The sequence below is a fragment of the Perognathus longimembris genome, chromosome 1, assembly GCF_023159225.1.
Source record: "Perognathus longimembris pacificus isolate PPM17 chromosome 1, ASM2315922v1, whole genome shotgun sequence".
Taxonomy (NCBI): domain Eukaryota; kingdom Metazoa; phylum Chordata; class Mammalia; order Rodentia; family Heteromyidae; genus Perognathus; species Perognathus longimembris.
Window position 1 is genome coordinate 36,152,290 of NC_063161.1, and position 72,089 is coordinate 36,224,378.

Consider the following 72,089-nt stretch of genomic DNA (forward strand, 5'->3'; position numbering starts at 1 on the left):
AGTGTTTTATCTTGGCTTCTACTGTTCTCTTCACTGGCCCTTCTATGAATGGACAAGGTTTCTTTCTTCCTACATTGAACATGGGAGATGTCCCAGACCTAGTTAGAATTCAACAATTACATTTTGAACACTATAGTGTTTTGCCTTGTGCATTCATTCATTAACTAAATATTACTGAGATTGCTAGACGCTGATGCAGTGGTACAAGCACCTTTTCAAGCTACAACTCTCTCCCACTCAACAATTTGCCTTAGACTTTCTAAACTAACCCCATCTGAGCTGGGCTCTTCTGTCACTGTTTTTCAGCTCCACAGCCTTCAGCATTTTACCCATTTTCTTGAACATTAGGACCTCCGAGGTGTTCTGTACAGTTACGGAGAGATGTTTTGTCTTCTCTGAATCCCTGAAGAATTTAAATCTTAAGAAGAAAGACAGAGAAAGAAATTTTCAAAGTTTATTTGATAGCAGCTTCCTGGAGAAGCTATTATACTCAGAGATCTCAAGAGCTTCCTGATGATTCCTGCCTTGAACGGCTTCTAGTTCTAAGAGCTACCTCCACATAGTTCTACAAGGGAGCTGGAGTTTCAGTGTGCACATTTAAAACAAAAATTAACATCTCCACGAGTTCTGCCAAGAAACCTCTTTAATTGAAGATGAAATTTTCAACCCAGGTATTCTTTAATACAAAAGTTCTTGTAAGGAAAAATGCATTATTTAGGGATTATTTTCTTCTTTCAAGATTCAAAGGTATTTTACTCACATTGTTACAAAAAAAATCAATAGGAAAGTCATTTGGGCGCTGGGCATGTGGCTTAACAGTAGAGTGCTTGCCTAGCATGCATGAAGCCCTGGGTTCGATTCCTCAGCACCACATAAACATAAAAAGCCTGAGGTGGTGCTGTGGCCCAAGTGGTAGAGTGGTAGCCTTGAGCAAAAAGAAGCCAAGGACAGTGCTCAGGCTCTGAGTTCAAGCATCAGGACCAACAACAACAACAAAAAAGCCTCATCAGGTTAGAATTTTTTTAAGTCATTTTAACTGTCAAAGTCGATAAAAAGATGAACTGTTTCTCAACTGATTTCTTAATATGATTTTGCAAGGGAAAGTCACAATGAAGTATGCACCCAACACATACCACTGAGGATACAAACTCTCAACTCAATTAACTCAGAGACTTGGAAAGTTTTGGAAAGATCCTAAGCTTCTCTTGAAATTCTAGGCTGGTTGAATTTTTATGAAGCAGGAATGAAATACTGAAGAGAGACATTTTCATGAGCCAAAACAAGATGAAGTGCATTGCTCAAAATATTGCATAAGACCCGTGTAGGATGTATCTGCTGTCCCTCAAAAAACTGCAGAAGCTTCCTACTATCTACTCGCACTTGCACCATGCTCTCTGCATCTTCATCTCGAGGTCTATCCACAGCCGACTTGGAAGGATTTTCAAGATTTTTAAAATGACTTTTAACAGAGACGGTATCCGTTTCTACACTCAGGTTCATTCTGCCATTCCAATTTGCTTCCACCAGCACGTGATTGCTCATGTGCGCCATCTTTTCCACGATGCTCTTGAGGGTCTTCAAGGCCGGCAGACACACACTCATAGCAGTGGCCCGAATGACAGGCTCTGGGCACTCTGCCCACCATCTTGTGGGAAGCACGCGGACCGGGATGTCGTGGACTGCCTTGCGGATGCTGCCGGAGACCGACACCACCTCCACCGACAGTGTGAGGCAGGGGCAATGCTTGTTGGTCAGCTGGAGCTTCAGCGAGGTGGCTTTTACTGCGCTCCTCGCTGCTCTGGACAAGAGGTCGGCCTTCAGCTCCAAATAGATCTCCCGGAGCTCCTCGGAGACGCCCTGCATGTGAAACTGGCAGAAGACGCCGCGCCGCACCTCGCACCACATCTGGGCCTCGCTGGTGGTCAGGGGGCCCGGCGGGCTGAAGCACAGCTTGTCTTCGGACACGCGGAGCACGCACACCTTCGCCAGCCTCCCCACTGTGACACTGACCTGGATGAACAGCTCGATAAGGTCCTTGCTGGTGGTCTTGGCACGAAACCGCATGGTGACACAATGGCGGTTGTGGCAGCGCTGAGGAGAGACGACGTCAAGTGCACAGCACGCCTTTCCGGTCTCCTCAGCGTGCACTTCCGATCCCCTCAGCCGGCCTTCCTGGGCCCCTCAGTAGGGTACACACTTCCGGTTCCCAAGCCCGCCTTTCTCATCTCCTTAGCGTGTCTTTCCGGTCCCACAGTTCTTACTCTGGCCTGGTCTCCAGCCCCTGGCATGGCCTGCACGTGGTACCACCCGCCTTCAGGTCTGCTTTTGCCTCATGCCATTCTATCAGTCCTCAACTTCCCTCCATGGCCTGCCTTACAAAAAGGCTTACAGCTTCTACTTTAGTTATGAAAAGGATAGTACTTCACAGACTTCTAAATACTCTATACAGTATGAAGATAAAAGTATCGCTCCCTTTTCCTTTTTAACTTATGGAGGAAGGGTGATATACATTGGCATTGGCTTCTTCAGTTAGGACTTATATTTGGACATAGTTACTTGTGTCTTACAAAAATTGTAATAGGTTAGGCATATGTGTAACAGACTGATTTTCCACATAAAGTATATAAAGGATTGCCCCGTACTGGTGACTCTCTAAAATTAACCAGCAAAAGGCCAGGCTGGAAGTGTGGCTCAAGTGGTAGAGCAACAAGCAAGTAAGCAAGCAAAACACTAAATAGACTTCAAATGAAACTAAAAAGTTTGGTTTAGACCTAAAAAAGAAACAAAACAGCAATAATAATATGCCATGTAAGGTAATATACTATATAAGATTAAGATATATAGATATGAAATATCTATTTGCAACAAGTTACAAATTTGGTTCTATAAATCTTTATCCATGGTAATCTCTGAAAACATGAGAGAAAAACAGTATAAGAATGGAATCATTTAAGTCTAAGCTCTTCTAGAAAAAGTAGATTAACTTTTCAGACCTTCCTCAGGAAAAAATGACATTTGCACTTATAAAATGAATTGTTTCTCTTTTTAAAAACATTCAGATACAATTGTAGCTTGAACCTTGTTGCCCAGTGCTCAAATGACAGTTATGTATGAGCTAAAATCAGGCAAATTTTAATGTGGCTAGCATGTGCCAAGCAAGCCTAGGTAGACAATGTTGACTGGCCAATGCTTCAGGCAGAACTTGATGGAACATATTATGAGGCAGTAGTGTTCAGTAAGTGTTGTTCCAAATTTGGGCAAATTGAGTAAAACATGCACAAGTCATGAGAGAAGCACAGGTTTTCTGAAGTGAAGTATGAGCAAAGTGGTAGTATACTCCACTGATGGGGAAGGTGCATGAGCAAGAGAGCTGTAAAGCCCCAAGGAATGGTGTGTCTTGGACAATTTAAGACTGGTTTGAGTTGAACCGAACAAATTTTTATTTCAATAAACCTAAGCTGTTCTCATGCTCATATTCATTTTGTTCAATTTTTGTTCAAGATAACCAAAAATCTCGGACCACACATGAGACCACCACCCACAGATTGTAGGGAATACGACAACTCCCTTAGTCATATGCTCCTATTTGCTACTTCCAGCAAAATCTAGACCACCAAAAAAAAAATTGCATTGTGCTGATTCCTTCGGATTCTGACAATTTCTTTGCTATGAGCTGTCATCCTTAGTGTTTGGCATTGTTTAGTGTTTGATAAATTCCATTCAATTTTTAAAATTTATTTCTTTATTGTCAAAGTGATGTACAGAGGGGTTACAGTTTCATATGTAAGGCAGTGAGTACATTTCTCATCAAACTTGTTACCTCCTCCCTCATCAATTCCATTCAATTTTTAAACATCGATTATTTGTCAAGTACTTTTACTAAGCATAAGAAATGTCAAAATTATTTCCTCGATGTGCTGCTGACTGCCCTGGAACACACCTGCCCTAAAGCACCCTCAGCATTTCGCCTCGCTCCTTGAAAACACCTTGGGAATTACAGACACACTGCCTCCCACACGCAAAGTTCAGCTGGGGCATAAAGGCCACACTGGTGTAGGGTCTCTCAGTGGCACATTTCAAAGAAGCTCCAGAGGTCAAGTTCCTGCTAACATTTTCAACACAGCCACTATTAGAACCCAAGTCCAGCAGAACATGAACAGCTACAATGCCAGTTTAGGCTCTTTGTTAAAAGGAAGTGGTTTAGTGGTAGGGTGCTTGTCAAGCATGCATGAAGCCCTGGGTTCGATTCCTCAGCACTACATAAACAGAAAAAAGCTGGAAGTGGCACTGTGGCTCAAGTGCCACTTGAGTGCCAGAATTGAGCAAAAGAAGCACAGGGACAGTGCCCGGGCCCTGAATTCAAGTCCCAGGACAAGAAAGAGAAGGAAGGAAGGTAGGAAGGAAGAAAAGAATGGAGGGGGGCAGGGAGGGAGGGAGGGAGGGAGGGAAGGAGGGAAAGAAGCTTATGTAGCCATGCCTTAGTATGCCTTTCCCTTGAGGGAAAATATATTCAATTTCAAAAGCAAATCATTATTCAGTTACACATTCTTAAAGTATTTTTTACAGTCAGAAAGATATGTACTGGGGCTGGGGATATAGCCTAGTGGCAAGAGTGCCTGCCTCGGATACACGAGGTCCTAGGTTCGATTCCCCAGCACCACATATACAGAAAACGGCCAGAAGCGGCGCTGTGGCTCAAGTGGCAGAGTGCTAGCCTTGAGCGGGAAGAAGCCAGGGACAGTGCTCAGGCCCTGAGTCCAAGGCCCAAGACTGGCCAAAAAATAAAAAATAAAAAAGAAAGATATGTACTGGGTATGGAAGGAGGTGTTTCTTTGCAGTTTTAGGCTGCTTTTAATTTAATTATACTATAAAAATGTTTTAAGTAAAATATCAAGTTTTTCTTGTGCCATACTCAATTTTAAAGATAAGACAAATCTGACTTCTTTTTTTAAAAATATCGGCAATTAGAACAAACAAAATTTAACACAGGAATACAGCCTATTATTATAGGCAAGCAGTCATAACAAATACACAGACTTCTTTATCAACTGAGCTAGAAGATGGAAATTCTATACTTTTTAAAATGACCATTCATATCAGAATTTTTGCTACCAACAAAGTGACACTTCCAGTTTCACGAGTTATCTAACCATGATAGCATTTCTTTTGATAGTTTAGGTAAATGCCGAAAAGGTGAAATCATGATATCATGCAGTAATATGTCTCCGAAGTAGGAATTTTATGTGGGAAGCTGGTCACTTACCTTCAAAAAACTGCTGCAGGGCCTCATTTTCACCCACCACCTCCATGGTGCTGTGTCCCAGTAATATATGCACTCCTAAAGCAGGGATTATCAAACTTCAGGAAGTAGGTACTGTCCTCTGAACACGAAGCCTATGAATGCTCTTGAAAAATCTTCATCATCTTGGTATTGGAGTGCAATGTATTTTCAGCCATTAACGTGCCTCCAGATAGATGGTTAAGTTCTCAAATGTGATTTTAAAACCAAACGGATAGGCAATCCTATAAAAAAAAAAATTCACGAAGAGGGAAGTGGTAGCAGATCCATCTGTCTTAATGTAGGGAACTGGTTCTACTTTGCCTTTTGTCTTTGTTTTAAGGACCTTTGTCCTTAGTGACACACATAATTACACAAATGGGTAATAAATGTATAGTCTTATCTGTTATTTGTCCTTTACACTAATCTATTTCTATCTCTATCTTTATCAAGTAGATCCATTTAGCCACCACCAAAAAAAGATATTTTCTTCTTTAACCTAAAAAAGGGACAACTATAATCCCTTTTCTAGAGAAAAGAGCAGACAATTGAAAAAGTCTGTGATAATGAAAAGTAATGACTTGTCCAATATTTTCAGACTCAAAGAGAAAGCTTACCTTCCTTAATACATACCTGTTCTATCTCTTCTAGAGTTTATTTACTTTAGAAGTGTAACCAAGCACAAAAAGTCTCTCTTATAAGCAACAAAGACCGCATTATCAATTTAATCATTCTTACAACTCACTAGTTGTTTTCACTTTAAAATATGAAGCTAGACTCAAATAAATGGGTTTTCACCACTTAGCTATAATTTATTGAATAAGTCTAAGAATACTATTAGAAAATTAAATGATCCTTCTATTTACTTCTTTCCCTTTTTCCCAACCTCATATTTTGAAAAAAAAAATGAACCTACCAAAAAATCAGAATAGTATTATGAAATACCCATGAATACATCTAATAATTATTTTCTTAATACTCTTGCTTTATTTCCCTCTTAAAATAACAACTGTTTTTGCTGAGACACTTGAAAATAAATTGCTGATTGTATGTCACCCCAAACAATTCAGTATATATCCCATAGCCATACTCATTGTTATGCCAATGAAATCCAGTATTAATACTATTATCTTACATATAATTTCTACGATTCCTAAAAACATCTTTTGTGTGTGTGTGTGTTCTAATCGAGGGCTGAATGGATGTCCATAAGCTGCTTTTTAAAATGTGGAATGTACCCTTGTCGCTTTAGTTACTGGGATGTTCATAATTTAGACTTTTTAAAAAGTCTACACCCGGGCTGGGAATATAGCCTAGTGGCAAGAGTACTTGCTTCATATACATGAAGTCCTGGGCTCGATCTCAGAACCACATATATAGAAAAAGCCAGAAGTGGCGATGTGGCTCAAGTAGTAGAGTGCTAGCCTTGAGCAAAAAGAAGCCTGGGACAGTGCTCAGGCCTTGAGTTCAAGCCCCAGGACTGGCAAAAATAAATAAATAGTCTAGACCCATTTTCATATAGAATGGCCTTTTTCCCGAATTTGTCTATGATTTTAATATTAAAATTTAACACATTAAAACTGGTACATAAAACCATGCAATACACTTCCATGTATTTAAATTGTTTTACACAATACATTGGTCTTTGAAAATGACCAAACTCAGTTTATCTGGGTGTGGCAAGGCCTCAAAGCCTCTTTAGTTGGCCACATTGGCCCCAGATCCATTAGGACATGCCACTGAGTTATTTAATGGAAGGAATTTTCTATTTGTTTCAATTCAACTTCTATGAAGCTGTCTCCTAGTGACAGAAAATAAAACATAGATGAGAAAATAATGGTTCTTGCCTTCCATAAGCAAAAATAAGCTCAAATCCAAGTATAAGGAAAAACACAAGTAACTATCTGAAGGCAGACAGATAAAGTCTTGGGAAAATATCCCAAGAGAACACAGAAAAGTAAAATTAATTGATCTGGGAGGATCTGGCCAAGTGCCATAAAGAGCTAGGATCAGAAGTCTTAAACAATGAGTATGTCTTTAAAAGTATAAGCAATCGTTTGGAGGGGAGTGAACACAGATATGGAGATTGTGCTTAGTCCTGTGAAACAGAAGATGGCAAAATATCTGGAAGAGAATGTGTAGACACTAAATGTAATTTTGAGTTCATGAATATTCATTCTAAGTATATCTGCTGATAGTTTCTGTTTGGGTGGGTACAGGCATGGTACAATAACAAGCATGTATTCTAATTTGTTGCTGGTACTAGTTAGACCAGTTAAGAAGCTATTGGAGGAATCTAGGTAGGCAGTAGCAAAGTCTGAAATAATACAATGTATAATCAAGAACTGCCTACTGACTGTAAATGGGGTGCAAGAACAAAGACAAGTTGAGTTTTTGAAGGATTTTCTCCTTTAGATATAATAGTAATAAGCCTGAAACCATTAGCTTCTAGCTAAGTGGTTCCATCAAGTGAGCTAAGAAGCTACAGTTAGAATTGGAGTTTCAACTCATGCTCTTGGAGCCAAGGTACAATGAGTCAATGAACAGAAGTTAACCATGCAAGCAAGTTAATAACTGACAGATGAGCCTGGAAGAGGGTGTCAAGGAGACAACTGAGATGACGGGGCACAACACAAACCAAAGAGAATAGGCTCTATTATAAGTGTCATAACCAATCTCATTCAAGTGTTGCCATGTAAGAATTCAGGCTCAGTGTTGTCAAAAAATGGCCAATTTTAAAAGAGAAGTTTGAAATGTAGACTAAGTTTAGATCTCTTCCTTTATAAAAGTTGAAGACTGATCTGTTTTATAACAAAATGAAAATCAGGAAACTAAAGCAAAACATTGTGCAGAACCAACAGCATGTATGTGAAAACTGAGCTGGGCCTACAGATCTTCAGGATGCTGCTCTAGGCAAGAAACAAACATGTAACTACCTGTAGTTCTAAGTAGAGTCCCTGTGGAGTCCCAAGAAAGCAAGGGGACTTTCACAGGAAGTTGATAGGGTGGGAAAATATACCTGAATTAGTGTCCAGAGTAACCATCTGATGATACAAAATGTGATCAATGAGATTTAAATGGAAATTCTTTCTGTCCATGAATAACACATGCTACCGATAATTACTTGACTGTGCTGTTCACATCATTAACATATTTCTTATTCTCTTTATATCTCATTGTGCACACCTTCAGTAAGGATGTAGTCTCTTGACTGGTAATGTAATCTAGCTGTGGTTTGGGTTTGTTTTGGGATTGGCATTTCCTAGAGAATTCTGATAAGTAGATAAAAACTGAGCAGCTGTGGTTAAATCTGTGGCAGTGGATAAAGTTGGAGCGATGGTGACAGGAACCTCGCCTTTCAATGGAGACTGTCCCTGAGATGTATAGCTGTAGTGTCAAGCCCTCATAAACAGTCAGTCCTTCCTCTGGAAGCAGACTGTGCCCCATCTTCTCAGTTATGGCAAGTTTATTTCCCTCATTTGTTTTTTAATGTTCATGACTTTTGTAAAGCTGATTTTACAGCTATTTCTCTATTACCATTATGAAAATATGATTAACATTTTTTTTTTGTTTTTTTGTTTTTTTTGGCCAGTCCTGGGCCTTGGACTCAGGGCCTGAGCACTGTCCCTGGCTTCTTCCCGCTCAAGGCTAGCACTCTGCCACTTGAGCCACAGCGCCGCTTCTGGCCGTTTTCTGTATATGTGGTGCTGGGGAATCGAACCTAGGGCCTCGTGTATCCGAGGCAGGCACTCTTGCCACTAGGCTATATCCCCAGCCCAACATTTTGTTTTGATTTCCTAAATGTGGCGGGAAGCAATGGAAAGGTTCAAAGCAAGTAACATTATGTGACTTGTTTTATAAGGCTCACATCTGTAGGCACACAGGAGTGATACAAAGACATGAGAGAATAAATTGTTTCAGGAATCCCAGGGGCAAGTCATAATGGCTGGCACAGCAGTGGTAATGGTGGAAATGGGTTACTTCAGATGCTTTGAGAGTTGATGGAATTTGCTAAAGCCTAAGATTGGGGTGGTGATGAAATAGAGAATCCAAAAATAATTCTTAAATTCTGTTTAAGCAAATGTTTGAGACTTCAACATTGTGATGCCCAATAAAATTCAAGAGGAAAGGCTGACTAGGCAAACAGAAAATTCTGGACTCAGGTAAGGAATGATGTCAATGTTGGAGGTGAGAGTGAACAGTTTTTAGTTTCTGTTGTTTTTTTTTTTTTTTGTTGTTGTTGGTTTTCTTTTGCCAGTCTTGGAGCTTGAACTCAGGGGCTGAGCACTCTCCCTGGCTTCTTTTCACTCAGGGCTAGCACTCTACCACTTGAGCCACAGTACCACTTTGGCTTTTTCTATGTATGTGGTACTGAGGAATCGAACCCAGGGCTTCATGTATACAAGGCAAGCACTCTACCACTTGGCCATATTCCCAGCCCCAGTTTTTAGTTTTTAAAGCTATTGACCTAGATGGGGTTATCTAAAGGAGATTTAGATCTCCAGGAAAAGCTTTGGAGGTTCCATTATTTGAAGTCTAAGAGCCATTAAATGGGAGTACAGACTGGCACAGAAAACTCCATCTTCCCAGTGATGTCATACAAAGACCTGCCTACCTATCCTAATGGCCACTCTTCCTACCACCTGCCTTGGAAGTCTCCTTGTCATTTTTAAAATATGAATATGCCTAGGGACCGACTACATAGAAGGCACATATAGGCACTGTGGTCAGAGGCTGGCCCTGGGCAAAAAAAATAGGATACTTCACCTAAAAAATAACTAAAGCAGAAAAAGATTAAGGCAACACTTAAGTGGCAGATCATCTACCTAGCAGGCATGAGGTCTTGGGTTCAAGTCCCAGTGATATAAGGTTAACCTTTAAGATTTGTTTTGTAAGAAATTCGACTTTTATATCTATTAAATCCATTATGTTTGTTCTCTTCATGAACCTAATTTGCAGCATTATGCAATTACTATCCTTAATAATGCTTTTGTGTGTGTGCATGTGCATATGTGGGCCAGTCCTGTGCTTAAACTCAGGGCCTAGGCACTGTTCCTAGCTTTGATGCACCAAGCTAGCACTCTACCACTTGAGCCACAGCTCCACTTCTGGCTTTTTGGGTTGTTTTATTTATTTGTTTGATTGTTAGTTTGTGGTTAATTGGCGATAAGAGTCTCAGACTTTTCTTGCCTGCCCTAGCTTCAAACTGCTATCCTCAGATCTCAGCCTCCTGAATAGCTAGGATTACAGTCATGAGCCACCAGCACCCAGCTACTAGTCTAAGAACGTAATCACACCAGTTTTCTTCTGATACTTTCTTTACATCTTTTTTCTACTTTCAATTTCAACTTTTCTGTAACCTTATGTTTTGTGGGTACCCACATTTTAACCCAATCCAAATATCTTTCTATAAGAAAAATTAAGTGATTTTATCTCTTTTTTATTTCTGTATCCTAATTTCTCTACTTGCTCATTTATTTTCACTTTTATTATCTCTATCTCAGTTTTGACTTCAAATGTGTCAACTTTTTGTAGAAATTTTTCTAAAGCCCTGACAGTATTTTTATTATGTCCTCATATTAGAACTACCTGGACATAAAATTCTATGTTCAAAGTTCTTTTCATGTCCCATTTCAGATCCTGAGCTGGGTATGATAATGATGGTTTCTACTGTACCATCCACAACAGGCCTTTATGATGTGGGCTCCCATCAAATCTGGTGAGAGACTTCTACAGATATGACTAATCAAACATGAACAGGTCTGGAAAAAAATGTCAACTTTAGAAGATTGGTTCTCTCACACATTGCTGTTGTGAATATAAACTGGTTCAAATTTCTGGAGAGTCATCTACCCAATACTTTGACCTATATTTTGCTTCTAGCCATGCATAAGAAGGAGATAACCCAGTAACATTTAGAGAAGTACACACATATAAGAAAACATCACAGCATTGTGACCTGAAAACAACCTAGTCTTTCTGACTTAATAATCTATAATCAACATACAGTGATTAAGATGTATAGATTTACTGACAGGAAAAAAATACTTCAAACAAAAAGCAAGGCTGTCTTTTTATTTCAGAAATATGCATATGTAGTTAGGAAACATCAAAAGTTTGTCTGTTGAAATAGAAAATTGTACTACTTTTTTTTCTGTACTTGGGATTGAACTCAGGGACTCAGATTTGCAAAGTGATCTACTACTTGAGTAATACTTCTAGTACCTGTCTGCCTTATTTCCAAGGTAGGGTTTCAATTCATGCATTCCTCCTACTTGTGTTCCTGTGCTGCTTGAAATGACAAGTGGGCATCACTATACACAGTAACTGTGCTTTCCCTGTAGCTGGGATAATAGATCCATGCTACCACACCCAGCCACTGGTTGAGATGGAGGCTCACAAACTTTTATGCCCAGGCTGGTCTGGCTCTATAAGTCCTCTATTTTGGCCTCCCAAGTAGTTAGGATTACAGGCTTGAGCCATCTCACCAAGCTGTTAATTGTACTGCATTCTATAAAGAAAAATAATTTTATAGCACAAGGTTAAACACATACATACTCATACTGCCTTTTAAAAATATTGTGGCTTAAAAAAACTCGAGAAAAATATCACGTTATTTGTAGTTTCCTGAGGTACTTTGTATATTCCATCTATGTAGTTATTGTGCCACAAGCAGCTGACATTTCCTCCATTTGTTGACCAGCAATAAGGCATTACATACACACACCTCTAAAGATGGACATATGGATTTTCCCCCCACAATATGAAGCTGTTAAGTGGAAAACATCTGAGAGCTAAGAGCTATTATCCCAAAATATTTAAAGTAGCTTTGCCTAGACAGATGTTTTTCTCTTTTCTTCCTTTCACTACTCTAAACTTATTGTGACTCTACTGTGAACTTCTTTTTACCTTTATAGTTTGACAATTTCTCCACACAGGTCAGTTTTATAGGAAGTAGGTGTGTGGTCAGAGAGAGCCTCCCAATCTTGACCTTTCGAGTAGCTGAGATGGAAGAGCATGAATAGCTATTGGTTTAGATGGATCTCCTGAATATTTTGCCTCTGCTGGCCTCAAATCACTATCCAATCCCAGTATCCCCATCCCAATCTCTGCCTCCCAAGTTTGGGATTACAGGTGTGAGCCACCAGTGCCTGGCTGAAACTTATCATTTATTTATTTACTTAAGTTATTTATTTTTGGCCAGTAGTAGGGATGAATTCAGGGCTTCTCACTCATGGCCAGCATTTTACCATTTGAGTCACACATCAAGTATGAAATTCTGCTGGTTAATTGGTGATGGAGTCTCTCAGACATTTTTGCCCAGGCTAGATTCAAATAGTGGTCTTCTAGGTCTCAGCCTCCTGAGTAGCTAAGATTACAGGTGTGGGCACCTGCTCAGCTCCTCGTTTATCTTAAGTACCTTCAATTCCTTGAGAGTGCTGACGATCTATATATAAAGTACAAGCTTACATCAAGATGCACAAGACTGCATCTCTGAGATAAAATGTGACTGGCATTAAACAAACCACTATAATAAAGTGAGTCTTTGAATTACAGAGAGCAGAACTGTAAAGAGGGTAACTTTTTACCATCTTATATAAACAAATATATAAACAATATATAAACAAATATATAAACAAAACAGATAGAAATGAGTCCTGCTTATTCAAATCCTCTTTCTTGACTTTCACAGGTTGTTGTGCAGTGTGAAAACTATTACTTAATATATTCTGTGGACTCTAAATGCCATAACAGAAACACATATTCAATCTACCATTTATTTATTTCGTTGGATTTTTGGAACTATAAATTACAATCACTGGTACACCTGTGATTCTTTATAGTGTGTTCAACTAAAGAATAGGCAAACACAGCATGGATTTCAGAGGAATCATGGTATTTCTTAGTGTAATTTGCAAGAGGGAAAAGTTTTGGGCCCACTCCTTGGAAATAAATATTAAGTAAGCATAAAAATATTCGGCCATTTTTCAGTTATTCAGGGAGATTCATGCATGGTCCCACGCAGAGCATCAGAGTTCTTCTTTGAAATATCCCAACTTTGCCAGTGACATCTCTTTCCTCAGCTGCATAACTTCCCAAAACATCTGGTCAACTACACAAATGGAAAACAGAGACACATAAATCATATCTTACATCTTAATTATTGCTGTTTCACTGAAATGCCAAAGTGGGCATTTCCTAGTAATGTTCTAATCCCTACATTTTCTTTCACTACATCACACGAACTTTTCCCATGTGCTTTTGGACTTCCCAGTTTAACCAACAAATAAACAATATTCACTGGTTTTTGTCATCCCTATATTTTAGACATCGAAGACTATAACTTTAGCATAGGAAAAGGAAAGCATTTCAGTGTCATGAGTAAATGTTAGTTCTGTCTCCTCAGTATTATATAATACAACTATGAATCTTCTTGCTCTAGTATGCTCTACCTCGGCAATTTTACTTGTCATTGCCATTAACAGTCCACTGGGGGGAAAAAAGGGGAAAACAAGAGAATCCTGAAACTCAGTAACATTCTTTGTAATCAGAGACAAAAGTTTTTGTGTGGCTCAAATTATAAATAAAAATGATTGCTTAGCATGATCTCTATATTTCAACTACCTATACTTCTATAAGTTTCCATTGTAAATGGGAGAAAACTAGAAAAGGTCTCAGACCAGATTACAATGCTTTATTCTCCACCAGGAGGACTTCTGTGCCCCCGGATACATTTGTAACAGTCACATCTAGTGAGTAAAGGTCAGAAATGCTATTAAATACACTACAACTCACAAGACCCCCCACAATGAAGTAACAGTTATTCAGCTTTAAGTTAAATGTCCCTTATTAAAAGTTGAGGGTTACTAACAAGTGGTTCGGATTTTGGATTTTTTTTAATCTGAGAAGGGCTTAAAGCTAAGTATGAAATTCATTAATATTTCATATAAACCTATGCACATAGCTCAAAGTGTATCTGAATTCTGACTCTGATCACATGAGAGACAGGTGTGTTATTTTCTACTTGTAGGATCATGTCAGTATTGAAGATATTTTATATTTTGAATTTTTGAATAGGGATGCTCAAATTGTAGTATAAAGGTTAAGAAACCCTGCCTAATATTTAGTTACCTTTAACCCTTTATAGCAGAAGGCACAGAAAATTAAAAATTCAAGATGTAAAATATTTACAAATAGCACCATAAAATATATGACACGTACCACTTGTGCAAAGTGCAGAGTGATAGAAACTAAAAAAGATATAATTTTCCTCCTAGTCCAAGAAAAGAAGGCTGCAGTGTCCTGAAAAAATATTATTAGCACTTATGATACGTCCTGTTTTCATAGATTAAGTTATATACCAGACTTCCTGCAGATCGTTTTTTATTTATTTACTTGTTTATGTCGGTCTCAGGGCTTCAACTTGGGACCTAGATGCTGTCTCTGAGCTTTTGTGCTCAAAGCTAACACTCTACCACTTTGAGCTGCAGCTCTATTCTGGGTTTCTAGTAGTTAACTGGAGATAAAAGTCTAATGGCCTTCCCTGCCTGGGCTGGCTTTGAACCTCAATCCTCAGATCTCAGCCTCCTGAGTAGCTAGGATTACAGGCATGAGCTACCAGCGCCTGACTCTTTATTTATTTTTTTTTCAAATTTTTATTATCAAACTGATGTACAGAGAGGTTACAGTTTCATACATTAGGCATTGGATACATTACTTGTACTGTTTGTTACCTTGTCCCTCATACCCCCCTCCCCCCTCCCCCTTTCCCTTCCCCACCCTGAGGTGTTCAGTTCACTTACACCAAACAGTTTTGCAAGTATTGCTTTTGCAGTTGTCTTTTTTTTTTTAACCCTGTGTCTCTCAATTTTTGGTATTCCCTTTCAACTCTTTTTTTATTTTAACAAAGAAAAAAGTATGCTCAATAATTTAGATGAACACGAATCATTGTTTTCCAATTTAAACTTTATCCACCAACATATTTTCAAATGATTTCAATTTATTAAGGTCATTAAAAATATTAATCTAAAGACTACTTTTGTTATATAGCCCTTTGAAACTCTACATTAACTACTGATAGGTTTCATACATATTGTAGGCATTAAAATTCAATTCTATGGGAGTTGAAATAAATGATTTAGCTAACACATTTGAGCTTAAGAAATGCTACACTAAGTTTTTATCAGCATGACAAATTTACCATAGAATTGAGATCCACTAATCTGTGCTATTAAAAAGTAAACTTCTACTAGTTTTTAAGCACAAGAATATTTTCAGCATTTATAAAATATGAACAGGAAAATGTCCCACAACTTCAAATACAAAACTGGCAAAGACTTGTTCCTAACCCAATATCTAAATTTCATTTTAGAAACAACCACGTGCACTCAAGAAATGCTTCTTTGGAGCTGTTGGGTCGTGTCAGTTTTTATATTTGGTATTGAAGATATCATAAGCACTCATGGAAGGCTGTTAAAAAATATTAACACACGTGCATGAGGTGGTTTGCTTAAATATATCATCTAGACATTTCTAATGATTTAGAATGTAGTCATCTTTATTCCATTAAGAATTATTTCATGGTTGCTTTATTAATTCACACATGAAAGTAGAAAATAGAGGAAATATTTATTGTTGATTCCTTTGTTTTTCTCATCAATACATCTGACCACTTCTACAGCCTGTTTATTTTCATCTTATAAAGAGTAAATTCAATAGGCTTTATATTCTCCTCACAAGTACCAGACTTTTATGACATATTCCTTATAAATAAAACTAATCTTGTTTAAAATTCCAAGGCGTAAAATGAGGCAAATAAAAGGATTAAATAAACTATCTTTAGAAGAGAAATTGGTTCCTAAATTATCCACACATCTTATTAGAACTAAAAAAGGGATTCAAGATAAATGTGGAATAGTAAAATTTAAGCATTATTACTTGTCCTATACTTTTTGCTAAACTTACATGCACATATTTATAATGAATTAAGAGCACTCACCATCCTGCTGTTTCACTAGTCCCTGCTGAATATATCGAATGTACGTAAAAAAATTACATACAGACGTGATCTAAGACAAAAGGGAAAAATTTCACAATTAGTCTAGCATCTTTTTTTTCTTATTTATTGTCAAAGTGATGTACAGAGAGGTTACAGGTTCAAATGTTAGGCCTTGGGTACATTTCTTGTACAGTTTGTTACCTCCTCCCTCATTCCCCCCTTCCTCCTCCCTCTTTCCCTCTCCCCCCATGAGTTGTTCAGTTGGTTTACACCAAATGGTTTTGCAAGTATTGCTTTTGGAATCATTTGTCTTTTTATCCTTTGTCTCTTTATTTTGATATTCCCTTTCACTTCCCTAGTTCTAATACCAGTATATATAGGATCCAGTGTACTCAGATGAGATACAGTGATAGTGCGGGTACAACCACAGGAAGGGGATACAAGAGGATCATCAACAATAGAAGCTACGGTTTCACATGGCATGCTGAAAGTGATTACAACGGTGATATAACAGTCCTTTCCATAATATGGAGTTCATTTCACTTAGCATCATCTTATGCTTTCATAAGGGCACAGCTATTAGGCTCTTATGATCCTCTGCTGTGACTAGCCTAAACCTGTGCTAATTATTCCCTATATCTAAAATATATGCAGAACTAAAAAAATTAAGTTCCTCCAAAACAAAACCGCAAAGAACCAACAGCTCCCTCAACAAGTGGGCTAAAGACTTAAAAAGAGACTTCCCTGATGAGGAAATGAGAATGGCCAAGAGACATATGAAAAAGTGCTCTACATCACTGGCCATAAAAGACATGCAAATCAAAACAACACTGAGACTCCACCTCACCTCAGTAAGAATGTCCTTTATCAAGAAAACTAACAATAACAAATGTTGGAGGGGATGTGGTCAAAAGAGAACCCAACTTCATTGTTGGTGGGAATGTAAACTAGTTCAGCCACTTTGGAAAGTGGTATGGAGATTCCTCAGAAGGCTAAACATAGAGCTCCCCCTATGATCCAGCAGCCCCACTTTTGGGCATCTACCCAAAAGACCACAAACAAGAACACACTAAAGCCACCAGCACAACAATGTTCATCGCAGCACAATTTGTCATAGCTAAAATATGGAACCAACCCAGATGCCCCTCAGTAGACGAATGGATCAGGAAAATGTATACACAATGGAATTTTATACCTCTATCAGAAAGAATGACATTGCTCATTCAAAAGGAAATGGAAGGACTTGGAAAAATTATACTAAGTGAAGTGAGCCAGACCCAAAGAAACATGGACTCTATAGCATCTTTTATCAAAACAAATTTTATTAAAATGCATGTTATATCACTTACCCTATATCTGCAAAAAGGAGAAATATAATAATAGTTGCTTGAGTCCCCTAGTTTAATTCTGTGTTTACAGGATTTACTCTGCCCAGTGAGAGCACATTTTCTGTAAAATAATAATAAATTTCACTTATTTTTTAAGTCAAGAACATTTTGCTCTTACCCTCAGTAAGATGATAAATATCTGAGAACCTACCATTCTATATAAAGGCATTGTTCTAGACTTTGGGCTACAGTACTGAAAAGGACCAAGTCTCTACCACGTGAGACTTACATTCTAATAAAATTACACTAACCACCATTCTAGAAATAGTTCCTTCCACATGTCATATTTACAAATGAGTAACCAGCTGCAGGAAAGCACTTAGTATTCCACCAGCTCTTCAACTTCTCAGCCAGAGAGAACTTAATCATGATTGTTCAAGTCTCAAGACCTTGACAGCGTGCAAAGTAAGAGCTTCCACATGGGGTGCTTTATGCATTTAATGTTGGACACAGGGAAAAGTACAAATGATTATGCCACCTAATAAACTTTCTAACGAATATACTACATACTGACATACTGCCCTTTCTAATTGTATATTATAAAATCTAAAATCTGGAGAAAAAAAAACAGGTTGGTGTTAGGTTAACTTCTCTGGGTAAGGATTTTTTGTTTTGTTTTCTGCTGGTTCAGGAGTTTGAACTCAGGGCCTCGTGCTCACTTGATTAACAAGGTAATGGTTTATGGAAGGTAAAGTAGATATGCACTTGCTTATAAGCATTCTATGAATGATGACTGACATTTGGCTTCATTCTACCACTTGAGCCATGCCTCCATCCTGGCTTTTGGTAGGTTATTTTGGAGATGGAGTCTCATGGTTTTCTGTCCCAACTGGCTTTGAACCAAAATCCTCTGGATATCATCCTGCCAATTATAGGTGTGAGTTACCAGTACCCAGCTTATATCTATTCATCTTTAAAGCTTGGCACATGCTTAGTGCCTGGCACACAGAAGACATCCATTCAGTGATTACTGAATAAGTGATGAGCCACCTATCACTCAACTGCTTTGGAGAAGAAGCAGGCTAGTCTATCAGGCTGGCCTTGCAGTAGCCTAGCTGTCTCCCTTGTAATTCAAATGAATACAACAAATTCAAATGAATACAACAACCACTCTTTGTCAATGCAAAATTAGCATCACTGAAAATAAAAGACATGATATTAATGACATCATAAGCTGCATAATCATGAAAATATATGAGCTAAATTAAATTTCAGCTGTACCTATAGAAATATGGCACACTTTTTTAGCACGTTACTCTACCTTAGTATCTCTTCACAGCCTTAAAGTTTTTAAATTTGCTTGGCATTTTTAGACCTATCATCTTCTTCCATGAGCCAGAACCTTTCCCACTGATTATCAAAATTACTTCAAATTATTGCTCCAGTTATCTCTAACTCCTTTCCTAAACCCCAATCCCAATCTAGTTTTTCTTAATATTTGTCCTATCTCTCCTTTTCTCTCCATAAACTTACCATCCTTAATTTCCTTGCTTCTAGGCTTGCAGTCACATTAATATTCTGTTTCAAAAACCTAAGTCAAATCTCTCTCCTTCCAAAAAGAGCCCTAATCACAACTGGAGTTTAGTCTTTAGTTTTCTTTCTCAAAACTTCTATAGTACCATGCCTGCTGTTCATTTAGTCACTACCTTTGCAACCTAGTCCAAAAGAGCTTTGGCTCGGTTCATATTCTACATTTCATTTTTTAAAATGATAGTAACTTCCTTCAGGTTTTATTTCCACAAAATATGCACTACAACCCCTTGGTTTCTGACATGTCAAAATGATAAATGTAAATCCTTGAAATAAGTAAACTGTTCTCTAAATCTAGCCTATGTAATTGTTTTACAAAAATATTACAAACCCATTTTCAGTGATATCCTTCTTTGTAATTATTTGATGATATCTGCACACATATAGTATGTATGATACAAAATGCAAGCACAAAATTTAATTCTATAATAAAAATTGTTATATGCTATATTTAAAATAAGACCAGGACATAATCATTCAATGTATATACACTATTACCACCACATCTGATTCTTCATCAGGGGAGAGGGTTAAGGGACCAAGATAAAAATATTTGGGTCTTTACAGAATTTAAGAATGCAAATCCTGGTAACTGAGGTCAGGGGGCGGAGCTGCTGCTAAGAGAGGGTGTGGGGGCTTCTTCGCCATGGCTGCAGGGCCTATTTCCGAACAGAACCAGGATGCCACTGTGTACATGGGGGGCCTGGATGAGAAGGTCAGCGAGCCACTCCTATGGGAACTCTTAATCCAGGAAGGGACTGTGGTCAACACCCACATGCCTAAGGATACGAGGCAAGCACTCTTGCCACTAGGCCATATTCCCAGCCCCTGCCTAAGGATAGAGTCACTGGCCAGCATCAAGGTTATGGCTTTGTTGAATTCTTGAGTGAGGAAGATGCTGACTATGCCATTAAGATCATGAACATGATCAAACTCCACGGAAAGCCCATCAGGGTGAACAAGGCATCAGCTCATAATAAAAACCTGGATGTCAGGGCCAACATTTTCATTGGGAACCTGGACCCAGAGATTGATGAGAAGCTGCTTTATGATACTTTCAGTGCCTGACACAGGCAACTCCAAAGGTTATGCTTTCATTAATTTTGCTTCATTTGATGCTTCAGATGCAGCAATTGAGGCCATGAATGGACAGTATCTCTGTAACTGCCCTATCACGGTGTCTTATGCGTTCAAGAAGGACTCTACGGGTGAGCGCCATGGCTCAGCAGCCAAACGACTTCTGGCAGCTCAGAATCCACTTTTGCAGGCCGAACGTCCTCATCAGCTGTTTGCAGATGCACCCCCTCCGCCTTCTGCCCCCAATCCCGTGGTGTCTTCATTGGGATCTGGGCTTCCTCCACCAGGAATGCCACCTCCTGGCTCCTTCCCACCTGGAATAACCCCAGCCATGCCCCTACCACCTATGCCTCCTGGGGCTGGAGGACATGTCCCCCCTGCAGCAGGAACTCTAGGGGCTGGACATCCTGGTCATGGACATTCACATCCACACCCATTCCCACCAGGTGAGATGCCCCATCCAGGGATGTCTCAGATGCAGCTGGCCCATCATGGCCCTCATGGCTTAGGACACCCCCATGCTGAGCCTCCAGGCTCTGGGGGGCAGCCTCGACCCCACCCACCACCTGGAATGCCTCATCCTGGACCTCCCCCAATGGGCATGCCCCCCCCCCAGGGCCTCCGTTCAGATCTCCCATGGGTCACCCAGGTCCTATGCCTCCACATGGTATGTGTGGGGCCCCCTCCACTGATGCCTCCTCATGGTTACACTGGCCCTCCTCGACCCCCACCCTATGGCTACCAGCGGGGGCCCCTCCCTCCAACCAGACCCACTCCTCAACCGCCAGTTCCCCCTCGTGGCCCCCTTTGGGTCCTCTCCCTCAGTAAATTCTCCTTCTTCTTTTTATATCTGCCCTATGTCCTTTCCCTTTCGTGGACCAGTCAGAGTTGCTATAGCTCCTTGGGGCTCCCCCCTCCCCCCTTTTAATGTAAAATTTTTAAGGAGTTTTTTTATGTTGGTCCTAAGTGTTTTGCAGATGCTTAGAGGAAATAAAACTATAGTCCTTGTTTTTTGTGTTTTTTTGTGTGTTTTTTTTTTGCTAGTCCCAGGGCTTGAACTCAGGAACTCAGGGCCTGAGCACTGTCCCTGGCTTCTTTTTTTTTTTTTTTCTCAAGGCTAGCACTCTACCACTTGAGCCACAGTGTCACTTCTGGGTCTTTCTATATATGTGGTGCTGAAGAATCAAAGCCAGGGCTTCATGTATATAAGACAAGCACTCTGCCACTAGGCCATACTCATAGCCCTGCAAATCTTTTTTTATCTAAAATTCAGAGGTCACTGTGCTACAACTCACAGGGCAAAGTAACACAGAATATAACCCTGGATGGAAGTGTAGCTTGTAAGATGCATACATGACTAGCTACCCGCCACAAACAGTCACATCATACCAACACTCCATAATCTACCTGAGAACATTCAGCTTGTGATGAAGAAACAGAACTATACAACTTCTACAACAGGCTTTAACATTGATTTATTAACCTTAAGCAGTCTTTCTTCTTCTGGTATCACAATAACTGATGGGAGTCAATTACTATCTTCCATGAGCTCTCTTGGGCTTCCCAATCTTTCATAATGATCTGCTTCTTAACCTCTAAGTAAGTAGCTTCCTCAAAACTTTTACAAGTCATTTCTTTTTTGTGTGCTAGTACTAGCGTTTAAAGTCATGGCCTTATATTCTCACTCAGCTTTTCCTGTTACAGCTGGGCTCTCCTATGATGCTAACTCTGAAGGGCTATTTCCCTCATTGCCTTTGGGCTATACAGACTCTAAACAGGAGAAACATAATCACATTTAGAAGAATAAAACATAAATAAATGAAAAACTGTGGCACATAAAATTTTAAAACACACTAGCTTCCATAAGTCACAGATATGAAACACCTACTTTGGTCCTCCACATTCAACTGCAGAAGCTTTCACAAACCGAACTGGTTGTAATCCCACTGGCTCAATGCTTAGAGTATTGTTTTCCACAGCCTCCAGGACAGCTGAAGCCAACTTAAAAATAAAATAAAAAGAAACCATGAGATGGTACACCTGCAAAAAAAAATCATAAACTAATTTGATGAATTGTTCTTGTGTTTCACTGACTAGGCTTTACAATGCACAAAAAAGAAATCACAGTCTTGATTTAATTTCATGCACACACTGACATAAAAGGCAATTCAGCTGAAGTAAAATTAACTTTTTCCATTACCTAAAAAAGGACTGAAGTTATTATTTCCAATCTGCTTATTTTTTACTCACAACTAACATCCACTGTAAATGCCATTTCAAAATATTCTAATACTTTATTCTGCTAAATGTCTAAAACTGGTCATTTCTAACAGTGATAAATATTAATAATAACTATGTTTTCTTAACATGTTTATATGCACAAAAATTTACAAAAAAGGCTGAATCTTTAAAATCAAATAAGAATGGCAAACTTCTTCAATCTGGCAAGATTACTAACACTGCATTACTAACCCCATTACTAACCAGAAACCAGCCACAGAGTACATTAAACAGCAGAGGTTCATTTCAAAGTATTAACTCATTTTCAGTTCTTCTTATAAGAAATATTAAAATAACCTACATATAAGACTTTTAGGATTTAATTTCTTAAACATTAATGGACAGGATATATGGAAACAAACATTTCACACGTGAGAACAAATGGAAATTAAGATTTTACATTAATACAGTAACATATTATTTAAGTTTTCATATCTCATCTCTCTTCTATTTACTTCTTCCTCTTAACAATCCTCTGACATAGACATTGGTTTCCCTTTCTGTTATTTTATTTTGTGATGCTGAGGATCAAATTTGGGGCCTTGCAACAAGCTAGGCAAGAGCTCTACAATAACAAACAGCCAAAATCCCATAAACCTTTTCTTTAATAATACAGAGATAAACTCAAAAAGGTATGTAAGAAACTTCCCTCAAGTTGTAAGTCAGAAATAAGCCCTCCTCCCCATGCATATTCATACATCACTCCAACACAGTACACATTTCAGTGTGACTGACCCTCTGCTCAAATGGAAAGAGATGTTCAGTAACTGAATGGCAACAATTAGGATCCCAATGGAAAAAAAATGACAAAACATGACACTTCTTAATTAATTTACAGGGTATTAAAATATGTAACATGATTCAAAAAACTATAAAACAACTATCATATTCCTATTAAAATAAAAAAATTACCTCACTTTTTGAGAATGTTAAACATGGAAAGATATCTTCCTGATAGATTTTGTCCAAGAAAGGACATGTTCTGTCCATTGTAGGCTCATCCTTCCAAGATCTGAACTCATTATATAGAGATAGATCAGCCTAACAACCAAAAGAAAACAAAACAATTAAAAAAAAAAACAGCTATGCTACTGAAAGCAATCTACAGATTCTATGCAATCTCCATCAAAATCCTGTTATTATTTTCACAGAAGTAGAAAAATCAGTCCAAAAGTTCATACAAAAGCATAGAAGACCCCAAACAGCCAAAGCAATCCTGATAGCTAGAATAGCCAGAGCACTACTGGATATGCCATAATGCCTGGCTTCGAATTATACAACAAATCAGAATAACAAAAATATCATGGTACTGACACAAAAACAAACAGGTAGACTAGTTTAACAGAATTGATTATCCAAAACCAAGTCCACATAGTCAAAGCTATCTGCTTTTGACAAAGGAACCAAAAACATACACCAGGGGAAAACAAGACTGTTTATTCAGCAAATGGTGTTGGGAACTGGATATTCACATGTAGAAACTAGATCCTATCTCTCATTCTGTATAAAAACTAATTCAAAATAGATTAAATTAGTATAAGACAGAAACTTTGAAACTACTGAAGGAAAAAACATGGAAAACACTTAATGATATACGCATAAGAAACTATTTTCTTAATAAGACTGATTGGGGGCTGGGGATATAGCCTAGTGGCAAGAGTGCCTGCCTCGGATACACGAGGCCCTAGGTTCGATTCCCCAGCACCACATATACAGAAAACGGCCAGAAGCGGCGCTGTGGCTCAAGTGGCAGAGTGCTAGCCTTGAGCGGGAAGAAGCCAGGGACAGTGCTCAGGCCCTGAGTCCAAGCCCCAGGACTGGCCAAAAAAAATAAATAAATAAAATAAAATAAGACTGATTGGTCAATTAAATAAGAGCAAGAATGTACAAATGGGATTGTATCAAATTTAAAAGGTTCTGCACAATAAAGGGAACAATTACCAAAATCAAGAAACACCTACAGAATGGCAGAGAATCTTTACCAGGTAGTCAGAAGATAAAAGATTAATATCCAGAATATATAAAGAGCTCTAAAAATTAAACATTAAAAGAATAATCCAGTTAATGAACAAATGAGAACACAGTTTTGAGAACACAGTTCTCAAAAAAGTACAAATGGCCAATAAATACATGAAGAACTGTTTAACATCTTTAGCCATAAAAGATATGCAAATCAAAATAACTGAAATTCCATTTAATCCTGTCAGAATGGCTATCGTCAAGAAAACAACACTGGTGAGAATGTGGTGGTGGTTAGAGGACTCATGTCCTACTGATGGGAATATAAATTAATGCAGTCACTGTGGAAATTAGTATGAAAGTTTCTCAGAACCTAAAAATAAAGCTACTATATTATTCACTACTGGAACTATATCCCAAAGAATGTAAGTCAGCATACAATAGAAATATCTGTACACCTTTTTTACAGCAGTTGCAATATCCAAATTATGGAATTAGCCCATATGCCCATTAACAAATGAATGAATAAAGAAAATGTATACAAATACAATGGAGTATCATTCACTCATAGGAAAAATAAAATGTCATCTGTAGGAAAATGAATGGAACTGAGATCATAATGTTATGCAAAATAAACCAGACTGATAAAGTACCATATGTTCTGTCTAATACGCAGAATCTAGGGGGAAAATGATATCATGTACAACAGGGACTGATTGAAGGGAAAACAGTGGAACAGATGGGGATGAAAGGAGAAGGTGATAGAGGTTGACCATGATCCAAGTACTTTATATGCATTTATAAAAATTAAACAAATTCTAAAAATTATTTTTAAAAGGTAGAGGGTGAACAGTACAAGAAATGTATCCAATGCCCAATGTATGAAACTGTAACCTCTCTGTACATCAGTTTGATAATAAAAATTTGAGAAAAAAAAAAGGTAGAGGGTGGGTACAGAAAAGAGCAAAAGAGGGCTAAACTGATCAAAGTATCTTATATTCCTATACAGAATTAACAAAATGAAACACCTTTGTACTACACGAATTTTTTTAAAGTATGTTATAAAATGAATTCCAGGTATTTAAAAGGTAGAAGAAAGGGAAAAAGGGACGGAGAGAGAGAATGTAGTAATGTTATTGAATGTATGTCCTACAAAATTAAAACACTAAGGGGAGCGGTTGAGTAAGGAGGGACGGAGAAGAATGATGAAAGGGGTGATACTGCTCAAGATGCATTACATTCATAAATTCATTTGTTCAATGGTTAACTCCTTTTATAACTACTTAATAATTAAAAAAAATTTTTAAAGGTATGTTGCTAATATAATGACTGAATGTCCTGTAACATTTTCTACAGAAACACAGACATACTTCTTTCATGTTTTCTTTGTCTAATCATCTTTACAAAATATAAAAATACAAGACAACACAAGTCCATATGTGGGCCTATTCATATGTTCAGGGATTTGAAAACCAAAAACAAACTTTTAAAATGCATCATGGAAAATCATTTTAATGTAACCATAGGGGTAAGAGTACAAACTTACATCTATTGAAAAAACATGTAAGTTGTAATAAGCAATTGAAATTCTATTTAAATTCAAAGAAATCAGAATTAAAGTTATAACTAGATTCTCCAAATATTTCAGACACCAATGTGAACTTTAAATGTTGATACATTCAGATTTCAATAAACATTGAACTTCTTTCAAATTAACATCTATTAATAACTAAAAAAATGGAATTTGATTAAAATACTTAATTCTTGTCATTCAATTTAGTAATTTCCTGACTCCATGAAAAAATCAAACTGAATAAACCCAAACAATTGCTTCTTCAAGATTAATGACAGACAGGAATTCAACAATACCAGACATAGCTTTAAAGAAAAAAATGGAAGACAATGCGTCATAAATTACCAATCCATTCCCTGTGGATGTGCTATTTTTCGTCAGTAAGGACAAATTTTTTTGTGTGCCAGTCCTAGGGCTTGATTTCCCTAGGGCCTGAGCACTGTCCCTAAGCTTTTGTGCTCAACGCTAGTGCTCTACCACTTAGAGCCAAAGAGCCATTTTTGACTTTGTCTAAGGGTCTAAGGGTCTAAGGACAGCCATCCTGGGCTGGCTGTGAACATGATCCTCAGATCACAACCTTCGGAGTGGCTAGGATTACAAGCATGAGACACTGACAACTAGCATAAACTATTAAATATTTTGTAATTGCACAATTTTTATTCTAAACTCTCAAAATATTTACACATTTTCTGTTATGGTTATAACCTTAGTTCTAAAGTGTAAGGCTACCACAATTTCTATTTTTGTTACTTAATTCCATGGATGAACTCTGGAGATTCTTTATCAATATAAAATTCTGCTTCTCTAGAATTAAAGTAAAAGCAATACATTTGATTTTAAGAAAATCACCTATTTTTCACATATCTTATGTTCATAATATCACATTCTAAGACATTAAAGCCACCCACTCTCCCTTCTGTAACATGTAACATTTGTTTCAAGAAACTTACCAAGTTTCCTGCAGGTACATTCCAAGGTTAGCCAGGTAGAGAATGGAAGTGAAGAATCCCTGAAAGCAGTCAGCTCTACATAAAGCCTCCCCCATCTTAATACTGTATATTTTGTACTAAAGATTTTGCTGGCATACTAGCATAACTGACACCTCAGTGATGAAAACTAACAAGTATCAACAGAGTCAGAGGGGACAGTCCTTGGCGAGTTACCTCTTTGCAGTCTTTTACAATTGGCTGTATCACACTGAGGTCCTGGGGACTGCCACTCATAGCACTGCTTGTACTTTTATTTCTTGAATGTCCCTTTTTAAAAGGTGTCTTTACACCTGGCAGAGGCTCTTGTGTAGGTGATGTTGGAGAACTGGACAATACCAGTGTCTTTAATGCAGCCACTTCAGCTTGAAGTACATCAATCTTGAAAAGAAATCAATATAGTATGCACACTGAATGTTCTAAAACAAATGCAGCTGAATGTTAGCAATTTGGTAAAAACATAAAATAGAAAAGCTTAATAAAGTAAACAGTTAATAAGTAAATAAGGTAAATAAAGTGAAAAGTAAATAAGGCTTAATAAAGTTATATCCAAGTTTTCTGATATTTCCATATGGTTTGATTCAGCAACAAGTATGTCACAATAAAGTTTTTAATTGTCAAGCTTAATCTTATGTGAATTTTTCAAATCATCAAACTATAACTTATAAGTCACTATAATTCACTCCTAAAATAGTAAAATCTACTAACAATTAAATGTTTCTTTCCGTGAACTAAGAAAATACATAATAATATTAAAATGTAACTATATAATTCTTTTGATGTGATTTACAAGGCTTTAAATCCTCTGGTTCTAATGTAAATGCACACCAATTTTACTATTAATATTTATATAGAAGCCATTTTCTTTATATTTTTCTAGCTTCCAAATCTAAATATAGGTACATTTACAAGAGTCAGAACAAAATCCAACAGATATGAAAATATCTTGAAATTGCCAATCATAAATTTCTTCCTAGTTTATACCATTAGTAGAAACAGTAAAAACTTACTTTCCCTTGTGCCTCTTTCAGCTGTTTTTCTGCTGTTGCCTGCTTAACATTTGCTTCTCTCACCATCTTATGAGCTTCCTGTAAAAGTTAATATCCCAAATTTTGGAAACAAAGTTCTTTCACTACGTATATACAACTCAATCAAAGACATATTATCAAAATTTAGTCCAAACCTAAGAATTTGAGGTCAACTACAGAAATAAGTTAGCATCAGAGGCTAGGTAGACAGGAATTAGCACTTATTACCAGTGAGGCAACCAAGTTCAGTTCAATCCTTTCAATCAATGCTTATTTAAGGATTGTGAACCAGATCAAAGAAAACAGACAATAGCCCACAGGTAAAAGCCAACTTCTTTTGCAGTTAGCTATGTCACAAATTGATCATTATTTACTCATATACATTAGTTATAAGAAAAATATACAGAACAAACAAAAACATCAACATATTAATAGTATTGTGGTTTATAGGAATGACAAGTGAGAACCTTAGAAATTCCAATAAAGCTTTCACAAAATAGGTAAAAATTTTGTATAGAGCAATCTGAAAAGGCAAATCAGAGTTCTTTAAGAACATCCTGTTTTAATACCACAATTATGAGGCTCTACATATTGAGCTTATATTCAAAATACAGTCTAATAAGTGAATAAACATCAGGTTAACAATTCTAGATAAGCCAATTCTTTATAATAACAAGTGCCTCCAAAATGTTGGGACAAAGGGTGAACAAATGCAACAGTGATACTCACTAGACACTATGTTGAAAATGAACTATACAACTTGTGGGGGAAGGAGGTCAGATGGGAAAACACTGGGAGAAAATGAGCGAAGAGGTGACACTGTTCAAAAACAAATGTACTCATTACCATCACTTGTGTAACTATAACCCCCACTTTTGCATTAAGGATAAGGAAAAAAAAATAACAAGCACCTCTGTCTCTACCTGTTTCTCCCTCTGTTAGGAACATATCCTATTGCTTCCATGTGCTACATGACCATGACCATGATACTCCCATTGAGAATCAATGCTCTAAGTGGGTAGAAATTTTGGAAAGAGGTGTGTCTTTTAACATTTCTCAAATCACCCTATCTTTGTTACAGAATCATAAATGTTACCCTCAGCTAGTCTATAACGAATAGTAAAATTAAAAACATTTACTTCTTTTATTTCCACATATACTTTTAAACTATCTGATACTGGTAACTTGGATGTTTTATATTTTTCTCTCTATATATTCATTTTGTTATAGACTTTACATCCTTTGAATTAAAAAAATTTTTTTGCTTAGAGGATTTAGGGAAAATACATGAAGCCAACCAATAGCCTTTGCAAAATTCCTTCAACACACCCTCTACCAATATATAAAAATTTAGATGTTGCTGCTGGCCAAGATGCAATCAGACTAACCTCAAACAGACTAGCTGTAAGCTCTTCTAGCTCCTGTCCAAGCTGATCTCGTACTTTTGAAAGCCTCTCACATTCTTCATCTTTTAACTTCAACTCCTACAAGAAATTGATCACTTTATTTTAGTAATTACTTGCTAAATGGATGACAATTAAGCAAGTCTAAAATTATTAATATCCCCCATTAATATATTAAAATTGCTCATTTCTTTCATAAAACATCAAAGATCAACTATGAATATATATTACATTGAGAGTAAGCAATAAAACATGCAAAGAAATATATAACAATCAATGCACAAAAGCTGGAAGGGGAAAATAAAAATATACTTTTTGTGTGCTAATCCTGGGGTTTGAACCCAAGATCTGTGCATGTTCCTGAACATTTTTAAGGCTAACACTACTACTTGAGCCACAGCTCCACTTCCAGCTTTGGAGATAAGAGTCTCAAAAACTTTCCAGTCGGGGCTCGCTTGGAACCACAGCTCTCAGCCTCTTGAACAGCTAAGATTACATGAGTAAGGCTCTGGTACGTGTCCAAAAATATACTTCTGTAAGATTCTTACCCTATATGTAGGTAGTATAATATCACTGAAAAGTAGATTGTAACAATTTAAATATGTGTTACATAAATCTTAAAGCAATTACTAAATTAACTAAATAAAATAAGCAAAAGGGTATAAGATAAAATTATTTTTTAAATTCTGAATACAAAAGAAGAATAACAGGAAGAAAAAGGAGGAAAAGAATCAGATAGGACAACAAATAGAAAACAAGTAAGTAAGACAGTTGTTTGATACAAAGAAATTTTATCAATATTACATTGAATGTAAATGGTCTAATCAAACGACACAGATTATTATAAAGGATAAACAGCAAAACCAAACTATACATTTCCTACAAGAATATCACTGCAAACTAGGAAGATATAAGTTAAAGGTAAAAAAAATAAAAAGTAAGTCAACTAAGAATAATCAGAACAAAGAGAATGGCTGTTGAGATAGTTTTGATTCACAAGTTGCTGTAATTCAAAAAATACTTTCATATTTAAGAGTTCTATCAAGTCTTGAAGGCTAGGTAAACAATAAAACTATCCTGTACTCTTCCTAATAAAATTTACTAAATATGTGTACTCATACCTCATTATCATTTCAAGTAACTCAATAGTACCTCTATTATAGCAAATCAAAACTTGACATGGCAAACACCATAGTTCCAAAATTGTACCATCCAATTTGGTAGCCTCTATGCTTAGTTTACAGCAAGAATTTCCCAACTAGGTTAAGGAACTAGCAAGCTACTCTGATAAGTAAAAACATCATGTTTTTGAAAATAGGGTATGTATAATCATAGTTTACCTCTATATAAGTTGGGATTTCACGAAAAGACTATATCAAGACAAAGTCTAAACCAAGTGGTAGAAGCAAAATGGAACCATATCCCACTATATCCCTTCCATTTTGGAAAAGTTTAAAAGGCTGATGATTTTTCTTCCTGATGAAATATATTTTAACAAAAAACTTTAATATTATCTGTGTGGCTAGCCATGCACTGAAGCATGAACAGAGAGATTTATGCTATGTATTGTACTACGTTAGGCTAGAGAGCAGTAATTTTAAAAATAAAGTTACATGTCCTTGAGAGCCAAATATGGAAGGGAATGGATAAAATATATGTGTGGGAAGCGTCATGGTTTGTAAGAAATTATACCAATAGAATGTTTGCCCTGGGCTAGGAACACGGCCTAGTGATAAAGTGCTTGCATCTCATACATGAAGCCCTGGGTTCGATTACTCAGCACCACATAGATAGAAAAAGCCAGAAGTGGTGCTGTGGCTCAAGTGGTAGAGTGCTAACCTTCAGCAAAAAGAAGCCAGGGACAGTGCTCAGGCTCTGAGTTCAAGCAAAAAAAAAAAAAAAAGGGTTGACCTATATTTTCAATTTCTCATGGCTGTCAAATTTATGTCTGTTAGTTGACACCATTGTTTCACTTCTGCTATTGATCATCTTAATCTTCTTTTTTCTGTCAGTCTTGTTTGAGGTTTGCTGGTTTTACTACCATTGAAAGAATCAGCATTTTGTTTCATTCACTTTGTTTCCTTTTCATAATTTTCACTGAGTTCTGTTCTTGTCTTTATTATTTCCTTTCTAGTTTTATTTTGCTAATCTAGGCCCTTAAAATAAGTTTATTCTTAAGTATAAACTTAAAAGTATACTTATATACCTGAGACGTTCCCTGTTTTCTAATGTTATGTATTTTGTACTGAAATTTGGTAATAGTCTCAGGAAAAAAAAAACAGAAAACCTCATAAAGAAAAAATTCAGTAGGAAGATATAGAAAATGTTCACACCCAACAGATGATGATACTAAAATAATTCTTCACAATAAAAAGAGTCAGACTGTTTAACTTGGAGTAATCACATATAAAGAGGGAAGCTTACCTACAGAATATAACCACTAAATTTGCATTACAAATAACTTAAGACAGCAGAGTTTCAGAATCTCATTTTTTAGTTATGATCTTAGGGCTTTCCTATTCCTTGGCTAATCTGTTAATAAATTCTTAAGTGCTGCCCAACAGTTTCTGAAGCTGAGGATCTGTGAAGGATACATTAGAACTGTAATAATGTCATTTATGTTTTGTCCTATTCCGTGGAGAAGTAATGATTTCTAATATATGAAAGAATAATTGTTTTTCTTACCCTTTGAGCTTTTGCAAGTTCTTCTTTTAACCTTTCATACCCTTTTTCTCTAACTTCCAGAACAGATGGGCTTCGCAAGCGAGACAAACTATCTGTACTCAACCCAAAGATATCATCACTGCCAGCACAGGCCTCTGTGACAGTGGCACCCTGTAAAAACTCCCTCTCTGCATTACAGTTGTCCTTCCTTGTAGTTAATTTAGATGGTCCAGTCGTGACTCCAGAGGTAATACATGATGCTGGGTCTGTAACATGAATGCTGTGAAAGAAAGGAATCATTTTCAGAAATAATTACCATATGCTCAAAAGGAATGGCACCCACTCTAGACTTAATTAGAGCAAGTCCTCCATCACAAACTACGTTTCAAGTGCTCAAGAGCCATATGTAGCCAAAAGCTATCATTCACATTGGCCAGCACAGAAACACAACATTTCATCACCATAGAAGTTCTATTGCATGGACAATGCTAGTCAATAAGGAACAACAAACTACATCCTGAAGGCTAAATCAAGCTGGCCACAAACCATACATCTTCAAATGTTAATGTACCTTGTGGATTATAAAAATTATATTAATTCAAAATTCTTTGTCCATATATAAAATTGTATTGTTTGTTCATTTACAGACTGTCTATGGCTGCTTTCATACTCTAAAGGCAAAGTGTATCACTGAGTAACAGACTAGACAACAAAGCCTAAAATATTTTTTTCTGGACCTTTCCTTAAGATCTGCCAATCCCTGCTCTACAATGCTAAAAATGTATCATATGACAAGACTGTATTATTCAAATCTTCTAGAAGAATAAAACTTGAGGTAACCAAGAAAATTATTTATTCAAAGTAATAATCCAGATCTGGATACCAGGAGCTCACATCCATAATCCTAGCTACTCAGAAGGCTGAGATCTGAGGATCACAGATCAAAGCCAGTCCAGGCAAAAAAGTTCAGGAGATTCTTTTCTCCAATTAATCACCAAACATCTGGAAGTAAAGGTGTGGTTTAAATGGTAGAGCACCAGCCTTGAGCAAAATAGCTAAGGGACAGAGCCCAGGCCCTGAGTTCAAGCCCCAGTACAGGCACGTTCATGCATTTGCACACAAATGTAAGCACGCGCGCACACACACACACACACAGTAAGTGTGATGCTCTCCTACCTGATACCAGAAATTTCTGTACAATTTAAACGTCTGGGAGATGAATACACAGGTTGGGTAGGAAGTTCAGAAACATCTAATGCATTAGTTTGGATAGATGCAGAACATAAAGCTGAAGGATGTGGCCGGTAGATGACACTTGGTGAGGTAGTCTGCTCTTGATTTCCTGATTCACACACACCAAGAAGGTCTGGAGAAGTAGGTGAGGCAAGGTTTACTTCATGGAATCCTTCCAAGGGGTCATTAGCCATAGCAAAGGCTTCATTATAAGATAACCTATACTAAAAACAAAAGAATATAATTACTACTGCATATATTTAATGCTCAGATGTGTAAATTATAAAACATGTTTAAACTGGGGACATGGCTCAAGTGGCAGAGTGCTTGCCTAGCAAGTACAAAGTCCTGAGTTAAAATCCCAGCACTGCCAAATGGAAAAGAATGCAAAAAAAAAAATGCTTAATAGCCATAATAAAGCATAAGCTCATAATTTTTAAAAGTAAAGAAAATTTTATCCTTTATTCAGTTATGTACATAAAGGCAGATAAACTTGGGAAGAAACTTGTTGCAACTTTGCATCATTTGCAACTTTGGGTAGAAAAAGCAGAAAAGATATGCACACACACAATCACAAACATATTTACATACATATTTACCCATGGACTTGAATTCAATTACTTCTGTTTTGCTTCATCTTGGTGATGTGACTTTGGACAAGTCTGGTTTTTGTTTTTTGGAATAATTTACAATTTAAATAAGAATTATAGAGCTTTTGTCTCTCATTCACTTATACTGTCAAATTGTTAACACTTGTGAGCCATCTGAAAATGTTTCCAAAATAATGTCAATTAACTTTTTTTTTTTTTTTTTTTTGGCCAGTCCTGAGACTTGGACTCAGGGCCTGAGCACTATCCCTGGCTTCTTTTTGCTCAAGGCTAGCACTCTGCCACTTGAGTCACAGCGCCACTTCTGGCCATTTTCTGTATATGTGTTGCTGGGGAATTGAACTCAGGGCCTCATATATATGAGGCAAGCACTCTTGCCACTAGGCCATATCCCCAGCCCCTCAATTAACTCTTAATGCCTCAGTGTGTATGTAATATAACACACACACACACATACAAACACAAACTAATATACATACAGCATATCCTAAACATTAGGATATTCTATCTAATCACAAAATCATCATCATAACCTAGTATATTAAACAACTGATGAATATTGCCATCTAATAAACAAGTCCCATTAAAATTTAACCATTTGTTCCAATAATACCTTTTACAGAATCAAGATCCGATCCTGGGTAATATGCTTCATTTCCCTAAACCTTAAATTTCTTCTCTGATAGAGTAAGAATGGGCCCAACACTGCTCTCCTGTGTCCCAGTTGTCATGAGGATTAAAGGAGATGATCCCTTATAGCACTTAACAAAGTACAATACTATGCGCCTGACACTTGATAGGGCTTCAATGAGCAATGATAACACATGTTTCCATTTCTCTATTCACAAAAAAATCTAAAATTACAACATTTATATGAAAACGAAGAAGTATCTGTTCACATTTTTCACTTAAAAAACCTAAAGCTAAATGCCTTATAAACTATTTATTGGTTCCCCACTATTTACAGTGTAAAGTTTCAACTTAACTAGCCTCAAATGCTCTATGATCTGAATCTAACCTCTCCAATTTTTTCCTTCCTACAATAGTTTTTGATGATCATGAATAATCCTTCCAAGAACTTTTAATTCCCAAATATAAGAACCTGACAACACAAAATTTCTTCCATAAACTACAAAGATAGCTGGGTAGCAATGGCTTACACTTGTAATCCTAGATATTCAGGAGGCTGAGATCTGAAAATCACCAATCAACTTGAAGCTATCCTGGCAAAGCCCAAGAGACTCTTATCTCCAGCAAACCATTTTTTTTTTAAAGCTGGAAGTAGAGCTCAAGTGGTAGAGCACCAGCTTTGAGAAAAAAAAAAACTCAGGGACAGCGACTAGGCCCTGAGTAGAAGTCCCAGAATTGGCATTAAAAAAAAAAGAAAGAAAGAAAGACATGTATTTATTAAACTAATTGAAAAGATAGCAATGAGAGTTAAAAATGTTAAGTAGAGAATTAAAAGGTGGCATTAATGTTAAAAGGGAGAAAGTATTTTAATATCAATATATTCTCTCAAAGTTACAGAGTATGTGCATGGTCTTTCTAGGACATATACAAAAACCCAAAACAATAAATATATAACAAATACATAAATGTCAAATTTTGAAACAAATAAACTACTTATTAATGCAAATACTGAACAAAACCTTCAAAATGTACCAATCCTGTCTTTTCATGAAAATATTTATCTTCACAAATGAAAGTTCAGAGTAGCAAGAAATTCAAAGTGTTTAATACTTTGTTTAACACTCTAATAAAGTGCTTAATAAGCTAGTAATCAAAAGAATATTTTTCACTTTTTCTTAATTCACACACATCAAAAAATTCATATTCAAAGTATTTATTTCACAGTCACTTGAATATAATTCACTAATAATTTATTTTAAGGCAGAGAACCTTTGCAGTAAGTTTGCATTAAATGGACACTTTATCACACTTATGATAACTTCTTTCCTCTGTCCCATATGCTAGTAATTCACCTCTTTATACCTGGAAGGTTCATTGAATTCTAGGGTATAGAGCATTTCTATTTTTGTAAATGTGAATGGTACAAATCCTTTGGGAGAAAATGTGGCAATATTGAGCAAAACCATTCATACCACCAACAGTATTACTTGTAATAGCAAAAGCAAACTGCTGTGGTGACCTGAAGGATGTACTACTGAAAAAATACAAAGCAAGATAAATAGCTGTACATGGTAAAATTATATGTGTATGGAATATTTGTGTTCATAAACACACACACTTGTATCTTAGAAGTGAAGAGGTAAGTAAAATTAATTTTTAAAAATGTAAAAGGGGGGCTGGGGATATGGCTACTGGCAAGAGTGCTTGCCTCGTATACATGAAACCCTGGGTTTCCAGCACACCACATATATAGAAAAGGCCAGAAGTGGTGCTGTGGCTCAAGTGGCAGAGTGCTAGCCTTGAGCAAAAAGAAGCCAGGGACAGTGCTCAGGCCCTGAGTCCAAGGCCCAGGACTGGCAAAAAACAAACAAACAAACAAGACAACAAACAAACAAACAAAAAAAACAAAAAGAGGAGGGAGAGAACAGATAAGGGATATTAAAAAGGCATCAAGTGTGAATTTGAGTTTAACCCCATATGAATGGCTACGCAGCAGGGGCTCACATTTGTCATTCTAGTTACTCAAGAGACTGAGATCTGGAGGACTGTGGTACAAAACCAGCCTGTGCAGAAAAATCCCATTAGACTCTATCTCCAGTTAACCAGCAATCAGCCAGTTTGAAGACATGGCTCCATAAGCAAGCAAGCTTGCCATGAGCAAGTAAACCGAGTGAGCCAAAAACCCTGAGTTCAAGCCCCAGTACCAGCAAAAAAAAATAAATAATAAGAAATTTTGAAACACAGTAATTATAAGTGTCAATCCCTAACTTACAACAGGAACTAAGTCAAGGTCAAAACAGTCAATAAATAAGACCTCGGATTCAAGTCCTGGTATAGGAGGACTGACTCCAATACCTGACTCCACTACATTTAAGATACACTTAAAATTGATAGCAGATAAAGGTTACAAAAAGAAAAATACAACTTTATCTCTGGAGCCCTTTGGAAAGAGGAACTAAAATTTCCCTAATACTCAGCTACTGAAATAAACATCTGCTATCACTTTGAATCCTTCCTATTCTTTTTCTCTATATTATTTTTGCTATCATCATTTCCTTTTCTATTTTACTACTTGGTTCAGATAGAAAATACTTGAGGTCCCTCCCTATAGGATTTTGAAGAAGTGACATATAAATCAACATAAAGAGAAGCTTGATTTTACTAATCTAAATATATTCATATCTATATTTTTTATGAATGGAGTACTAGTAATCCATAAAAAATGCAGTCCTGTCATTCATGGATACAACTGGAAGCTATTACAAGTAAAGTAAGTCAGACAGAGGATGACAAAGACTGAACGTTCACATTTATATGTGGAAGCTTAAAACATCCATCTTGCTGGGTACAGTGGCTCATACCTGTAATGCTAGCCACTCAGGAGGCTAAAATTAAGCTGATGGAGGCTTGAGGCCAGCCTCAAGATACATGCCTATCAATCATCCCACCTTATGGCAAGAAGTATACAAGATTACCGCCCAAGCTGGCCCAAGGAGAAACTAAGATCTTATCTCAAAAAGAAGAAAGAGCATAAGTAAAACTAGTGTTCTAGAATTGGAGAGTTACAACAGTGGCTGCTGCAGGCTGGTGAAAATGGGAGTACGTATGTAAAGGCATGAAGAAAGGACAGTTAATGGATACAGAGGCACAGTTAGGAGAACTTCCAACACCCCAAAGCAGAGCAATTAAGTATTTTTCAAAATCAATTAAAAATGAGGTACTAGGGCTGGGAATATGGCCTAGTGGCAAGAGTGCTTGACTCCCATACATGAAGCCCTGGGTTTGATTCCCCAGCACCACCTATATAGAAAATGGCCAGAAGTGGTGCTGTGGCTCAGTGTGGCAGAGTGCTAGCCTTGAGCAAAGAGAAGCCAGGGACAGTGCTCAGGCCCTGAGTCCAAGGCCCAGGACTGGCAAAAAAAAATGAGGTGCTAGATATGACAAGTGATCCTAATCCGACTAATAAACACCATATGCATGTATTGTAATATTACACTGAACATCACAAATCTGGATAATTATGTCACTTGGAAAACACAAAAGAAATAGATGATACTTGATAATCACGTGTCAGCATTTAAGTTTGTAAGAGTATTGCATTTAATTTCTTATCGAACTAAAATACTATTCAATGAAATTACACAATGCCTGCAATTTGTTTCAAATAATACAATAGTGGAGAAGCAGATGAGCAAGACTATTGTTGATGGTCATTGAGCTATGTAGCAGAACTTTGAGATTATTATTTACACTGTTTACATACTTTATCTGAAGCTCTCCATGATTAGAATGCTCTACACAAAAAATTGAGATTTATTCAAACGCTGTGTGAGAAAATGATGAAAATGTGTCATTTTTCATTAACTCTGTGTATGTGTGAATTTAGGACCTGAATGCTGTTCCTGAGCTTTTTTGCTCAAGTCTAGTGCTCTACCACATGAGCCACAAATCCACATCCAGCCTTTTGGTGGTAAACTAGAGAAAAAAGACTCAGACTTTCCTACCTAGGCTAGCTTCAAACCACAATCCTCAGCTCTTGGCCTCCTGAGTAGCTAGAAATGCAGGCATAAGCTATAATGGCCACTGATACCCGTGTTTCTTAACTCTTATTATAATTTTAAAGTTAGCTTTTCAAACTAATAGTTTAACTGTATTTTTTTTTTTTTTTTGGCCAGTCCTGGGCCTTGGACTCAGGGCCTGAGCACTGTCCCTGGCTTCTTTTTGCTCAAGGCTAGTACTCTGCCACTTGAGCCACAGCGCCACTTCTGGCCATTTTCTGTATATGTGGTGCTGGGGAATCGAACCCAGGGCCTCATGTATATGAGGCAGGCACTCTTGCCACTAGGCCATATCCCAGCCCCTTAACTGTATTTTCAAAGTTGCATTTATATATTAAGACATCCTATGCTTACATTTCTGCTGCATACATTTAAGAGAACCAAAAGTACTAATTATCAGTGCAAAATGTTTTGTAGATTATAAAGCACAAGACAATCAAATGACATTTATAAAAATGTATGAATAAATGACAAAGGAAATATTCAGAGTGGTCTCACAAACCAGAAGGGTCCTTACGTGCACGACAAAAGAGAGGGCAGAAACTATTCTCTTTCTGAAGCACTCAATTCAAGTATGAGTCTTTTCCTAATAGGAATTAATACTTTTCTTCGCTGTTCTTCAAATTTATTTACACTTTAGCCCTATAGGTCAAACGGTTTTCCCCAAATATATATTCAGTACTATTATCTTGGGAGGGGAGGCTGCTAAGGGGATTGGACTCAAGGCCTCATACCCACTCAGCTTACTTGCTTGACATTCTGCCACTTGAACCGTGCCTCCAGCACAGCCTTTTTGCTCGCTATTTTGGAGATGGAGTCATAGACTTTTCTGTCTGCGCTGTACTTAAACAAACAGAGATCTCCTGGATCTCAGTCTCCGGAGTAGCTAGGATAACAGGCAAGTCATCAGTACACCCAGCTCAGTATTACTACTCTTATACAGGCATATCCAGTTGACATTTCATTTACTTCATTGATGTTAAGCTATGACCTGTATGCTCCTTTATGCTTCTAGGTCATGCTTTCATTCTTCATTGCAACTCTACTGTTAATTCATACTTTTATACATATATACATCATCAATTTCCAGTATGGTTATACTGTGTATATATTTACATCTACCAGCAAAATTTCATCAACTTCCACTATGCTCACATTTACAATCCTGTGTTAACCACAATCAACAAATCTCTCATAAATGACTATTTTGACAATTTTCTTTATTTTTCCTTTAAGCCAGGGATAGGAAATGTTTAGTCTACAGGTCCTGTAAAGCTTGAAAAATCATATGGTACATGACAGAACATTTAATGCTTCTCACTGGCTGCCTGAGGCCCATCTGCCCATATTGATGTTATAAATATCCAAATGGCCCTTGTCAAGAAAAGGCTGCCCCATCCTGCGAAGTAATTTTGATTTATAGCAATAGCTATTCAATTTCATGCTATCTTCTAAAGTCAGTTAAGATTTTTTTTCATATTTTCTAACCAAGACTATATATAATTTAAGCTTATGAAACTATCTCAGTTATAAGTTGAAAAAGAAGGCAGAAAGTAAAAGTAGAGATACTAAGCTAATGCTGCCTGTTGTGTCATTCTCTTCCCTGGTCCCTCAATTCTCACTCTGACCATCACTTAGTTTGTACTACTTGCTCCATTTGTGAGTTTTGATCACTCATCACCAGCACAGTTCAAATCCTACCTGAAGGGCTGGGGATGTAGCCTAGTGGCAAGAGTGCCTGCCTCATATACACGAGGCCCTAGGTTCGATTCCCCAGCACCACATATACAGAAAACGGCCAGAAGCGGCGCTGTGGCTCAAGTGGCAGAGTGCTAGCCTTGAGCGGGAAGAAGCCAGGGACAGTGCTCAGGCTCTGAGTCCAAGGCCCATGACTGGCCAAAAAAAAAAAAAATCCTACCTGAAATCAAGCCTGGTGCCAAAGATGAAATAAGCACTCCTTTCCAAGTGCATGCAGACTAGAGCCTCCCTTAACAAACACATTTTTCATGCAGTTGAAGTAGTCAGTGCAATATCAAAACTAATATCAAGACAGAAGCATGTGCTCAGTATTAGATATACACTCAAACACACACATATAGTTCCGGGTAGTGTTAAGGAAAGTACAGGAAAAAAAGAAACTAAGGAGTCTTCAAAAATCCAGATATTTTATTTTTAGGCTACCAAATGTACAGTAAGAAATTTCTTGTACTTACTGACCTGCATGTTAATCAAAACTTTACTAGACCAAAGTTTAAACTGAAAAAGCATATTCCTTCAGAACATCATTAAAGCTTTCCTTCATTATCTAAACACACAAGTATCTCTACTAGCTATTCAACACTCCCTTGTACCTCACTACCCAGCTGTTCTAGCTCTGTCTTATTTGGCACTCAATAAGACAATAACATGTATATCCATTCCCCTAAACTTGAGGAACATTTGTAAGATGTGGGTATGATTACATGTTCTTATCATCCAGAATCTTTAGTTTCTTTGAACTCCCACTGGCTTTTTTCAGAGTAGATGTTTGACTTATAAAAAAATCTTTGGTGACATAGTAAAAATTACAGATGGCACTCACATTAAGTATCTCATAAAAGCTAAATTAAAAACAATTCTTCAGCATTATAATCTACATGTAGTATTACAGTAATTAAGAGCAATCTTTCAACATCATAACCTATACACAAAGTGGCAGAGTGTAGGTAACTGAGAGCAAATGATTCTTCGACATTACAATCTGCACATGGCATGCAGGGCTAGGAGCACTGGTATTGAGGATGACTGCCTGACTTCTAATCTAGGCCTGCCACTTAATGAGCTGTATGAAGCTGGGCAAGCTACATAACCTTTCAGCTCTCTCCATTATAAAATGCAAGTATACATGACCTATCTACTGGCTTATGAGAGTAAGCAATTTAGTACAGCCACTTAGACCAGGACTGGCACAAGAGCAGCACAGAGTGAAAGAATAAAACAGTAGTAGCAGTGAAGGTATGTATCCACTATCACCAGAAACCTTGGATTTTTTTTTTTTTACCAGAAACACAAATAACAGGGGCTGGGAATATGGCCTAGTGGTAAAGTGCTCACCTTGTATACATGAAGCCCTGGGTTCGAGTCCTCAGCACCACATATATAGAAAAAAGCCGGAAGTGGCGCTGTGGTTCAAGTGGCAGAGTGCTAGCCTTGAGCAAAAAGAAGCCAGGGACAGTGCTCAGGCCCTGAGTTCAAGTCCTAGGACTGGCAAAAAAACAAAACAGAGAGAAACACAAATAAAACCTTTCTGTGCTTCCTTATAAAGGTACAAAGCCCTTCCAGAAGATATAAACTAATAACACAAGGAACACAAGTGTTAGGAGTTCCATTTTGGGTAGTCATGGTTTTTAATCCTGGCTTTGCCATTAGCCAGCTATATAAGTGACAACTAAGTAACAGAGGCAAATTATTTCAACTCTCTAAGTTGCAATTTCCTAAGTTGCAATTTCCTAATTTGTAAATTTCAACAAGCCATCAGTAGAGAAGATACCTTAAAAAAAAGAACAAGCACAGTGCCAGGCATACTATCAAGCTAATGTTTCATCTTCCCTCCCCTAAATTCACATGGGAAAAAAAACTTCATTAAATCCTCATCCCACCATTATAAAGTTTATGATAAAATGAAATAAATGAACACTGACTGGCTAGTACTAGCATTCCATGTTTCTACCTGGAAAAAAATAAAGCAGAGAGGATAACTGCCTTCCAAGGGCATCTGTTCAGTAAGTGACAGCACCTCAAGTAAGGTGAGAGCATCTAAACAAATTTTCATTAGACCAGCTTCTTAATCTGGCCCATGGGACTTGCTCAAGAGAAAAAACTAAATGTTTCCTAGCTAATACACACAAAACTTACATAGTCTAAAAGTTTTGTTCTGCCACATTAGAAAATAAGGAATAAACCTAGCGCCGGGGACTCACATCTATAATCCTGAGATCTAAGGATGGAGGTTCAAAAGCAGCCCATACAGGAAAGTCCATTAGATTCTTATCTCCAATTGGTCACAGAAAAAGTTGGAAGCGGCCCTGCGACTCAAATGGTAGAGTGCTAGCTTTAAGCAAAAGAACTCAGGGAGAGTCACCAAGCCCAGAGTTTAAGCCCCAGAACTGGAACAAAAAAAAAAAAAAAGAGTACCCATAGTGACTCACACCTATAATCTTAGCTTCTCAGAAGGATGAGACTGAGGATCACAGTTCAAACCCAGCCTGGGCAGGAAAGTCTCTATGTGTATGTATGTATGTATGTAAAACATCTGTGTGCATTGGGTGGGGGCACACACACACACACTAATTCAAACTGAAGTTGGGTCTAATTAGAAACTTCACAATTACAAACTTCACAAAGAAGGTGAACATCAAAGGGATGTGGGAGGCTAGATGTCAATACCACAAATGACTTGATTGGTAAAAGAGCCAAGAATGAGTTAGAACAAACACACTGACTCACAAAAAGCATGCATTAATACATATTCATATATACGACTTTTCTAATAGTAAGTACTACTGTACTCAAATTGTACAACTGTTCAAAGTTTATTTCTATAAATTCCACAAAGGCTTTCGGATTAGATCTCACAAGCCACATTCGGAATACAATACCTATCCAAACATGAGAAGGCCTATCAAAATGCACAGTTCTAGTAAATAAATAACAAATGTTAACAGAACAAGGCTCCATAAAACCGGTGAAATATTTAACAGTATCAAATATTTACTATGATGATCTACAAACCTCTTCTGCCTCTTTTCTCCTTGATTTGTCATTCACCATTAAAAAAAATAAGAAAAAGAAAAATCCCTCAAGAACAAATTAAGGATGTTGAACAGAAACTAGGTCTTTCTACGGGATTTACAATAGAACAGCTTGTCTTAAGCCTCTTACCGGCCTCTCTTGCAATTATGCAATCAATCCACAGCAGAACATTACAAGGGTCTTTAATAGACACCGAAAGGAAGAAATTGGGGGGAGGGGGCACCAAATTGGGGGGAGAGTGGATAGACAGCCTGGACACAATAAGCTGCGTCTCGGGAATCAATAGTATTTCCTCGGCCATGGGAGAGATCCAGTCTTAACCCCTGACACTTGGCAACTTTCCGAGCTGCAGGTCCCACCGAGCATCGCCGCTCGGGCGGCCATCCAGCTGGCTTTCGGCAGGGGGGAAGCAGGATCATTACGATCTCGTCGCCTCCACTCCTCCGAACACTGCCGGCCTCGATGGTTCGACTCTGGACGCTGGTGCTTCCCGCCAGGTGGGGGGTTGACACCTCCCGGGGGTGCCGTCCACGCCCGTGCACAGAGCCCGGGCACGACCGGAGCCCAGCCTGGGGCACCAAAGAACTCGCTGCACCGCCGCTGCCTCCCCCGGCCCCGGCCATCACGTCGTCCCCCGCTGCACCTGCGTCTGCCCGGTTCGGGCACAGTTCACCCCCTCAGCGACCCCAGGTCCCCAGGCTCCGGGCCGCAGGTAACTCGCTCGGGACCTTGTAGTTAATGTGTAACGCGCCCGGCCGCGAGAGCCGAGGAGGCGCCGCCGTCCGTCGCCCACTAGCGGCCCCGAGGAGCCGGGCCCTCGCCCCCAACCCCGCCGGAGGGGGCTTCCGAGCCCGCGCGCCCCGGCGGGAAAAGGGCCGGAGCAGCAGGGCCGGGGTGGAGGGGGGGGGGGCGCCGCGCCCACCGCTGCCCCGACGCCGCGTTGGCACCTGCACCTGCCGCGGCTGCGGCTCCTGGCCTCGCCGGGCGGAGGCGGGCGCGCGGCGCCGAGGGGGGCGGTGCTCCACGCCCCGGGCCTCTCCCTCCCGCGGCCGCACTCACCTGACGACCCTCCACCTCGGCCACGGCCTGCGCTCCGGGGCGCTTGCAGAGACGCGGGAGAGTGCGTCCCGAGACAACGACGGGCGGAGGAGCACGGCGAGCCGACGCCGCTACTCTCCGCCACGGCGGGCGCACTGCACTGGGAGCCGCCGAAGGAGAGTGGGACTGCGCCTGCGCCAGGAGCCGGGCGGGGCCTTCCCGGGGGAAGAGAAGGTGGGGCTGGGGGCGGGGCATGGTCGGAGAGGGGCTGGGCGGGCGTGGGGCCCGAGGGGCCGACGCGCTTCCCGCGCCCCCTGGCGCCAGACAGGACTCGTGGCAGGTCCCTACGCTGGGGCTCAGGTGCCTCCGCGGGCGGTTTCTCTGGAAACGACCGCTGGCTGCCCTGAGCAATGCTTCCCGGGCCAGAGACACAGCAGTAGGCTAACTTCTAGTGGGCTGGGAAGTGGAGTGGACTCGGTGCCCGTAGATCTCTAAAGCTCATGTGAGGGAGTGAATGTGTGAGTGTACTGTGAGTTGACTTGGTGCCCATAGGCATCTAAAACATGTGTGTTATCAAGAAAGAGGAGACAGAGAGGAGGGGAGGGAGGAAGAGAGACAGAGACAGAGAGACACACACACACCACACACACACACTGGTTCCCATCACTTGAAGAGCTGCCGGAGTTTGAGATGTTTCTGTGCATACCTCCTCTGTGCATACATCTCTCACCTTCTATATGAATTGTTTTCACTAAACTTGCACCTTTAAGTGATTGAAAGTACAAACAGAACGAAGCTTTTAAAATCCGACAAAACAAAAGCAATCACCATCCATACCTCTGTGTTTAGAAGAAGACAGGACAGGCAATTATGTGAGGCACACTGAAATAGGATTGCCATTCTATGTACTGATCACATCTGAGAAGTAATTAAAGTAGGCTAGGAGGGTGGGGGTCTTGGCATCAGAATTCCTTGGTTTAAGCCTGCTACCTCTATAGCATTGGGAAAGTTAATCTCAACCCCGATTTTCTCACTAATGAGTATAATAAGAATACCTACCTTTGCCGGGAGTCAGTGGCATATACCTATAATCATAGCCACTGAGGAGGCTGAGATCTGAAAACTGAGGTTCCCAGCCATCCTGGGCAGGAGAAAAGTTCATAAGACTCTTATCTTCAATTAACCACCAAAAGAAAAGAGAAAAAGCCAGAAGTGAAGCTATGATTCAAATGGTGGAAGGCTAGCCTTGAACATAAAAGCTCAGGGACAGTCCCCAGACCCTAAATTCAAGCTCCAGGACTGGCACCAAATAAAGAATACCTACCTTAGCAGGGCATGGTGGCACAGCCCACTACTTCTAGCACTTGGAAGGTAGAGGCAGAAGGATCCCAAAATCAAAGCCAGCCTGTGCTACATAATAAAACTCTTATTTCACACACCCAATTTTACAAAAAGAAAAAGAGAATACCTCACTTAAGTTGTTGAGAGTGTAAAAAGCTTAATACATATAAAATAAGGTACAGCAGTACACAATAGTATCCAATGACATCAATAACTTTGCTATTATCCTCTACCTATAATTCAACAGAAACCTAGAAAATAGTGTTTTCCTCTCATTAACCTACCTCCAAAATATTATCAATTCCTATCCCTTCTAATTCCTAAAGAACTCTTAAATCCATCTTGTTTGATTTATTGCTTACTACATAAGATCTTCCTCATTAATGGGCTCCTAAATTTTCCCTTGTATCATCAAACTTTTACTGTACTCTGTGTGCCTTCTACTAGACATGGGAACAGAAAAAAAAAACACAAACAAACAACATAACAAACACCCCACCCTCCATCCCAGGATTCAAATTCAGGGAGATAACTATAGATTCATTGTACTCAAAAAATGACATGTTGGGCTGAAAGTTGTACAACTTAAAGATACATTTAGAATAAAAATAAAGAATCTAAAAAAGTGGAATAACATGCAGTAAACTTCTTGGTCTCTCCTGTTTTGCCATATCCTTGTGCATTTTTTTTAATTTATTTAATTTTATTTATTTATTTATTTATTTATTTATTTATTTATTTATTTATTTTGCCAGTCCTGGGCCTTGGACTCAGGGCCTGAGCACTGTCCCTGGCTTCTTTTTGCTCAAGGCTAGCACTCTGCCACTTGAGCCACAGCGCCACTCCTGGCCATTTTCTGCATATGTGGTGCTGGGGAATTGACCCCAGGGCTTCATGTATGGGAGGCAAGCACTCTTGCCACTAGGCCATCATCCTTATGCATTTTTGTGTCTGCACAGTTTCTTTTTAATAAAGCTATGTTGTTTCTCATGTTTTCGTAACTATTTCCTGCTTACCCTCCATTACCTAAGTCAGGCTTCAATTCCATTATAAATCTTCCTGCTCCCCTCTCCATTGCTTACCACCCAACTCTAACCTGACCATCCCAGCCCTCAATGTCCCTGCTTGTCATTCCATATCACCTTATTTCTAGCACTGCCCATGTGAATTATAAATTGTAGTTTTAGTTCTCTCTTTTCCTAGTAAGACTATAAACCTCTTAAGAAATGACACACTCAACAAATGCAAAATGAATGAATGACATATATGCAGTATACAGTCTTTTAATGCAGTCAGAAGACTAGGTTATGAGAACTTGTTAACAAGATGTTTTGAGGTCAGCGGCTTAGGGGAAATTAAAGACCTCTCAAGAGGCTAACTTATTCAGCAGGCAGGGACCCAAGAGATTGTGCTTCCCTCCTGTTCTGATGAAACAACTGAATAGATTGAACTTGAAACAGCAGGGAAAAGGAAGGGCTTTTGTTTCAGAAAGTGAAAAATCTCAGGTTTAAACCAAGCCTGTACATTGAACTTAGAGTTTAATGGAATTACAGATTTTCAGGAGTTGTGCTATTTTGGTAGACATGAAGTCCAAATTTGAGAATACTCATATTTTGATGAACATGAATCATACGTCTGAGTTTCTGCAGCTGCTTTTGGTGTGTAAACCTCAAGATGTGTTTGAATTACCAAGTAACTGTCCTGGGGTACATACAGCTTGGTTGCAAAAGGGATTTAATTTCACAGATCTGAAAGGCAACGATGCTGTCAAAAAAGACATGATTTAATGAGAATTCAAAAAGTGGCATATGAATGACAAAATCATCCTAAGTTTTTAGACTGCATGGGCTTCTTTTATGATACCACCATCCAGGCTGATGGCAACCATATATTTAGGAACAAAATCTGAAGTCTCAATTCAATTACCCACTGCCTTAATACAGTTCAGACATCTCAAGAAAGACAACAACTGCATTGTCTTTGGAATAATTGAAATTAACAAGTTTCTGTTGTAATTTAACATTTTGAAGGCCAGAAATACTTTGCCATCAACCCTGTGTGAAATATCCCTTGCAAACATGAAGACACTTTCAGCAACAAGGAAGAGACACCTGCCCCATTCTAGCCCAGCAATTCCATTCAGGGTTCAGAATGATTCTAGAATCTGTCCTTGATGAGCAAATAAAATGTAGAAAGTAGCTGAGTACTATGTTTAGGGAGTAAATGACAGTATTAACTTACTAGTCTGTCTTTTTGGGTCTTGTAATTTTTAACATACTCATCATTTTAACATAATTATCCAGTAAGATGTAGCCAAAAGATAGGACCCATCCATATGTGTTGTAGACTATACTGTGTAGACATCACTAAAGAGTTTGAAAGGAACTAAATAAGGATTAGAAAGGACTACTTCCTCTTTCTACATTTAGAAATCATTCATGAGCTAAGAGCAAAAACAACATACCCATCCCCCAAAATCTACAGATTCATTTGTTTCTTTTGCAAACTAGAACACAAGTATACCACAGAGATTTCAAACTGTTTAGGAAGAAAGAGTTCGATCGAGCAGGAATTGTATAGCAGAAAGTAGGGGAGCAGGGAGAATAGATAGACCCGAGCAGCAACAAGACTCAAACATTGCTAGCAAAAGTGTAACTCATGGACTAAGTGTGTGGCTTACATAGCATGCACAGGGTTTGGGTTTTACCCCAGCACCCTCACCCTAAAATAAATATAACCATTGAAGGTGAAAAATCATACTTTGAGTTAGAGAAACCTTATATTTTGTTTGCAAGTGGGGATGGAAGAACCATGCTGGCAACAAAAGCCACCTGTACCCTATTTGATTCAGAAAGACTGGCAATTACAACTGATGAATGGATCAAGCACACACACACACACACAGAGACAGAGAGAGAGAGAGAGAGAGAGAGAGAGAGATTATTCAACCATAAAGAAGAATGAAGGTATGTCATTTGCAAGGAAATGGATGAACCAATAAAATATCACATTAAGTGAAGTAATCCAGACTCAAAAGGACACAGGATATCCCTCATATATGGATGCTAGAGCTAATAGTCTTTTTTTAAAAAGTGTGTGTGTGATAAATATGACAAGTATATGCATGTGGAAACACCAGGATGAAATCTCTTTGATCAATTTATATGTACTCTATCAAAATAAAATATAGGAAGTTGGAATATTTCTTGCCTGGGGTATAGAAATTAGTGGTAGGGAAGAAGAAAAATGGAAAATAGCAAGGAGGACAGATATAGATAAAACACATATGTATGTGAAAATGGAACAAGACAATAAGACTGGTTTGAGAAGCAGACAGGGAAAAGAAGAATGGAAGGAGGTGATTATGATCAAGGTGTAGTATATAAATAAGGGCTTGAACAACAAATTGAAGTAATTTAAAAAGAAGTGGAAGAAAGGCAAGTAAGGTTATACAAGAAATCATATAGCTAATCCAGACTTGCAGGAAGCAATCTGTTCATGTGGCAAAAGATAAGTGATTCTACACTTAGTAAAATAACATCTCCCAACTCACTCCTATTCCCACTCATAATACTGGAAACTTTTGGAATAGCTGGTCTAACAAAATCCTGACTCAATGATGAGAAATAAGAAAGGAAATAGCCCAACACCAATATATAAAGAAAGTATAATACAACTTTTTGTAAAGGAGCAAAACAGAACAGGTTTCTATAGTAAAATGTTTCTGTGATGGATAATATTTTAAACTATTCCTCCTCCCTGAATTGATGTGGGAATGAGGCAATCACTTCTTTATAAAAAAAGAAAAGCAGAACAGTACTGTAGGAATTCAAGAAAGAAGACATAGTGAAAACTGGAGATGATGAAACAGACAGGTTTAGAAGGACTACAGTAGGGGAAAAAAATCACAAAAAGGAAAGAAAATTACATGAACTTGAGAAAAGAAGACTTTAAAATGTAGAAAAAAGAAATGAAAAGCAAGCAAAATTAAAAAGTTTTTTTTTAAAGATTACAGCCTGGCAGTGAAGGCTCATGCCTATAATCCTAGCTACTCAGGAGGCTGAGATCCAAGGATTTCAGTTCGAAGCCAGCTCAGGGAGGAAAGTACATGAAACACTTATCTCCAATTAGCCACCAAAAAACCAGAAGTGGTAGAACGCTATCTTTGAGCAAAAAGAGCTCAGGGATAGCATACAGACCCTGAGTTCAAATTTCATGACCACCACCACCACTAACAACAAAATTACAAATAATATATACAGAGTATACACAGAGAACAGGCAAAGAGGGGGTGGGGGAAGAAAGGAAGGAAGGAAGGAAGGAAGGAAGGAAGGAAGGAAGGAAGGAAGGAAGGAAGGGAAGGAAGGGAAGGAAGGGAAGGAAGGGAAGGAAGAGAAGGAAGGGAAGGAAGGGAAAGAGAATAACTGGTGCTCCCCCAAAGAAGAAGATCCAAATAATGGGACAAATAAATATTTAAATATATAATTGAAAACTTTCTTTAATTAAAAAAAAGTACTTATCTTCATTAAAAGAATCTGTTACATGCAAGGGAATATTTTAGCTTATTAATATAACTTCCAAGTTAGCTACTGGTTACAAAGAAAATTAATAATCCTCTGGCAAGGTTGCAAATAATCAATTAAATAATCAATAAAGGGGAAATTTTCAGACTGGCCTTAGGCTTCTGCACAACAGTCATTTCAAGAAACAATTAAAGCAACATACATTTCCTCCTCCTGTGGAAAATGGACACAAAGCCTCTATGTCTAACCAAGTTGTCTTCCAAGTACAAACAATAATGACTAAAGTACACAAAACCCTAGCCCTAAGAAAGAGTTGTGAAACCACAGCCATAGGACTGCTTGTGAACTTTCTGTCCCAAACAAAAACCTTCCTTTATGTCTATGTCTGGAATTCATCCATCATCAGCCAATTCCTCCACCTCTTCACCCTCTTCTATAAACTTTTCACTCATCTACTCACTCTAGTGCACTAGCTGTCCCTTGAGGACACTGCTATTCCTACAGCCATCATAATGGCAATCATGTTTGCTCACACAGGTCGTAGGCACATGTGCCCAAACACCCAGTCCTCATTCACCTTCATACTCTCCTCACACTTGTCCCTAAAATCCCCTAGCTATGAGTCACTCAAAAATATTTAATTTTGTTTTCATCTATTGACACCTGAGGCAGTGTGGCGGGGGGGGGGGGGGAGAGTTGAACTCCATATTTCACTCTTGCTAAGCCTGAGCTCTCCCACCAGAACCATATTCCCAGCCCTTTTTACTTCAGTTATTTTTTTAAAGTATGGTCTGTGTTCTGGTGCAACCTTGTCCATAGTCTTCCTGCCTTTGCCTCCTGTTTAGTTAGACAACAGGGGTGGACCACCACACACCTTGAGCCATCTTTCCCATTTCAGTTATAGTCTCAATAATCCTATGAGCCCTAATCAAGAGGAAAATAAAATGGCATATATTTACATGTATTTATGTTTATAGACATTCATTGCAATATTTTTCTTTGTAGAAGAATATTGAAAAAACAAATAAAATTTTAAAGCCTTGTTTTAAATATTACCTAAGGAAAGGAGCATTTACTTGGCCAGAAAACAGAGAAGGCTGCCTAACAGAATGGATCACCTTCAATCAGGATGCAGTCAGCCTTGGGTGACTCAGCAAGGGAAAACACACAAAAATAAATGCTCAGTCTCTTTCCTGTGTTCTGCCAGTGATTCAAAAATTGGATAATATACATACTAAATAACATGTATTGGAATATATATTCCATAGATTATATAATGTATAATATATTAATTTGTAATATATAAACATATAATTATATATTGTGTATATTTATAATATAATATATAAGACTGTTATATATTATATATGATATGCTACATATGATATAATATTAAATACATAATGACATTCTGTATACTTTGTGTGTGTATGCATGTGCAAGCACGCACTAGTCCTGGGGCTTGAACTCAGGGTCTGAGTGCTGTCCCTGAGTTTTTTTGCTCAAGACTAGCACTCTTGAATCACAGCACCATGTCTAGCTTTATGAGATAATTTAATTTGAGATAAGTCTCGTGGATTTTTCTGCCCCAGGCTGGCTCTTAACCAAAATCCTCAAACCTCGGCCTCCTATTAGTAGCTAGGATTACAAGAGTGAACTACTGATGCCTGGTGTTTTTGTTTTTGTTTTGTTTTTCTGCCAGTCCTGGGACTTGGACGCACGGGCTGGTCTGCAGCTCCACTTTCAGCTCTTTGGTGGTTAATTGGTAATAAGAATCTTTCCCACCTGTGCTAGCTTAGAACTAAGATCATCAGCTCTCAGCCTCCTAAGTAGCTAGTATTACAGGCAAGCAGTCAGCACCTAGGAACAATATTATTTTAATATATTTAATATACTTAATATTTATATAAGTATATATTATAATATTTTTATTTTATGAGATGATATAAGACTACAACAATAAAACCATTTGAGAATTCATGTCAACCCGCATGTAAGGAAGCAACAACCAACTGGGAGGGAGGAAGGGGGGGGTCCTCTGGATCTTGAGTATTTTCAAAGGTAGTAATGAGGCCCAAGGAAGTTTTTGTTTTTAATTTTTATTATCAAACTGATGTACAGAAAGGTTACAGTTTCATACGTTAGGCATTGGATACATTTCTTGTACTGTTTGTTACCTTGTCCCTCATTTCCCCCTCCCCTTTCCCCTTTTCCCTTTCCCCCCATGAGTTGTTCAGTTCATTTACACCAGTTTTGCAAATATTGCTTTTGTAGTTGTTTGTCTTTTTTTTACCCTATATACCACTGTTTACCAGTATACATGGTTTACAATATACTCAGATAAGATACAGAGATAGTGTAGGTACAACCACAGGAAGGGGATACAAGAGGATCATCAATAATAGAAGCTACAGTTACACATAGCATGTTTGACAGTAGTTACAACAGTGATATAACAATCGTTTCCGTAACATGGAATTCATTTTACTCAGCATCATCTTATGTGTTCATAAGGGTATAGCTATTGGGCTCTTGTGATCCTCTGCTGTGACTTGCCTAAACCTGTGCTAATTATTCCCTATAAGGGAGACCATAGAGTCCATGTTTCTTTGGGTCTGGCTCACTTCACTTAGTATAATTTTTTCCAAGTCCTTCCATTTCCTTACAAATGGGGCAATGTCATTCTTTCTAATAGAGGCATAAAATTCCATTGTGTATATGTACCACATTTTCCAAGGAAGTTTTATTTTTGTTTGTTTTGTTTTGTTGCCAGTCCTGGGGCTTGGACTCAGGGCCTGATCACTGTTCCTGGCTTCTTTTTGCTCAGGGCTAACACTCTACCTCTTGAGCAACAGCGCCACTCCCGGCATTTTCTGTTTATGTGGTGCTGAGGAATCAAACCCAGGGCTTCATGCATGCTAGGCAAGCACTCTACCACTAAGCCACATTCCGCTCCCCCTAAGGAATCCTTTTTTTTTTTTTTTTTTTTTTTTTTTTGGCCAGTCCTGAGCACTGTCCCTGGCTTCTTCCCGCTCAAGGCTAGCACTCTGCCACGTGAGCCACAGCGCCGCTTCTGGCCGTTTTTTCTGTATATGTGGTGCTGGGGAATCGAACCTAGGGCCTCGTGTATCCGAGGCAGGCACTCTTGCCACTAGGCTATATCCCCAGCCCCCCCTAAGGAATCCTTTTTAACACTGCAAAAAATATATGACATAAAAGTTATACACTCAAGGGCTGGGAATGTGGCTTGGTGGTACAGTGCTTGTCTAGCATTCCTGAAGCCCTGGGTTTGATTCCTCACTACCACAATAACAGAAAAAGTTGGAAGCAACACTGTGGCTCAAGTGGTAGAGTGCTAGCCTTGAGCAAAAGAAGCTCAGGGACAGTGCTGATGCCCTGAGTTCAAGCCCCAGGATTGGCAAAGAAAAACAATTATACATCTACTCTCAATAGGATAAATAAACAAGTCGAAATGTTGTGTTTTCCAGCTTTGAGCTGGTGTAATGTAAACTCAAAATGTGATAGGAGCTTGCATGAACTCAAACATATGATAGGTGGTTTTATACAGCTTTGATTAATAAATGAAGGCAAGGCATTTTAAAGATAGAAAAGGCCCCATGTGCAGATCCCAAGAATAAGAAAATGATATTTTAGCACTTGATTTTAGACAATCACTGAATTAAGGAGGTACAATTTATATTTGTGAAATCACAATTCATTTACTTGGAAGTATTGACTAATTTTCAGTGTTTAAATTATGTTTCCTGTTTAAGATTATAAAAGCATCCATAGGTTCCCTCAATATTAGTCTTCAAAGTCTAAATTATATTACCATTTTTGTCTTTTCTATTTGTTCGATCAGCTTTTTAAATGGTTTCGTATAGCATTTGCTTTTTATTTTACAGCATGTCTATGTTCTTAAACTTCTCAGAGAAATAAAAAGGCACTAGAATAAAGAATATATTGAGGCAGGCAAGGTGCCAGATATAATCCTAGCAGCTCAGAGGTTAAGGCAGGAGGATTGTGAGTTCTATGCCAGCCAGGACTATATAACAAGAATTTGCCTCCAAAAATTATATTTATAATTCAACTACTGTCTAAAAATTGTTGACTAGTAAGAGGCCTTATTAAAGTCAGGGAAATTGCAGTTTCCAAATTGTCAACCACTTTATTGGAGAAACAATACCAGAGTGATATTCAGAGGCTTAGCAGGATGTTGAAGACAAAGACAGAAGAGCTGCCTAAAAAAATAGAAAAAGCAGCCAGAGTTCCTGTTTCTCTTCTTAAGGGATCACTAAGTTCAAACTGTCAAAGTGTTGTTAAAGCATACGTAAGATTAAAACCACAAGATGAAAGTATTTTCTTCCAAAATATGTCTGAAATCTGAGGAGCTTTTTCATAAGTACTACATGCAAGGATGGTGTTTTTCATATGTATGAACATTTGTCCGGAAAAGCAGTGTCACCTGTCTCTCTAGGTGTCATCCCCAGCCATTGCCTTTCTAACATCATCTGCCAAGATGATAGAATTTCCAAAACCCAGAGTGAGCAGGCACAAATCAAAAGAAGTTTTTTTTTTTCAAGATAGTTATTCACAGACAGAATAACTCAAATGGAAAAGCTTGGGGCATATGCAAAAAATGAAAAATAATCTCTTCGAGTTGTGAGCCTCCCGGGAAAGGCACATACCTTATTATTGTCACCGACCACTATTTGAAAAGCCAGCAGTTCCCAGACAAGGACAGAAATTCACACTATAGACCTGGGGCAAACTGCAGTAGCCAATAACGAATGCAGTGACAGGATCAGATCAGAAAAGCTCCACAGAGGTATGGTGACTGATTTAAAAATAAAAAGACCTTTCTTTTCAAATTATCCTTAGCTCTTTAAATTTGTCCTCTGGAAAGCCTTTTACTATAATTTGAATTTGGGTGGACAGCCTGAACAGTCATCAATAAGAAAATGGCAAAATAAATCATGGCATATCCATCCCCTGGAATCTTAGGCATTTGTTAAAGGAATGAATTTCATCTCAAAATACTCGCATAGAGAGCACTGCTGACTTTTTTAAAAAGAGAAAAGCAAATAGAATAACATGTATGGTATTCCATTTTGCAAAGCAAGTGCATTAGATGCAATCTTTGTATACCTTCTCAGATTTCCTCACTGCTTCATTTTTACTAAGGGTAACCAGGACATCCCCCTTGTGCTCCTATGTTTTTGCTGAGCTCCTCGAACTGCCTGGAATCTCAGGTGGGTCACTGGACCTGTGTGACAGCCTCATTACCCATAGACAAAATACCAAGTTGTCACTCTCATTCTAGATCTGGATGAAATGCCACGCTGTAGAAGAGGGCTTCCCTCAGTGGCTGAAAATACTAGAAGTTACTTCCTCATGAGAAATAACTTGGACAGTGGGAAAGGAAAGGAAGGAAGTGTTGGAAAAGAAAAATCCCCTCGATTCTCTCCCTACCTGCTCAGAAGTAGGGTTTCTTCTCTAACCTTTTGCACAGGAGTCCCGCCAGCTGGGGGGGGGGGGGGGCATACCTATGAAGCACACCTGTGAAGCATCTGTTCCATTTCTGCCAGTCCCATCATGAAACTGTGGCTTGTGTGCTTTTAGCTTATATTTTTGGTTTTGGTTTTGTTTTGTTTTGTTTTGTTTTTTTGGCCAGTCCTGGGCTTGGACTCAGGGCCTGAGCACTGTCCCTGGCTTCTTTTTGCTCAAGGCTAGCACTCTGCCCCTTGAGCCACAGCGCCACTTCTGGCCGTTTTCTATATATGTGGTGCTGGGGAATCGAACCCAGGGCTTCATGTATATGAGGCAAGCACTCTTGCCACTAGGCCATATTCCCAGCCCTTTAGCTTATATTTTTGGAGAAGGGCCTCTAACTTTGCCATCCTCTTGCCTCCACCTCCCCAGTGGGCCTTCACCAGCCTCACTTATATTTTCCAAGTAATTGGCATACATGAATTATTACTGCTGGTTCTTCTGTCTGAACAGCTCAAGTAAACTCAATATTGATGGTAAATATAAAATGTTTGTGAATGTGTACACACACACACACACACACACACACACACACACATGCATTCACCTAAGTTTTTGTAAATGCATAGAAATGTGAGGTAGGTGGAGGGATACCCAACAGACCTGAAAGTTTTTGTGACTATATTTTATTTTTGCACATTTAACTAAAGAATAATCATTAACACCATACTAATAAGCCTCATGTATATTTCCCTACTTTACCCCTTTGTAAACTTTGGCATGCCATGAAATCATTACATTCCTAGGGAATACACTGCCCACACACACAATTAGCCACCCACACAATCACACTTCTTTCTTCCTGACAGACCCTAGTTTTGTCTATATTCACCTTTTTAATTATCTCTTTTGCCCTCTTAGGAGTATGTGGGACAGTCCAAAAGAAATGCAGAGAAACAAGGCCAGAACCAAAACGTAATCCATTCAGTGTGTTGGGCCACACTGGGGACTCCTACCTCAAACATTTTGGCTTGGTCATTCCATTAACTGCTTTCAAAGCATCAAAATGACAACACATAAGTACATTAATATATGCATAGTTACATAATACACATTTCTATATCCCATCAGAGTCTGATATAGTATTTACTTTATGATATTCATACACTCAATTCCTAACAGCTACACAGAGTAAGAGCTAAACCAACATTCCTTGCATTTCCCTGACCAGGTCCATCCCTCTCCATCTCCATCTCTCCATCTGCCTCTTCCACATCTGGCAGGAGGTTAAGTAACAGCAAAGAAGTCAAGATACACAAGATACAATCTGAATCACTTTTCATTCTAAAACCTTAAGGCCCTCAGGAAGGTAACAAACAAAATTAACTAGAAAAGTGTATTATGTAAATCATCTTATTGCAATGCCCCGAAGCTAGCAAAAAGCTGCAGAGAGAATTTTTTTAATTCTCTTATTACTATATTATTTCCAGATATAAACAATTAAAACCCCACCTTGAAGCACAGTTCTGCTCTTGGTAGGATAATCCTAGTGCTTGACAAACACCAAGATGTTAAACTTGTCAGCAGGACTTGATAAGTTGCCCACAAAGCACTAAGGGAGCAGGTGGAAACAGCAGGTGTCACAAGCTGACACAGGGTTGGCTATCACTCTGTCACCTTGATCAAGGCCCCATGTCCTAAACCTGGCCTAACTCATCTGTTACGAGTCAGTCTGAAGTTACAGGCATGAGGCAGGGAATAGAGATGACATAGGCAAGTGGTACTCATTTATTCAGTCTGTTATTCTGGTTCTGTGTGCAGGGAGTGTTCTAAGTGCTGGAATTCAATAGTGAAGTAAGGGATAAAAAATCTTCACCCACATGGAATTTATTTTCTAAGATTAGGGAGGAGTAACTTGGAAGAAACAAAACACTAGAAATTCCTTTTAGGGCCATAATTTCCTGGAAAGAGAAGCCCTGAGAAATACATGTCAGAGTGATAGAGTTTTGTCATTCTCTCTCCCAGCACTCCCTCTCTTGCCCCCTCTGGTTCTTTTTGCATGGCAATTAGCTTCCCCTCTCATCTTTCTTGACTTACTCTGCATTGTGTGTGCTCAATCGAATACTAAGCTTTGAGATGGAGATTCCTAATGTTGTTTTTTTTTCTAGAAAGTTCTCCAGGTAGTTCCAATGAGCAGCCAGCCTGCCTCAATCCTCTCTTCATAACCACCCATCCACAGCTACCCAGTGTGTGTCATCTTCCCCAGTACTTGCTCACTGCGACCCAAGTTAATGATGTTAGCTCAAGCAATATATGGTTTTATTTGAATAGCTCCATATACTAATCGGGAGATTTTGCAATGTGTTCATATTTGCAGAGCACGTTCACATAGAGTAACCATTTCATCCACACCATCAGCCCAATAGATAGTCAGAGAACATTTTATTTCCTTCTTATTATTATTGAAGTCACTGAACCTTTGAAAAAAATGAAGATCCTTGCCCAAAGTGGATGCCCTACAAGGATAAGCATGAGGTTCCTCCCAGTTCCTGAGAAGCGTTGCTTCTCCAGTGCATGGTGGCTGCTTTCTCCACACAGAATTTTTTTTTTTTTTTTTTTTTTTTTTTTTTGCCAATCCTGGGCCTTGGACTCAGGGCCTGAGCACTGTCCCTGGCTTCTTTTTGCTCAAGGCTAGCACTCTGCCACCTGAGCCACAGCGCCACTTCTGGCCATTTTCTATATATGTGGTGCTGGGGAATCGAACCCAGAGCTTCATGTATATGAGGCAAGCACTCTTGCCACTAGGCCATATTCCCAGCCCTTCACACAGAATTTTAATTGCTCTTAGAACATGTAATTCTATTGGTGGAAAGACTGAGCTCCAGACCAGGCTGGTGGCAAAGGTCTGGAGCAAGGTGTGTCTTGGGTATCTTAGATCAACTAGACTCTCTTTTCTGCTTTCAGGTAGAGCCATTGCTGCCAGAATCACTATCAAGTAATATATGCACAACTGATTAGACAACGTAACACAGTCTACAGGCCAATGGTTATAGTGAGTGGAGTATTCCTGTCCCTTCCAAGTGGGGCTGCCAGCTCCTTCTCTTGTGCGCTGCTGTTGGGAGCCAACTGCCCCACTGCCAAACATACTTTCACTCAAGAGTCAGTCCAGATGCTATCACTCAATTCTCTTTCCACTAGACCCCCATGTCTTTTACTGAGGGGGCAATCTCATAATTTACTGTCTAAACCAAAACAATTCTGAGAGGAAATGGAGCTGTGGCTCAAAGTGGTAGAGTGCTAGCCTTGAGCACAAAAATTCAGGGACAATGCCCAAGCCCTGAGTTTAAAACCCATGTCTTACTACTATTACTACTACTACTAATAATAATAATTCTGAGAGAAAAGAGGGGACACCTTTTAATAGTTATATCAATATAACTGGTACAGACCAAGATGGCCCTAGGTAAACCAGGAACCTAGATATTACTGCCAAAATAAGAGATTAACTTTTTTAAATGAGAGGAAATAAATGAAATGTAGTTGGTTTTTCTTTCTTAAAGTGCTCCTTACTATATCATGTAAAAATGTACACAATGTGTAGGGCTGTATCTTATTTCACACAAAAGAAGTCCTGAAAAGTTGCATAAGAAAAGTAGCTAGCTAAAGAGAATGAAAAAAAAACAAACCTTCCATCCTATAGAAGATGATGGTGGTGGAATTTTCATTTTCTGTAACACTCTCTCACTATATAACAATTTGTATTTACCATTGTTATATGCAGAAGCCCTGGGATGCATTGTTCTATAGAACACATTCAGATGGAATCTATCTTGTTGAGGTGTCATGCCTAAAACAGAAATGCCCATACAAGAAACATTGTTTATTCAAATCAAGATTGCCTTGTTTCTTAACATGTTCATTGTGAAACCAATTTGAAAACTATAAAAAAAAAAAAAGTAGAAGGCATAAAAGATCACCAGAAGCTGCAACTTACCAGTAGCCATCATTAGTATTCTGGTATAAATTTTTCCAAATATTTGTATTCATACAACTATTTTGTATTTAGATATGATCACACTATATATAAAATGAATCCTGCTATTTACTTATACAACATCCATTCCTCTCATGTCTTTATAAATTATTTATAAGCATAATTTTAAATGCACAGTAATCTATTATGTGGGAAACATTTTGTGTACTTAACTATTCCCAGCTAGTAGAGCATTTAAATTGTTTCCAAATTCTTATAAATAATGTCACAATGGGGAGGAGATTAGTTGAGAGGAGTGGGAGACAATGCTGAAAGAGGTGACATCCATCAAAATGCATTGCACTTATAAAATGATTTGTTGACTGGTAACTCCTTTGTACAGCTACATACAGGTAATAAAAATATAATTTAAAATAATATCACAATGATCTTTTTGAACTAAAAGCTTTTTCTGTACTTCATGATCTGTCTTAAAGATAGGTTCCAGAAATTGAAATTCTCTTAAAATATAAACATGTTTAAGGTATTTGTTATATATTAAGAGTTGCCTTCCAACAAGGCTCTTACTTTGATTTTTTGTTATGTTTTTGTTTTGATGATAGTGGGGTTGAGCTCAGGTTCTCAGGCTTCTTTGGCTTGTTTGCTAAGCTAGCACTCCATCATTTGAGCCACATCTCCAGCTAGGCTTTTTGCTGCTTTTTTGGAGATGGAGTTTCATGGGCTTTTCTGCCTGGACTGGCTTCAAACTATGATCCAAATCTCAGCCTCCTGAGTAGCTAGGATTATAGGATGGGCACCTGCATTAATTCTGTTTTCCATTCCACAAATTGTTCATATCATTTGTACATAGGAATTGTTACTAAAAGTACAAATGATTAATGTCTACAACATATCAGCTAGATGAAAATTTAAAAAAAAACAACTAGTAAAATTATTACATGGGAAAGGAATGAGAACAGTATGCAATTTTCTACAGTGAGAACTTCAACTGTAAGTATATAAGCAACAAGTAGTGATATTCAGTGAAATCCTGATATTCATTTCGATCCTCATGGAGAACTGGCAAGAGTAAATGTGTTAGAGGCAACTAAGACAGGGCTCTCAGTTCTGGTCAGTGCTGGCTGATCTCTACTCCTGCCTCTATGCCTCAGTTTTCAATGGGACTCTTCCTCCTGCTGTCCATGCTGGTGCAGGTACTATTGCTTTTTTTTTTTTTGATAGAAAAGAAAGCAGATGTGAAGTGCTCAGGGTCACTTGAGTGGTAAAGAGTTGAACCATTCCACTAACATGTTCTTTCTTGAAGTCAATGGTTTAAGACACTCAGGAAAAGGAGAAAGGGAGGGATATGGAAGTTTGTTAGATCAGTTGCAGTTTAGGCTTGGGGCCTTGCTCACTGGTAGAGCTCCTATCTGGAATAGCAGCTTTAAGTATTAAGAGGTGCCACACCAAGAAATAGAAACAAGAAGTTTTATTTTCAGTTGCTGTTTTTGTTTATTCACTAATCTCTCTTTGAGAGGGCAAGGGGGGGCACAGAAATGGACAGTGGTACTTACTAAACACTATGTGAAAAATGAACTATACAGCTTGTGCGTGGGGGGTTGGGGATGGGAAGGAAAAACTGGGAGAGAGGGAGAGAGGGAAGTGATGACATTGTCCAAAAAGAAATGTACCTATTACATCATTTATGTAACTGTAAACCCCTCTGAATATCACCTTCAAAACAATATAATAAAAAGAAAAGAGGTGCCACAACCAGATGACACTCAACTCCAGTGGTATAAAACACTCGGACCATATGCTCTGGATTTTACTTTGCAATGTTTGTAAGAGTTCCTACTTATTCCTGAGGGGTGTGGAGGTTGGGCACTATTTTACCTGAGGGGCAGTAAGGCACATTGATCAAGAATCCAGACTTGAATTCTATCCTATCCTTGCTACTTGATGCCTATGTAACCTAAGAGCCTCATTCACGTGCCCCTTGCCCTTGACTCCCTCACCTGTGTAAATAAGCAGGTGACATTGTTAATACCACAGAGAGTTGGAGGTAGAGTAAATGTTCATACACCATGGTGTTTGGCATGAGGAAACTACTCAGATAATGTTAGCTGTTGTTGCTGCTATTGTTTGTAACCATTGACAACCCTACTATAACCCGTTTTGCTGATAAATCATGCTAATTATAAAAACACATCACTCAAACCTAAAAGTGTGAACTATGTAATTGAGTTGGAAACCACAATACATGAATGGAATATAAAAAGTTAAGGGAAGTTGATAAAGTACTGTTTATCAAAATGAACACCAGAACGCAGAAACATGTTTTAAGGGGTGAACCAAAGGGAGGAGCACAGGAATGGAAGGAGGAAAGGTGAGCAAATGTTGCCGTTACATTCGATGTACATTATGTAAAAAAAAAATCAGCTATGAAACTTGAGGATACAGATGGGAGGGGGAAACAGGAGAACAAAGGAAGAGGTGATGCTGACCAACAAGTATTGTACTTATAACCTGACCTCTTTGTACAACCACCTAATAATAGCCTAAAAGATAAGCCAGGCACTGGTGGGTCGAGCCTGTAATCCTAGCCACTCAGGAAGCTGAGACCTGAGGATTGCGGTTCAAAGCCAGCCGGGGCAGGAAAGTCCATGAAACTCTTATCTCCAATTTACCACCAGAAAACTAGAAGTGGTGCTGTGGCTCATGTGGTAGAGCATTAGCCGTGAGCTGAAGAGCTCAGGGATAGCTCCCAGGGCCAGAGTTCAAGCTCTACAACCAATGAATAAACAAACAAACACACAAATAAATAAATACATTTCAAAAGAAAATGAAGGGAAGTTGAGTGTGGCAACACAAAACTAATCCCAGTACTTGGAAAGTGGTAGAACAAGGAGTAAAACTTAAAGAACAGCCTGGGGTTACATAATGAGACCCTGTCTCAATAATTAATTCATTCACTTTAAAAAGAAAAAAGGAAGTAAATTATAGTTTATATAAAAAGTAATGTATCCGCAGCAGCATTGAATAAGCAAAAATATTGTAGAAATATTTAAATATCTGTTTGTACTCTAAAGAAGCCATAGAAAAAGACTGGACAGCATTGCTGACAGATGTTATAAGCATTCTTGTTATACTATTTAAATGCCACTTAACCTATTCTTGATGGCTTGAATGGTTTGTTGCAGATGCCAGTGAGCCACATCTATAAATAATTAATAGATGCATTAAAACATACTTTGTGTACCAACAATTTCATTTTGAATGAAGAGTGCACACTTTAAATATTGTTCTTTTAAAAATCAATCTTTCTTGAGAACAACCATGCATTAAAATCCTCCTTTCCCAAATATAGGTGGAGAGCTTAGCTGAAGATGGTCTTCTGCTTGGGTCTTGGAAATCCCCTAGCTTGGACTGGGGAACACAGAAGCCAAAGATTCTTTGTGGAGATCCAGAAAACTTTACCAGTGATTGGCAATTGGAACATGATAAGCTTAGGACAGAAGAAAAAATACAGACATAGGAGTGTAATAGATGAGAGGAATGAATACGGCTAGAGAACCAAATTAACATGAAAATCAATAGATAAGTAAGATTTGTCTAGTTTAAAAGGAAATCAAGCTATTGAATAGATCCCTGGGCACTGAACTGTTGAGTAAATCTGAACCTAAAGGTTATTAAAGTATGGAGCGTGCACACACACACACACACACACACACACAAAAGTGTCTTAGTCTAATGATTTATTATAATAATGACACCTACTACTGCCATGAAGCAATCTACTTATCTTCATAGAAACTTAGCTTGTGGCTTGCCTGGTTGTTGTTTTTTTTTGGGGGGGGGATGATTTAATGACTAGGGCGACTATATTTGTAAATCTGAAGAAATTAATGTATGTATATAATTATGTATGTAGCTTTATATGCTCTGGGTATTTTTGTGCCCCTTGGCTGCCTAGATTTCCTTAAGTTATCCTAGAGATCATTGACTTTTAACTTAGTCTTGAGTCTCCCTAAGAAGTAAAATAAATGTTGGGACAGTGTAGGGAAGATTCAGATGGGTAGGATGTTGAAAGGGTTGAGGGAAGAAGCAGATGGGATAAAGCACCTTAGAGAAAGGATAGGCCTTTCATCCTGTTCCTTCAGGCTCCCTAAGCACACAATGCTGTTTGACATGTTTGCATTTGTGTTACTTACTAGAGCAGATGGCAATCTCTCCCTGCCTGACAATGATTTGTTTCAATGTCCTTCTCCTCTAGACACTGAATTCCTTGAAAGAAGGGATCAAGTCTCATTTGTCTATATTTGTGCCAGTCCTGGCTCATGGCTCTTAATACCTTCAGAACTAAGTGCTCAAATGCAGTTTTTTTCTCTTTTTACTTCATGAAACCAGTTACTTACTGAAACTTCTTAACTTAGAAAACTTTCTTAAAGACTCTAAAATAAGGGGGAACACATGGCTTTATACCCCAAATCACTTGAGAGCTTGGATAGTCAGTAGAAATTTATATAATCTGGTGATTACTTGATGATTTATTATGAATCAGATATAATTTGATGATTATTATATATAGTGTCCAAACTTGCAGAGTTGTACATAAACTGAGAGTAGTTATTTAGAGAAATGTACGGAAGGCAGAACCTTAGTTATTGACCTTAGTTATAGCCTTAAGCCAGCATCATGGAGAGTACTTCCTTCCTCTGCACAGAGTGGGAGGGAACACAACTAAGGCTGACCCATTCTAGCAGTGGCCATGTCCTTAGTTTCAACATGTTCAAAGGGAAGTGACAGCTGCTTGTAAAAGCTCCTGGACCCATCTAGCTCATTGTGAACTAGGAACAGGTTCCTGTGTAAAGGCATGATTCTTTGTACAAGGAGGAAGCCACGTACATGAGAAGCAAAGATAATTGTATTTGATCACTCCTGGTTGTGCCTGTCAGCCTGGTATGTGGCATAACCAGTTCCTGAAGGGCTTAAAGCTTTCATCATCTGAATCAGATTAGAATCTTCATTCCTCCTAAGAAGACAAAAACCTACTCTCAACCTCAGGATTCAAATGTGGAATTCATTCATGAGATTCACTCTTCTCAGAAAGACTATGCATGAGTAAGAGCAGGCTCTGTCCATTCTTCTGAATGGAAACTGCTGTGCTCTCATAAGACTTGGCCTCAAAAGCTATGCTTCCTCAAAATGCCCCTTGATTTGTGCCTTCAAGAGTTTCACTCCTTGAGATCTAAAAGATGAATGAGAGACATGCTGTGTGTGTGTGTGTGTGTGTGTGTGTGTGTGTGTGTGTGTGTGTAGTAGGAAGACAATTACAAAAGACCAAAACAACAATTCTAGAAGGAAGCTGAGGGTCTGAAGACTTATTTGCTTAAAACTATCTCTGCTCATCTACTTCCCAAAAACTCTTGTGTAAAGCCAAAGGTATGTGTAAACAATTAGAAGATTATTGCCTAAGACTGTGCCACTTAATTTGAGATACAGAAACTAAAGCTTAGTGGAATGACCCAGCCAAGACAAGAACTCAACTTCCAAGTTCAGACCAGTGAGTTTTCAACCCTACCAAACTGCCTTTTTTGACTGTGACCCAGGATAAATCCTTTCACTCTTGAGGCTTGTTTCCCCAATATGTAAAATGTGAGGAATAGAGTATTCTGTGCTTTGTTCCCTGTCCTTTGTTCCTCCAGATCCATGGTCTTGCCTTCTCAGCCTATACTGGGTCCTCAGGTAGATAAAAATGTTCAAGCTGCATCAATGGGCTCCCCTGACCACTGACTTCTTATTGGGTGCTGTCAATGGGAAGAGCTTGGAAGGCAGAGGAGAGGGTAGCTGGGAGCATTTATTCAACTGGTTCCCCTGCTTTATTACCCTTGAGTTGGTTGCATCCTGCTCCTGATACTGCAGACCCTATCTGTCATTCTTTCCATTCAGCTGCCTTCTCTGGGTTCTGGTAACTTCTCCTTCCTTAAGCTCTGCATAAAGGTGGTAACACTTCCAGATAATCTTCCCTCCCTGCCTGCTGTACTCACACTGATCAGTTCCCTGCTGAGATGAAATCTTTTCTCTAGGAAGGGACAAGGACGAAGAAAGCTCAATGTTCTCAATTTCTTCCCTTAACCCCACAAATTCTTCTAATCCCTTAATTTTTTATTGTTAGTATAAAGTTGATGTACAAAGGGGTTTACAGTTACATAAATCAGGTAGAGTACATTCTTTTTTGATGTCACCTCTCCCCTTGCTCCTTTCCCACCATTTCTGTGTGCCCCCCTTACCCTCCCAAAGACACATAAAGAAACAAGACACAAAAGAAAAGAAAATGAAAGCAGTCACAAAGAAAAAAAACCTCTTGTTTCCATTTCCTGGAGTTCACTTAAATATTGTTTTGTATGATGCACATAGGCATTGCACCTTTGTGCTCCTCTCCTCAAAGTATCCTACTTTGGTCTCATTGTGTGTGAATGCCTAGAGTCCCATGTGATTTATCATGTCCCACTGTGTTTTAGATCTAGCTTCTGCATATGAGAGAAAACATGACCTATTTTTCTCTCTGAGCTTGGCTTACCTCGCTTAACATGATTTGTTCTAGGTCTATCCATTTCTCTGCAAGTGACATAATATTATTCTTTCTAATGGCTGTGTACAATTCTCCCTCAAATTGTTTTAAAGAATTGTTACTTTTGTGTTGCTACATAAGGAAAACAAATTCATTTAGGCCAGGGTCTTACTGGGGTGGGGGGGGGGCGGGGAACTGTCTTGTCATTTTCTAGAGTAACAAATATAAACATGTTCAAACATAGCCCTAAATAAATCTAGAGTCTAAAGTCAAGAATTGTTATGAGAATCTGGCTTAGTATTAGAGTGCTTGCCTAGCATGAATGAAGCCCTGGGTTCAATTCCTCAGTACTACATAAACATAAAAAGCCAGAAGTGGCGCTGTGACTCAGGGGTAGAGCGCTAGCCTTGAGCAAAAGCAGCTCAGAGATAGTGCCCAGGCCCTGAGTTCAAGGACTGGGAAAAAAAAAAAAGAAGAAGAATTGTTACTGGTAACATTTAGTATGTTTTCAAAATCTTGGCTAACTATTAAAGCAAGTAAAATAAACAAAAATTTAAATACAAAACCTTTTTATCTGTACATTAAAAAAAAAAATTCTGGGCTTTGAACTCAGGACCTTGCAGGTCCTTGGCAAATGCTCAAATGCTCTACCATTTGAACTATGCCTCTAGTCTCTTTTACTTTAGGTTATTTGTCATATCAGGTCTTTCATTTTTGTCTGGGCTGGCATAGATCATCATCTTCCTATCCACACCTCCTGCATAGCTGCCTCACAGATGAGAACCCACCATACCTCACTTGTTTTGTTGAGCTAGAGGCCCTACTTCTTGCCAAGCCAGCCTCTAACTATGATCTTGCCAAGCTCTGCCTCTCAAGTAGCTTGGATTACAGGCATGAGCCTCTGTACCAGCTATCTTTAACTTTTTATTTACAAAAATTTTAGAAAATGAAATTGCAAAAACAGTACACAGACCACAAATATCTTTCAACTAGCTTTCTTTAAAGTTAATACCTTACTTAACTTTAGTAAGAATCCAGGAAGTTGGCACTGATACAATGTGGATCAGAACTAGGACTTTACACAGGCTAAACATGCACTTTATCACTGAGCTACACCCTCAGCCCTGTCCCTGGTACAACTAATTAGCCTGCTAATTACCTGCAGACCTTATCCAAATGGTTCCACTCGTCCCACAAATGTCCTAACTGGTCCAAGACCCAGAAGTTATGTTTCCTAGTCCCCTCAGATCTGTGACAGATCCTGGGTCTTTCTTTGCCTTTTATTGCCTTGACACTTTTGCTCAAATATCATCTTTATGATTTTACTACATTTCCCTTTGTAACTAAAAGTAGCTTGTGATGAGATAGCTTTGAGGCTATGCAAATACTCTGTCTTCACCGGGTGCTGGTGGCTCATGCCTGTAATGCCACCTACTTTCTGTCTCAGGAAGCTGATGTCTGAACATCACGGTTCAAAGCTAGCCAGGACAGAAAAGTTCATAAGTTTCTTATCTCCAATTAAGCACCAAAAAAAGCCAAGAGTGGAACTGTGGCTCAAATGATAGAATGCTAGTCTTGAACACCAATTCTCAGCACCTAGGCACTGAGTTCAAGACCCTAACTGGCACCATAAAATAATTGTCTCTACATAACTCTCTGTCAATACTTTTAGTATTGATTATTGATCCCTGTCTTTGTTTCATATTGATTTTTAATTTCTATAATTTTTTCCAAAAGTTGGCTCTTTCAATTGTTGTGTTTTTTTTATCAGTATAGACTTAGGGACACTTATTTTATTAGGGGCACTGATTTTACTATCTAGATTATAATCCATTGCTATCATTATTTGTTTTTGAGCTCAACTTGCCCCCATATTTCCTCTAGAGCTCCTTCAGTTTGGCTCCTGTGTCATTGTAACACACCTCCATCATTTCTAGTACTTCCATATTGCAACCTGGAAACTTAATCCCAAGTGCAACAGAGCTGGGAATTGTGGCCAAATAAGAGGTAACTGGTCCCAGAGCCCTCAGGAATGGATTACTGTCATTTTTCAAAAAGCAAGTGAATATAAAAGGTGACCTGGCTTCTTGTGCCTGCCCTCTGCTTAGCTATGACAGCACAAAGACCCTCCAGTTGCTCTTGAATGATGAGCAATGTAGATTTCTTTTCTTTATGGATCACCTAGCCTGCGACACTATGTAACAATGATAGAAAGCTAAGACTTACTTTCTGACAACACCAAATGTTCAGGTGTGTATTCCCTAGAATCACCATTTCCCAAACAACCCTTTACTTATTTGTTCAGCCCTACTAAACATTTAATGTAGTTATAGAGTTGGTAAGCACTGGGGAAATCTAATTGACTAACTAGACTAGAATATCTACATCTAGTTCTTTATGTTTTTAGGCTGTATTTGATCTTCAAACTACTGTTTCCCAAAGTTGATTTCTTCTTCAACTCTTTAGGTACAGTTGTAATATTCATTTGTAACCACAGTTAGATTCATTTACTACTCATTGTGTTCTAATTATAAAGTGAAAGATCTCGGCCAGGGATATAAATGTGGAAGGGGCATCAAATAAGATTTATATTTCATATCTTTAAATGTAAAAAAAATACTGTATGAAGCAAAAACTGAAATCACTCCTTTGCTACGTTAGCTCCCCAGTAGATGAGGAGCTATTTTATGTTACAATAACTAGAAGGATTCCTGAACAATGGTCAACTCACCATCTGAGATAACAACAATCAGTAACTGCTTCCATTTCCACATGCATTTCACTATACAAGAAAAGGTATAGAATTGCTTGCTTATTTATAAAAAAAAATTCCTATGTCTCTTTCACTCCTCACAAAAATAAAATTCCCACAACCTTTTACTATTGTTGGTAAAATATCACAATTTCACAGCTGCTTGGAATAAACAATACATTTGGATCCGTGTGCTTTTTTATGTAACTGAACTGATTTATAATTCATTTTACATTTTTCCCTTTAGCAATCTAGAAAGTATTTGAGCTGACTGGTGAATCTATTTTAAAAATATCATTGATTACATAGTACAGGATACACTTTCAGTCCCATGGTAATAATTCTCTCGACTCTAAGCTTTTATTTCTAAAATAGAACAAAGTTTCCATAGCTTCCATTAGAAAAAGATAACCTTCAGAATTTGAACAAATGCATTTCTGTTTTGTTGAGTTTGCAATTACACTCGGCAAGGAAAGTAATGCTGATGGCTATGGTGGGGGTTAGAGCTGAGCTGTAGTAAAACTCCATAGTCTTTGGAGTTCTAGGAATTTTCTCTGCTCTTTCTCCCTTGAAACCAAAGTTACACATCCATAGTGTCACATGATTTTGCCAACCCTTGTTAGGTGGTTGTTGCACCTACCCTGGTCACCAGAATAAGAAAACACAAGAAGGAGGAGGACACACATACTCAGGAAACTTATCATCTAATTGGGCCAATAAAAATTTACTTGTCCAAAAAAAAATCACTGTGAGGATTTCTCAAACCTAAAGTATTCTGCTGTGGAAATATTAATAGTAATTTGTGCCTGTTCTTGGTATTTGATTTTATAAATTTCTGGGGCCTTTTGGCACTGACTACTGTCATATTTTTTCTAGAAAGATCCAGCACCTTGCAAAATGAGTAAGTGCCAGAAACGTGCAGCAATAGGAAAAATAAAGAGCCTTGGCTCACCACATTTAAAAGCATTTTCTCCAATGGAGACATGAGCTTTCACTTGTGTTTTATCTTCCCATTCATTTGTTGCTGGCAAAATGTCCCTATATTCAGGATCAAAGAAAACATATCAAAATTTCATGGTGCTCCTACAAAGAACCTAGTCACTTGAACAAATCTGAGAATCAAGTTCTGTTGTATTTGTTCTTCATGAGCAAATAGACGCTAAGAACTTATCAGACTTCACCACTTCTTTTATTCTGCTCCTTCTCCCTCCAGTGGAAGCTCCCCTCTCAATGCCCTTCCTGTACTTTCCTCTCACCTCTACCTCTGTTCTCACCAGGACAACTATAAAAGCCTTCATTAGGACCCCCTTCCTGTAGGCCCTACATACCATCACATAGAATCACCATTCTGCAATGCAGATTCTTTTCGAACCATTTTTTTCTATTGAACACATTCACTAATCCCTCATCTCTCATTAATAATGTCTGAAAGTCTTAAGTTCAAATCAATTCTAAAATACTGCAATTCCTGGTCTTTGGTTAACCAAGTACTCAAAAAAAATGTAGCAAGGAATTCTTCACCTCAGTGGAGTAAGCAAACCAGTGTGATACTGCTTTGAAGATTACTAAATAGCTAGGTCTTCCTCAGAAGGCTCTAATGGCTACCTAAAACTTATTATTGTTGTTTTCTGTTTCCTTAAGGAACAAAGGGTCCTTTATCCTGACAGCTATGAATGAACTAAGAGTTCTGTCACTTGGAAATGATAACTTCTTTTTAGTGAATTATCCTGTCACTGGAGGTTTACTACAAAGACAAAAGTGATCATCTCGTGGCTGGGGATATGGCCTAGTGGCAAGAGTGCTTGCCTTGTATACATGAGCCCCTGGGTTCGATTCCCCAGCTCCACATATACAGAAAACGGCCAGAAGTGGCACTGTGGCTCAAGTGGCAGAGTGCTAGCCTTGAGCAAGAAGAAGCCAGGGACAGTGCTCAGGCCCTGAGTCCGAGGCCCAGGACTGGCCAAAAAAAAAAAAAAAAAAAAGTGATCATCTCTATTGATGAATATTGGAGTGGTGAAAATGACATAATTTGATGCTTGACAAGAGAAAAACACTGATATACTTATTATTTCATAGAGCCCTAAAATTTCCTTAAGGGTCTTATTGTTTTTTTTTATTAATAATAGAAGTTAAAATATTTTCCACAACAGTCTAGAAAGATGAACCTTATGCCAAACGATAACCCATGCTTCTGAGGGTAGTGTGACAAAAATAGCACTCTGTTCTTTATAAACTGTTTTACTGTTTGTTATAATCATGTTATTTTTAGAATCTCTGTTTATAAACAAGAAGTTAATTTTTTAATCAGAGTCCTATACAGTGAACTGAAGCTTGGTGTTTTGTTAGGTACTTTCAAATAAGTAACAGGTCCTTGTCTCCTCTAATGAGTTTATTTCTAAGTGGCATCTTTCTATACTTTTTTAAAAAAAACAGAGCTTAGCAATGGGGATTTGTTGAGAACGGAACTGGGAAACATGAAAATGCAACTAGAGAATGGAGAGAGGAAGAATGAGCAAGTACTGTCATAATATTCAATGTACACATGTGAAAATGGAACCATGTAATTGAAAGGGGTGGGGTTGGGAGAGATGGAAGAGAATGATGAAAGGAGAAACTTTGATCAAGATGCACTTTACTAACAAATGGATATGTTGAATTGGAACCCTATTGTACAACTACTTAAAGATAATTTTAAAAAATAAAGAAGAAAATGGAACTAGGAACCTTGATAAGACGATTAGTGATGGGGGAAGAATAATGGAAGGGGTGACTGATCAAGATCCACTGTACACATAAATGGACATGTTAAATCAAACCCCTCTTGTAAAACTATTTGATGATAACTATAAAAAAAAGAAACTATGGGAGTTCATTCCTCCAATCTAATCGTTACTGACTAATTTGCTCTCTACA

At 38.4% G+C, this 72,089-nt stretch overlaps 2 protein-coding genes and 1 pseudogene across 9 annotated transcripts; 1 reads left to right on the top strand and 2 right to left on the bottom strand.

Annotated features, from left to right (window-relative positions):
* Positions 1-1,228: 1,228 nt before the first annotated feature.
* On the bottom strand, positions 1,229-2,064 carry Hus1b (HUS1 checkpoint clamp component B). The gene has a single exon (XM_048349795.1). The coding sequence runs from the start codon at positions 2,062-2,064 to the stop codon at positions 1,231-1,233; it is 834 nt and encodes a 277-aa protein (XP_048205752.1). The 3' UTR covers positions 1,229-1,230.
* A 10,978-nt stretch (positions 2,065-13,042) lies between these two features.
* On the bottom strand, positions 13,043-44,700 carry LOC125361308 (RAB3A interacting protein). Of its 8 annotated transcripts, XM_048359731.1 has the most exons (12): positions 44,545-44,642; positions 39,817-39,859; positions 33,342-33,622; positions 32,187-32,445; positions 29,487-29,582; positions 28,081-28,158; positions 27,248-27,451; positions 23,465-23,593; positions 22,161-22,273; positions 17,627-17,726; positions 16,278-16,347; positions 13,043-13,391 (listed from the first exon to the last, which is right to left on the bottom strand). In XM_048359731.1, the coding sequence occupies exons 3-12, from the start codon at positions 33,590-33,592 to the stop codon at positions 13,309-13,311; spliced, it is 1,383 nt and encodes a 460-aa protein (XP_048215688.1). In that variant the 5' UTR covers positions 33,593-33,622; positions 39,817-39,859; positions 44,545-44,642; the 3' UTR covers positions 13,043-13,308. The 8 variants fall into 8 exon arrangements, with proteins under 8 accessions (XP_048215688.1, XP_048215678.1, XP_048215639.1 ...); XM_048359721.1 differs by lacking the exon at positions 39,817-39,859 and having other exon boundaries at positions 44,545-44,700; XM_048359682.1 differs by lacking the exon at positions 39,817-39,859 and having other exon boundaries at positions 33,342-33,617; positions 44,545-44,675.
* On the top strand, positions 19,842-21,100 carry LOC125361334 (annotated as a pseudogene).
* Positions 44,701-72,089: the final 27,389 nt, after the last annotated feature.

Excerpts from the sequence above, each read along its gene's own strand:
- LOC125361308 (XM_048359721.1), bottom strand. The coding sequence starts at position 33,592 with ATGGCTAATGACCCCTTGGAAGGATTCCATGAAGTAAACCTTGCCTCA. Across the intron at positions 27,452-28,080 it reads TGAAAGAGGCACAAGGGAAA|ATTGATGTACTTCAAGCTGA; the intron begins GTAAGTTTTTAC and ends TTTCTTTTCAAG. Across the intron at positions 22,274-23,464 it reads TAACATTCTCAAAAAGTGAG|TTGGCTTCAGCTGTCCTGGA; the intron begins GTAATTTTTTTA and ends TTTATTTTTAAG.
- Hus1b (XM_048349795.1), bottom strand. The coding sequence starts at position 2,064 with ATGCGGTTTCGTGCCAAGACCACCAGCAAGGACCTTATCGAGCTGTTC.